At 35.4% G+C, this 71244-nt stretch overlaps 7 protein-coding genes and 2 pseudogenes across 7 annotated transcripts in view; 4 read left to right on the top strand and 5 right to left on the bottom strand.

Annotated features, from left to right (window-relative positions):
- LOC139881574 (uncharacterized) overlaps nt 1–6461 on the bottom strand; it is an 11268-nt gene extending 4807 nt beyond the window's left edge. Inside the window, exons 1-6 of the mRNA XM_071866022.1 lie at nt 6339–6461; nt 6175–6264; nt 5433–5582; nt 3365–4953; nt 2202–3097; nt 1889–2011 (exon numbers count right to left, since the gene is read on the bottom strand). Of these exons, the coding sequence (XP_071722123.1) occupies nt 1889–2011; nt 2202–3097; nt 3365–4953; nt 5433–5582; nt 6175–6264; nt 6339–6431 (2941 nt within the window). The 5' untranslated portion in view covers nt 6432–6461. The remainder of the gene's footprint in view (nt 1–1888; nt 2012–2201; nt 3098–3364; nt 4954–5432; nt 5583–6174; nt 6265–6338) is intronic.
- Nucleotides 6462–18445: 11984 nt separating this feature from the next.
- Nucleotides 18446–21911, bottom strand: LOC139881573 (uncharacterized; annotated as a pseudogene).
- A 3548-nt stretch (nt 21912–25459) lies between these two features.
- Nucleotides 25460–26948, top strand: LOC139881572 (inosine triphosphate pyrophosphatase). Its single transcript, XM_071866020.1, has 8 exons — nt 25460–25583; nt 25659–25723; nt 25803–25866; nt 25962–25971; nt 26119–26150; nt 26237–26349; nt 26655–26731; nt 26828–26948. Exons 1-8 carry the CDS (start codon nt 25460–25462, stop codon nt 26946–26948), a joined length of 606 nt encoding a protein of 201 aa, XP_071722121.1.
- Nucleotides 26949–28682: 1734 nt separating this feature from the next.
- Nucleotides 28683–43961, bottom strand: LOC139881571 (probable pectate lyase 1; annotated as a pseudogene).
- Nucleotides 43958–47561, bottom strand: LOC139881570 (UPF0481 protein At3g47200-like). The gene is made up of 5 exons (XM_071866019.1): nt 47087–47561; nt 46495–46797; nt 46273–46438; nt 46151–46175; nt 43958–44098 (listed from the first exon to the last, which is right to left on the bottom strand). Exons 1-5 carry the CDS (start codon nt 47559–47561, stop codon nt 43958–43960), a joined length of 1110 nt encoding a protein of 369 aa, XP_071722120.1.
- A 2801-nt stretch (nt 47562–50362) lies between these two features.
- On the top strand, nt 50363–54181 carry LOC139881568 (uncharacterized). The gene is made up of 9 exons (XM_071866018.1): nt 50363–51823; nt 51893–52213; nt 52309–52395; nt 52540–52692; nt 52778–52941; nt 53229–53376; nt 53469–53591; nt 53675–53762; nt 53991–54181. Exons 1-9 carry the CDS (start codon nt 50363–50365, stop codon nt 54179–54181), a joined length of 2736 nt encoding a protein of 911 aa, XP_071722119.1.
- Nucleotides 54182–56119: 1938 nt separating this feature from the next.
- Nucleotides 56120–58928, top strand: LOC139881566 (3-ketoacyl-CoA thiolase 2, peroxisomal). Its single transcript, XM_071866016.1, has 13 exons — nt 56120–56209; nt 56473–56549; nt 56681–56765; nt 56873–56999; nt 57086–57184; nt 57280–57347; nt 57485–57592; nt 57672–57749; nt 57852–57984; nt 58084–58180; nt 58294–58417; nt 58539–58647; nt 58738–58928. Exons 1-13 carry the CDS (start codon nt 56120–56122, stop codon nt 58926–58928), a joined length of 1386 nt encoding a protein of 461 aa, XP_071722117.1.
- A 586-nt stretch (nt 58929–59514) lies between these two features.
- LOC139881567 (uncharacterized) lies at nt 59515–62912 on the bottom strand. The gene is made up of 8 exons (XM_071866017.1): nt 62065–62912; nt 60987–61614; nt 60802–60879; nt 60344–60541; nt 60052–60140; nt 59832–59931; nt 59649–59744; nt 59515–59577 (listed from the first exon to the last, which is right to left on the bottom strand). The coding sequence occupies exons 1-8, from the start codon at nt 62910–62912 to the stop codon at nt 59515–59517; spliced, it is 2100 nt and encodes a 699-aa protein (XP_071722118.1).
- Nucleotides 62913–66067: 3155 nt separating this feature from the next.
- Nucleotides 66068–68905, top strand: LOC139881565 (glutamate--tRNA ligase, cytoplasmic-like). The gene is made up of 6 exons (XM_071866015.1): nt 66068–66201; nt 66410–66497; nt 66621–66774; nt 66894–67921; nt 68142–68609; nt 68699–68905. The coding sequence occupies exons 1-6, from the start codon at nt 66068–66070 to the stop codon at nt 68903–68905; spliced, it is 2079 nt and encodes a 692-aa protein (XP_071722116.1).
- The last annotated feature ends 2339 nt before the right edge of the window (nt 68906–71244 follow it).

The raw sequence follows: 71244 nt of genomic DNA, 5'->3' as shown, positions 1-71244 counted from the left end.
TTCATGGTTTGAATAGTGCGATCACTGATCAGTCATTGTTAATTTTTGTTCAATCAATTGACTACCACTATTGAGTATGCTTATACGTATAGGACGTTTGTCCCCTCCACCCCCAAAATATTTGCATAGTCGAGAGATTAATTATTACTACAAAAGCGATATATTTATATAGTTTTTTTTTTTTAAGTCCATACATTTATATATAGTTTGCAACCCGACAGTGAATAAGCTACACAGGGACGTGGTCCAATTGATGAACATCTTCGTTCATTCGTAAGGTGAGAGGTTCGAGTCATGTAGTCAGCACAAAATTATAATGCAATAAAAAAAAACTAACGAATAAGTTGTATTTGGTATGATCATTAAACTAAAAACTAAATTTTAGAATCAATAATACAAGATTTAAACTCTAATATGTACATATTAATTTATTTATTGAGAAAGTTATTATTCGGAATATTTATAATAATTAATAATTATATACACGAGGCATTAGTTATCTCAATGAGGTTGCGAGTAACTCAAGGTTTTTTTTTTATCTGACTATTTTGGACATAATTTATGATACATTTCCAATTCTAATTCTTAGAAATTTAATTTTAGGGGTTGTTTCGTCAGTGGAAACGAAGTAATGTGTCGGCATGGAGAATACGTAAGTAGATCAAAAGTTTGATTGAAATCATATATAGTATGATGAGTTCGGCAACGATGTATGCATATATGATCTGTACGTGACCAACATGACTTGCTCATGAGTCATGATATATTGATCGGAGCTTGTCGTCGGAATAGCGATGTACTATTATTACCCTTGCTTGTGATAATAATCAAAGTTTTAGGTCATGTCTCAAGAAAAAAAGAACTTTTTTTAATATGAAGAGAATAGATTAATTTCTCCTAACATGGCAATCCCTCGTTTGTAAGTCATGAAAACTCGTAGAAGCAGAAATAGAACATATACTAGTAATACCATATCTCAAAAAAATATTCATTGATCAGGACCAAGAGAAATCTTTCTTCCAGAAAACATTATCATTGCTAAAGTAAAATCCATCTTCCCTGACCAACCAAGAACATTTCCTAAGCGGACCGCACCGATGAAAATCTCTAGGAAACTTAAAGGCATCAAATCTTTTCCTCTTGTCGTCCCATTTCATCGTACACTGGTAATGATAAAGTCCCCATAAGCTAGCTTTGAGATTCCAACTGTAATCGTCGCGTTCTTGGAGAGCTCTCCCGCCGAGATCCATGTCTTGTGATATGCACCAGATCACCAGAGGCAAGGAGGAATTGTTAGTGAATCCATTGATCACTCGAACCTCGTATTCTATCTCCGAGAAGTGCTCTTCCCGGAGAGTCGAGGAAAGGAAGATGATGAAACAAAGGCTGAGAATTATCATTAGGGTTTTGGAGAAATTCTTCATGTTAGCTCCTCTGCAAGCCATCTTCTCTTTTGGTAGTGGAATAGTAAAACGTAATTAGTTGCTTATTTTGCTTTCAGAAATGTAATTTGACAAGAGAAAATGTTTGTAGCAAGGTTCACAAAGCTACCTACTACGTACCTGATTTTGTTTTCCAACAAAAGAGAGTCGATCTTTGTTGTTCTTTATATAGGAAAGTATTGGACTTCTAAACTCGAAGACGCTCAAATCTTTACTGTTCAGTTAAATTAACGAAAGACCACAAGTTTTTCTTTTTCCTTTTTTCACAAGACCAATGGCCACAAGTTGCCAACTTGCCATGGTTCTGTTTGGCCGTTTGGGGATGGGTAAAAGCATGAATTGCACCCCGACATTCACATATTCCGCCTCAAAAGACCTTACCATTATCTTACTATCAACATTAACCGTAACGTTTAATTTTTCCATCATGCCGTTAAATCAATTACCACACAGCATAACTAACCAATCAAACATTACAGTTGACGATGATTGAAAGATAACGGTAGGGTCTTTTGAAGCGGAATATGCAAATGGTAGGGGCCAATTCATGAGTTTATACTCAGATGGTACTATCCAACAAGTTAACGATATACTTCAGAAAAATACCACGATAACAATATCCAAATATAATTATTTCCATTTTAGATATAGTTATGAAAACTCTACCACAAGGGCGATAATTCCATTTCCATGGAAAGTGGCCACCTATAAGGCAAACCTATTGTCCTACAATCATCTACTACATAGTATTTATCTAACCTTGACCATCATCTGTGAGGCCTACCAATTGAGAAATTGTGTTGTCAAGGCAAGAGAATTTAGCCGAGAACTCCTGGAGTTGAGGAAAGTCAACGCAATCTGATTCCCACTGCGAAAGGCCATTGCCAATCATCTTCAAACCACTTTGCAACAACTCCATTCCCTTGTTTATTTCATCTGGAAGCTTCCTCCTCTTCATCGGTTTCTCAATATCCATCCTCTTACAAGTAACTTCGACCCTCTTTCGCTTTATAGACTCCGAATTCTTTTGGACTATTTCTTTCAGAAGCGTGCCTTCCTTTACAAGCAAGCCAAGTTGGTCACTGGTTGGAGTAACAGAAAGTAGAGCCATTTCTTTCTCGAGAAGAACCTTCAACTCAGACATGAATTGTGCCTCGTCAGCTTCTTTCCCAGTCTCGATATCATACGAAAGAGCGGCGTTCTGTGGCACGAATTTCCATAGCTGATTGCAATCTGTGTGTGCAGCGAAATACCCAAAAGCTGCTATTGCCAGATGAACCAATGCCCAGTGATGCTCTCTCAAAAGAGAATGATATAAATCACAAACATTGGTGCTCTTTGCACAGTCGTCTCCTTCTGACATAGACATGTGGCCGAGTCCTGCCACGAAAACAGCCAATTCTGGTTTGCACTCAGATAACTCAGTTTCTGAAGCTTCAGGCCCTGAAATAAATAGGTTCCGAATCTCCGAAATGACTCCCTCCATCTCATCAGACGAATAAAGATGTTTTAAATTTGAGATGATGCCAAATGTTTCACTTAGAAGTTTAGAGCAATGAGCCTTCATCTGCTTGTCCATGGCACTTTTGTACTTCTGACTAATAGCAACCAAAAGTTTTAGAGTCTTCATGTCTACATCAGATATGCTGACCTGACTAAAAACACATAAAACTCCATTCAATCGGTTATGTATGAGAAATTATGAGCTGTTTCAAGAGACGAGAATTATTTGAAAAACTGTGGTCCAAATGATAATAAACATGTTAGGCAAGGAAATTTTCAAATACCAACTCAGAAGTAAACATGGGGAGCACGGGGAAGCAGAAGTTTCTTTCAGCAAAATTATGAGACCTCAGATTGCTGATTTCGTCTCAACTAAAATATCATGCATTTTAAATGTAAAGAAATTAATGAAAACTTACCCCGACTGCAAAGAGGAAGATAGAGCGAAGACAGGAAGCCCAAATACGCCTGAAACGGAAGTATCTGACATTTTCTCTTTGAAGCTTTCTATGAAGCCATAATAATCAGTGATGGTTTTCTGTCTGACGGTACTTTTCAAATTATCTGACAATAAATTCAGAGGAAAGCCTTCCAACACTAAAGCCACGTACACAATAGATGATGTGTTATCTCGACTTAAAGAATTATAAACCCAATCTACTATAGTTGGGATACAACTGGTAAGAATCAAACAAATTGATCTTGCTAGTTTCCTGAGAGCTGAGCAAGGAATGAGAACCGATTCTGGAGAACCAACAGACTTCATTAACTCACAGAATTTAACAATCATATCATGCACCAAATCTTCCTCAGCATACTGCACTAAAAAGCACCAAAGTTCCATTATGATCTCCCGGCTCATAAAGTGGGGATGGAAGAAATTCTGAAGAAGGAAAGTTTCCACTTCTGCCCAGACAATGCCTGAAGATACCACAACCATGAAGGTTTTCAGGGCATGTAAGATGGCTTGAAACATGGGCTCGCAAATTAATTCCATATTTTTGCCAGAACCATATGTCTGAGGAATTTGCAGAGTAAGGACAGAGGAATATACATCTTCATTAATTAATATATCCAAAAACCAACCAAGCTTTCGAGCGATCAAAATTTTTACATCTTCTTCAACACCAAGGGAATATCTCATTAAACTAAGAAATAAAGACACCCGACCAAGCAAGCATAATCGTGCTGCTGGCATAGTTTCATTGCTTACCGAAACTATCTCAACCATTGAAGCAGTCAAAAAATTACTGCTTGTTTCTGCTTGGATCGAAGTTGCATGACACTCATCGCCGAATAACCACTCTAGCACATCGATTTTGAGCTCCTCCTTCCGCTGAGAAGAATTATAGAAAGAAGTAATCAAATCCAAACATGTTTTCTCCAAAAGGTCCATCGATAACTCGCTGGCAACTTGCAAATGTTTAACCTGACACATTGATATTATCAATGTCAAAATCATCAGAACACAGCCTGATATTTCCTTGTAAACTGGATACACTTCGCAAGGATACATGGAACATATTTTGGCTGCATTCATGAGGTAAAATTTAACTGGAAGAAACGTTTTTCTTGCTTCTGCCACAGAAATGGACTCCTTCAGCATAGACCAAGCTTCAGCTGTGCATTTGAGAGACTGGTTGACAAGTGAAACTAGACTCATAACAATAGCACTTATATTCACCCTTTCTGCTAATGCACCCTTGCAAAGCTGAAGCAATACTACTACACCTTTCCAAGAGACATTAAGAATTGTTACCAGACTCCCACCATCACTGGCTGCAAGGATTCCTATCTCACAAAGTCTTTCTATGGCACATTTTGTTACTTTTGCTGCATTATTCAAAATAGTCGTCTCTTTCAAGACTATGGCACTTTTATTTGCCTCAGCTCTGGCATCAGAAAATTCCCATTTGACAGCTTGTGAATATACTTCACATAAATGTGTCACGGACTCGATAACCGACTGTGCACACTTGATAACTTCTGGGCCAGATGAATTTATTCTCTGCTTGAAATAAAACAGAGAAATCCTGTTAGCAACATAACCTAATTCATATCACGTGAGGAGTGTCAATTCTGAACGAGAAATGGTTTCTTCAACCAAAAGAGTTTTGTTGGCTATAGATAAAAACATGATTTCACAGAACTAAGAAACTGACAGGAAAAACAAGCATTAGCCATTGCAATCACTCAGTAGTCAGTACCTTTAAACAAACGAATATGAACAACCCTAAATTAGATGGGGTTCGGGGAAAAGAACCTTTTGCTCAAGATATAGAGCTGGAACCAAGTTCTCTAACTAATACAAAAATAAGCAACCCTATTATGGAAAACAATAGACATCCTCCAGAATCAACCAAGCCGTTTCTTCATCACTTTTGTACCTCACTTGACGAATGTATGTGGTGGATAAAACCAAATATTTAGTAAGCAGAGCAGCTTAGAATAAATATTCCGACAATTGGGATAGAAATAGCTACTTACCTTACTCTCTGAAATTGCTTTCCGGGTTAAATTCAGCTGCTCTGACAGAAATTTCTCAACAATAGTTTCTGTTGCCTCATCAGAGGAAAGAGGGTAACTTGTAAGAGCTGAAAAACAAGCCTTGCAGAAGCCAAAATATTCCAAAAGTAACTGCAGAATTGGGGCTCCGTGTGTCAGTATAATATGAGAAAGCATAACTAGAATTCAGCATAGTTAAACATAGCAGGAATTGCAAAACACAATGGGGAAAGTACGTTGAGGCTAAATTATTGAAGAGAATAGCAAGACCAATGATATTGAAAAAGCAGGTCTTCATGGCAAGGAAACAATTATATGGTTGAAGCAAGATACTTGAACAAGCACTCAAGTATTAGTACTTCTTAGTACACCCTATTTATGTAACTTGTCCCCATCATACCATTTTATATACTTCAAGTGAAATGTAAACCATATTGCGTATAAAATGTTGGCATTGCATGTTTTTCCAATTTCCTAGTATATTGACAGTGATCTACAGATGAAAGAGACCCTACATTGACCACTCTCACTTCTCAGATTAAAGTGAAGAAATGGCACAAACCATATGAAATATAAATTAGTCAACTGTGTGGCATTTATACTTTTATTTCAGGAGTTGAGACTAGTTTGAACCACTGATAGACCATACAATATAAACATGGGAGACAAATGTACAATGTAACAGAAATGCAGTAGATCAAGAGAGGCTGGAGCTTAAATCTACCTGGAAGAAGAGGTTGGAATGCTTCTCTTCTTGCGATTCCTCTGTTGACATTACAGTCATCTTGAGATGCTTTCCACACCATATACTTGCCTAACATAGCTCCGTAAATTAAAATAAAGCGCTTTGAAGAACAAATATTGAATAATAGATGTCAGTGTACTTACCTTTGTTCCAAGCTCAAGAATTGGTACTAAACATTGGGAAAAGTGAGACTCCAGATATTTTTCGACCACATGCAAAATAGTCTGGTTCAACATGCACTGAGATATATCTAAGCAAGTGAAGTCTTCCCAAAAAATCTAGTTAAGGTTAAGGTAGTAGACTTTTTATGGATGTCACAAAGAGGTCTGCAAGTGCAAGTTATTAAGATCGGTGATTGGATAGTAACTAACCACGTGGGTTATTTGTAAAGTTGCTTGACCCAATGATCATTTTCACAACAAACAATTAGAGAAAATGAAAAGGCTGTTAATGTCAATTGAAGAAACAAGAATAATTCCATTGAGGCATGATGATATACCTATGTACTAACTAGCAGTGCACTAACTGAATATTTAACAACAGCACAGGTTGAATTGCAAAACGAATTGGGCATACAGATAATTGCTTGACTAAGAAAAAAACTTAAAACGAAAACACAGGCAAGATACTTTTAGGCACTGAATGAGTGAAAGAACATCAGATTTCTCAGATAAATCTAAATCTCCAACTTTAATAAGCAGCTGAACTCGGCTCTCCACCACCTGTCAAAAAACAAAATCAAAAGTCAGATTATTAATTGTCACGACTTTTGTTTGGGAGGAAAAAAATCTAAACCATAATGCAATTCAAATGGCTTCACGGGAAGCTCCTTATCAAAAACAAACAATTTTAATTCATTGCTTCTAGTGGGAAAAAATTTCATTCTTCATTGTCTCTTCGATGAAAAAAGCAAGAATAAGAAACTGCAGAAGCGAATTAGTCTCTAGGGATACAGTGACCACTTGATCCAATCAACGAATTAGGACGTCTTTGACCATCTACCAGTTTCATTTTGGAATTTCGAGAATCTTTAATACTAACTCCGTCCCTAATTACTTGTCGTTTTTCGAGAATCAAACGTACTTGACAAAAATAGTTTAATGAACAAAGAAAAACGAAACAAACTAATGAAAACGGCAACGAAAGCTTACATCTGAAGATTTGATGGCGTCGAGTAGCTTCTGCAATTCCTTATTTGAGATTTCTCTATCCATATCTCCACGCCTTCTCTCTCTCTCTCTCTCACTTAGTTTGATGGCTTCGATAAGCTTCTGCAATTCGTTGTTACAGTCACAGTTTGAATTTGGTGTAGATTATTCGTGTTCTAGTTTTCGATTCCCGCCTAAAACAAAGGCTAAAATAATTCGTTATATAGCCCATTGAAAGTGTTAAATTTGCCTTTCATGAGTCATTTTCTAATGGGCCTTTTCATTTTCCAATGGGCCAAAGCCCAAAGTATACTATTGGCCCCCCATCGACACAAATTAGATCATCTTTTGGAGATGGCTAAAGTGAGTTTGGATTTACTTTTACTTTTTATGATTTTTGATAAAAGTAGATTTCATTCAAAGCATTTGAAAAGTAACTTTGCATCACATTTAACCTTTACTTCTACTTTTACTTCGAAAGCTTGCATCACAATTAACCTTTCTTTGCTCCCCCACCGGCGGAATGCACCTAGCATCCCTGCTTAAGCTCGTCACCACTCCTGAAGTACTCGGAAAAAGCAGCCCGCTGACAGATAGCATGCACTTTAAACACTATTGGCATCACAGCTACACATTTCCCTTCAAAATAACACATATTTCGATTATTCCATATCTCCATAAGGGAAACACAAGCTCGCACAATAAGAACATCTGTCAAGCCTTAAATCTCATCAGTCCAGCTCTCAACTGTTAAAGCATTACTGTCCGCAATCATAGGCAAACCAACAGCATACCAAACTCGCTTAGCCCAACAACAATTTTTCAGAACATGTAGCGCCGTATCCTCATCATCCATACAAACATAGCATCAGTTAACTAGAATCATACCTCGTTTGCGAAGGAACAAAGCAGTAGTATATAAGTCGTACATTACATACAACGCTATGCAGGCTGGGCAGCTAACCCCAAAACAATATTAGCAAATATAATAGATAGCATTGAGCAATGAAAGGAGTGACAAAAGAGCTCACATAGACCAATAACAGTACACATAGATTTTAGTATTAGCAGCATATAAAAGAAAATCAAGTGATACAACAAATCCATTAGTGCAAAACATACAGCAGCAAGTGAAACCCAAATACCAAACACAAGATTTCATAAAAAAAAATTCGTAAAAGGAAAATATACAAGAAAAATGAATTATATTAAAAGAAATATATTGAAAGAAAGTTAGTGTACCTATCCTGGTCGGCAATTGGTTTTTGAATTTCAAATTTTCTCATCAGCTGAATCACCGTTCAAAACATTGAGAACATAATTGAAGCATTCTGCCGATGGAAAACTGAGATGATCTGCAAATTGAATCAATATTTGATGTTTCAAATGATCAGTTCAGACATCATAGCTCATTAATTGGTTGCTATTAGAAGGATCTAACACCTTGACATGGCACAATTTCGCAACAAATCCAATGACCAAAAAAAACCTAATTTTCAATCTGTTAGCATTCAGAAAAGGATAGACAAATCTAGCAAATAACAGTGAAGGATATTCCATACCTGGAAAATTCAAAGACAGATTCTCTTTGAAGAATTGGTGAGCTATCGAGCTCTAGTTCTAAAAAGAAATTGATGTTTCGGAGTTTTGCTTTCTAGAGAAAAGAGATGACAAATAGGTGGACTTGGATTTGTATATTTAATAGTTATAATTTGAATTAGGTGAAATATTAATGGATCATTAAATCGAAAATTTCAATCCTAATTGAATAATAAGTTAATGGATGATTTGATAGGTTTTTACTTATATTTCATTTTTTGTTCAAATCTATCAATATTAAAATATATTTTTTATTAAATATAAATTTAAATTAACGATTATCATTTGAAAAGTTTAATATGCAAAATAATCAAACATTAAGTAAAATTAATAATCAAATTTATCAAATAAAAAAAATAGTAAAAATTTATTTCCAAATTTAATAAAAAAATAATAAATACTTAAATTATTATTTAAATTCGATCATAATTAAATAATTCAATCCTCCTTAAAATTAATGAAGAAATCCATAATTTAACGTTCACAACTTTTTTGAATTTATAAATTTTTATGATTTGAGAGTCCACTATTAGAGCATTCACATCCTTTTAGTTTTATAAAATAATTCATTTTAATAAAAAATTTATGTTCATATAATGCAATATATTTTTTTAATTTTTTTTTATAAAAATAGGTCAAAGATCAATTGATAATATTTATAAAAATGGATTAAATTCATGTATCAACTGATGGTTGAATGGATTAATTTGGTTCAATTTTATATAATGAATTAAATTGATTTAAAATTTAAATAGATCATATTTTTAAAAATTAAAATTATTATTTTCGTGATGATTCGAGTCAACTATAAATATTTTGCTTGTCTCTCCTAGAAAAGGCAGCAAAAATCACGTGTTTATCTTTATATTTTCATTGTAGCGTGAAACGTGAATGTCATGACATGGAAGGATAAAATGGACTCAACTCTTAAAAAACATAGGATATTTCTGTCTATTATTTTATATTGCGTTTAAGAAAACTCCTTCGCGTAAAAGCCAATTTTTGAAAGTAATCCTGCTAAATTCTCAAAATCCCCGTTTTGAAAATGGGCTTTACACAAAAGTGGGTGATTTTTTTAGCATCCAAACGGGTCAAAACGCATCTGTCCCTCTAAATAAAAGCAAAAGTAGATTCGAAAAGTAAATACAAACGGCCCCTAATTCTAATATTGCAATCTTTACTGATATGTAAAGCGGTGGAGACAGTATATGTAAGTTAAATTAGATTACCTTTTGGAGATAGCTAATTCAAATCCGATTCAACATTTTTTTACCTCGATTTTGTCAGATCATACGTAAAGTAAAGCTCGAAATTTCTTATAATCTTATTATTAACGATATGTACGAAGCTGGAATCTAGCTTTAGATCAAAACAAGAGAAAGAGATGTTAGTTTATTTTATGGATTTTATGCTTTCATCGTGTAATGTCCTTGTTCGTCATCTTTATCGCCTTCAGACGTCGGATGTATGTATGCGACATTTCCATGCACACTTTAATTACTCGCCCCGGTATATTATAGTTGAATTATGAAAAATATTATCGATAATATCAATAATTTTTACTTTATTCAAAGGATAAAAATTATATCCGAAAATTATTGGAGATTGATCGTAGTTAGAATACTTGGTCACAAATTAAATTATTAATAATAATATGTCATTCTTTATAAAAAAAATAAGAACTTTTTTATAGAGTGCAGCTTTGCAGAATCCTAATATAGAAATAATTTAAAAAACTAACCCACCTCTAACTATCCTAGTTAACTATATAATCTATTTTTATTAAAAACATCTTCCGTATTTTTTTTCTATTTTAAATTTACTTTACTATGTCACCTCCCATTTTTTTTAGCTCTCATTTATGTTTAAACAAAACTAACCATTTTTGTTCTTCATTCTCGCCCAAAAAACCCAGAAAACCTATCGATGTATGTGGAAAAATGAATAAATTAATCCACACTTGTGAAAAGTAGAAAGTTAAGAATGATTTTTGTTTCCTGGATTTTTTTCTCTTGTTATGAAATCAAGAGATTTTTTATCAAGAAAGACCATAATACTTTTAACAGTACAGTCTTTGATCATGATATTCGATAGTTGAGTAGTATTGGTGTATGGTTATGATTTTCTGGGTAGGAAGAACAATTTTTTTCTTAAATATTTAGAACCGAAACAATGATAATTTAGTTGGGCATGTTGAATAAATATTGTAAGTTTGTTATGTATAATAGCTAAAAAAATGAGATGAGTCATGAGAGATAATAAAGTTAATTTAAAATAAAGGAAAATAAATAATTAAGATTTAAGAGTAATTTAGAATGAAAGGAATTTCTAATTAAAATAATAGTTAACTAATCTGATTAGAGGTGAATTAATATTTCTATATTAGGATTCTTAGTGGTGCAAAGTTGCACTCATAGGAAAAAAAAAATACTTACGAAAGCAGAAACATAAAAGAGAGAAGTACAAATACAATTGACAAAACGGAAAGAAAGGAAGTACAACTAATTAACAACCTGCTGTACGAACGACAACATACGACAAACATTATAAATTAACACCAACATGATACTACGTTACTCTACCAAGAGAGTAGAGCTAGTTGTGACTAAAATTAAGTGCTACTAATTAAGAACTTAACTATAAATTAATTACGGATAACTAAACATTACTGAAACCAAGTAAATTATCTAATAGTAATTCATCACGGAGTAATCGATTTAGGGTGATCAGTATTGCATATTGGGTGAAAGCCACCGCCACCAAGACCGCCAGTACCACCGCCAAGGCCACCGAGACCACCAGGTACACCCGGCAACCCACCAAGACCACCAGTAGGTACACCGGGCAACCCGCCAAGACCAGAAGGTACTCCAGGCAATCCGCCACCACCAAGACCGCCAAGACCACCAGCACCACCACCAAGACCGCCAACTCCACCGCCAATTCCGCCAACACCTCCTATCCCACCATACTTACCGATTCCACCAAGTCCTCCAACCAACGGAATTCCCCCCACGGCGCCAGCGTAGCCACCCACACCGCCAAACCCTCCAACGCCACCGTAGACAAAATTCTTCTGATCACCGACCGCCGCCGTTGGAGACTCGGCCTTAGGAACATCTGCATGCAAAGTTGTTTGACCATTTTGACCCTTTAATTCTCGCTCCTTGGTAACATGAGGACTATTATCATTTGGCAACAAACGAGCACTTGCATTATAATGAACAATCAAAACAACTATAAGCACAAAAAACATCCACGACATAGCCATCGTTGTTTTTCAGTTATTGATTGTTATATAGAGATGAGCATATAATTCGGGTTAGTGGTTTTGCATGGTTGTATTTATAAGTGAAATTATATGTTGTAGCTAGTGTGGTGGGTAGCTAGTGTGGTGGGTAGCTAGGAGTTGAGAAATATTAATGGAGGGATAGTAAATGAGAGTATCGAGAAAGCAAATTTCTTTGAAATGAGTATCATAGAGACAGAGTTATTAAGTTAGGTTACTTGAAAAGAAGAGAAAATTTAAGGAAGTGTAGATCCTCTAATAAAAAGTCAATTCCTAGAGAATTTCATCTTTTGTTTGTATTCATTTTTTATTTTATCTTTTTCCGAAAAGAAAAGTTGTTCGTATTCATTAAACAATCCAAATTCGTATTGTTGCTACATGTTACATGTATAATACGTGAAGTATTATTCCGTTCCATTCCCACCGTAATGCATTTTTTTTCCCTTCACCTTAATATAATCTATCTCTAAAAAATCGAATCCATAATATTTTATAAAAAAAAATATTTTAGTTAAGATATATTTTTTTTATAATTTTTATTTTATCTCAAAAAAATTATTTTTATAAACATGTTCAATAATTAAGGAGTTATTTTTTTCGTGAAATCATGAGTTCGAATTATGAAAAACTGAATTTAGATAGATTATTGTATTATAAAAAAATGTGTTATATTTTTTTATTATTTTATTTTATATATTAATATTTTAAAAGAATATGTATCGAGGGAGGAATAACATATAAAAAGAAGTTTCAATTCTTACGTAATAATATCTAGATTTTCTATTTTTATTTTATTATCACAATATCTTGATGTTAAACATAATAGAGATTTCCTTCGTATCACATATGTCAATTATATACGGAACGTTAAGATATGACAAATAATCACTCACATAAGGTACGTAACCTTCTGACGTTGTTCCGATTGATTTATTCCACCTCAGCAAAGCTCTGGCTGAATACTTGAAAACGGATAGTTAACGGAGCCGTTAGAGTTACGTAGCGGTCAGCCACACTAAACTGGATCCAAATGTTAGAAGGATTATAGTTTAGCTGGCTAAATATGATGTTAATTTGTTCAGGGACTGGTATATTTAGTTTGATGTTTATTTAAGGGGTCAGCGTGTAATTATGCCAAAAACAATGGATATGGTCACGGAAGAAAAGGAATATATATGAGAAAACAGGCAACTAAAGATTTTGTGACTAAAATCTAGTAGCCAGTCAACAGAAGATAAACTAAATAAATAAATAAATAATAGATAATTAATATATGGAGAAAAAAAATAATGGAACATGATCCATTAAAATTGAGTCAAATCACCAACTTTTATGAAAGTAATTTCTTTAATATTAATTCATTTTTTTCTGTAAAAGAAATATAAATTTTTTTCGTTCTTTCAGTATATAATTACATGCTTGCACACATATGAAAGAATATTCAAAAGTAAAATAGGTTTTACAAAAAAAAAAGAATGGCAATTGCTCATCGCTTTCTCATTTTCAAGCTCTTGATCGTCTCAGTCATAGCTATCAGTCTCTCCTCCTCTCTTGGTACATGATGTTTTATTTTATTTTTTAATTCCTTCAAGAGTTTTTAATTACAAATCAATGTTATGTTTTTTATTAAAAAAATTAATATATAAAATGTGTACGTTTTGTGTCTAGGACTCATTCGATCTCAATTCGTATACTCTATTTATTTTTCGTCACTTTTAATTAAAAAGTATGGATTGTTAATATATATGCAGGTGAAGCAGCGCCAATATGTCAATCGAAATGTGAAGATCAACCAGATTGTAACGGATTTTGCCGTCGAGTTGGGTTCAAAGGAGGGAAATGTTATCCACCATTGGAGCAATTCTGTTGCTGCGATCAATAATATTTGTGATTGATGAATAAAATAAAAAGAAGATGGAGAATGTAATAATTACAGTATGTTTTGATTTTATGTAATGATCTTCTATGATTATGATATCAATGAATCAAAACTTGGTTATATAAGTTCGGCCCATGTTTACATGGGCTACCTTAATGGGCTTATAATAGTTTATGGTCTAAAATAACAAGCTAATGTTAATATAGGATACCCACATGTCAGAAGTTTTATTTTTTAGAGAAAGAAAATTGATAGTAGATACTCGCTATAATATCCACGAGAAGACATGAACAAAATGGAGTCATGGTGATATCTGATCGGACCCTTTTTTTTTGCCTCACGACAATTTTTTGCGAAAGAGTCGAATTTTTGTGTTGGATGAACCATTCGATCGGCACTCCTCTGTTGTATGACTATAGTCCTTGTGGAACGACAGTATGAGTCCGACTGCTTCCTATTCGCACCCATTCTTATCGACTTTGGATAACGAATGGCATTGGAGAGAGACTCTTGAATAGCCATGAGAATTCGGCTCCACGGAGCGCTCAACGGAGTGCACTTGTCGAACCTTGACAGGTACTCTAACCTCGAATTGTCTTTCTCTCGAGCTGGCTCTCGCCCTTCGTTCTGATTTCTCTTCTTGTCATTTCGACTTCCTTGGCCTTTATCATCGGGCTTTCGCTTCTTGTTGAAATTTCTATTCTTGTTTGTCTCTTGCATCACGTCTTCTACCAGCATCTCCTCCTCGCTTTGGCTAAGAGCTCCACCATAGTCCTTGGGGGTCTCTTTGCCAAAGTAGCCGTGAGTGCCTCATTGGTCGTGCCGGTGGTCATGGCAGCGACACTGACCTCGGGCGTTAGGTCCGGGATCTCGTTGCACGCGTCCATGAAGCGTGCCACGTAGTCACGCAGACTCTCGTTTCAACGCTGGTGAACCAAGAAGAGAGATGCCGAGCTTCAGCCTTGTACTTGCCCCCCGATAAACCGATGCATGAACTGGTTTGCTAGATCATAGAAGCTGTCAATAGAACCGGCTGCAACATTCGAAACCAAATTCGAGCAGCGTCCTTTAGGGTCGTTGGAAAAGCTCAACACCGAATGGCGTCAGAGAAACCATGAAGAGTCATAGAGAACTCGAAGACTAGGATGTGGCTTCTCGGGTCCCCACGCATGTAAACTTTTTCATATTGGGTATCTATATCTTATCGGGTGTTGGCTCGCTGAGCACCCTTTGGGAGAAAGGGGATGGGCCCATCATGTAACCGCTGTTACCAAACGGCATCGGATTGGCTCTATGGAAAGGAGTCGGCATGTTCCCATAAGCAATCGAGTTTCGATATGCAGCCATGGGCTGATATGTTGGAGGAGGCATTGGGTTGTAGAAGGGTTGCGCGTTCGACACATGTCGATTTTAAGCTGGGATAGGAGCTTGCTGAATGGCATCATTTTATCCCTTGAGGCGCCTTTGGATCTCATCCTTTATCAATCGGTCTAAGGTTTCTGACAAGTAGGAGTGAGTGGGCATGGCACGTGGGAGACCTTGTCAACCTCTGCTCAAGCTCCAACGCAAGTCTCGAGGATGAGGGGATCGACTCTCAACTGTGCCTTCAGGCAAATCTCCAAAGTTCCTCGGGTCATTTAAGATGTTGTTTTGTTGAGATTTAGACAAGAGCTCGTCTCGAAGATCCTCTCTTATCCTTCCTCAGGTGTCGTGATTGGCAGGCAGTCGACCCTCTCGCTCACGCCTTCGAGTTAGTGAATCACAAAGGTCGTCACGAGAGTTAGCTTGACGCCGAGTATTCAGGTCATCATGCAAGTCTCCGCCGGCGCGTGGAGCCACCAGGAGTCTTCTAGAAAATTCTTCGGCCAGGATTGGCCTTCTAGAGTGTATCTGGGCATGACGAGTATCTCGATCGTTTGGTCTCAGAGAGCGACCGACTCGACCCTCGAGAGAGGCCTATCTTCTGAGAGGTGATCGGACTGGGTCTTCAGTAGGACGAGATAGGTTATTCAGATCAGCAGTGTTACGAGAAAACATTTGAGGTTCTTCATCGGCAAAGTTACGGTCACCGGCGGTAGGTCGACCACGACAGCGGGGGCACGGAGAGGGAGCGACGGCCTGAGCTGGCTAGACCTCTCAGCCATCGTCGGGATGCACCACTTCAGATCGGGTCCTGGACAACATTTTCCAAATGCAAAAATGCTAACCGGACTAAGAAAGCGACTTGCAAGAACAAGAAATCTTGTATACGTATCCCCACGGTAGGCACAAAATGTTTCGTCCACGGATCGATAGTGTAGAAGAGTGGAGAGCACGCGCTTCTTGTATGGTTGTAGTCATCCTTGATCCAAGAGAGTGGAGGATCCTAAAGAGGGTGGTTGAGCGTATACGACCTATCCGGGCCAGCAAGACTTTCCTAGAGACCGGTAGCTAAGCTAGGCTTTAGGAGTAAACACTAGTCTCAGAGCCGAGAGGTGTTGAATGTGTGTACTCGTGTTTATGATGTCTCTAGTGATATAGAGAGAGTGTACGGAACCAAACTAGTAAGCTAAGGTTGCGGACAATTAGATGATCCATTAACAAGTGTCATGTCAAGGACTATTTATAGAGAGTCACTGGGGTTTATCCAGAAGTGACCATTTTGCCCCCCCGAGTGTGAGTCATGACGGTCAGGAGAGGGAGACTGATAGACCCATGCTGAAAGGGGTCTTTCTATCGGTCTCTGTCTAAAAGTCTCGAAACTGACCAAACAGGTTAGGTTCTATCCTTGAGCGAGCCTCTCTATACCGGTTAGTAGGACTCACTCCCGGACTCGATCTTCCTAAAAGTCCTTTCCCTATCACGGACAATAGATATTTCAAGTACAGTGCATGCCACTACAAAACAAACTAACCGCTAGACGATAAAGACCGATTTTATATACTATCTCCGTTTTTAATTAAATATTGTATTTTTTATATATTTTATATAAAAAATTACAGTTAATTAGAGACGAAAAGAATACGGATATATGTATATATATGGAGCAGCTTAAATATTCGTGGAGAACTTTTAGTTATCTTGAATCTTGACCTAAACTCAAAAATTCAGGAGCCTGTTAAACCATGAAAGATAGCGGGAATTAAGTTTGTTTTTTAGAAAAGATTTCTCCAGTCGTAAACTTCCATCTAGCTCAAACTATTAATTAGATATTCAACGTCCATATTTAAATGTAGCAATTCCAATCGGTATGATTAGGTACCGATATAATCGGGATGAAAAGCGAAGCGGAACCTCTAATTAAGTATACCAACAATAATTGGTACAATTTTTATTTTATATATATATTAAATGTTCTTAATGAAATTTTTAAAATTTAAGATTGAAGAAATGAGAAAGTGCCTTATTTACCATTAAAAAAATATTAATTTGTATAAATCGATTCAATTATAATTATATGCAGTCGTCAAATTCTTTCATGAAAATATTCTATGATGATACGTAATTCCTAAAAAACTGGGTTTCTTTTTGCAAAAAGCACTGTACAACAAAGCACTGCGGTCTAAAATCTCGGAAAGGTAAACAATCATCCTGAGAGAGGGCTGGAAAATTCCAGGAATTAATTCTTACTTTAGGAATTGCTAAACTAGGGAATAAGAAAAGGTGGAAGGTTATTGATTGTCGTGTATATTGAGCGTGCTTCATCTAACTATAGACATTCGTAAATGATATATTTTTATTAAAATTGACAAAAATTTACATTTTTAAAAGTATATGGAGCAAAGATAGAGTATTCTGAAAAAAGAAAAATAACGACCGCACCCATGAGATCTCACGAATTCAACAGGTCAAATCTTGAAACTTTTTTCTTCCTTAGATTCTTTTGCTTCTTTTTATCCATCCTAAAAATGCCTATTGAATTGCATGATATGATATCATACCCTGACTTTATTATCCATCATTATATCATCACGCAGTATTTGTGGATTGATTTCCATTTGAATTTAACGTATTTGATTCTAAAAACCTGAATTTAAATTAGAATCGGATCAAATACAACAACAAGTCACAATTTCGTCGAATCGATCATATGAATCTACGAATTTTAAGCACAAGGGCCTATAGAATCGAATCAAATTGATGTAGAAAAATTTGGATTTATATCCGATAAGCTAGCTATTAGTACAACAAATTATCATTACTCTTAATCAATTTTTACATCAACACAGAGAAAGAAAAAGGCCAGCTGCTGGTATTAGAACTAGAACATATTCCTAGCTAGAATAGATCTATGCTTAACTTAGAATCCAAAAATTCAATTCAATTTAACTTAATTACATTACATATATAAATGGATCATTTGTTTGCGAGAGAAGATGACGAGTATAATAAAGAGGAAGCCGAAAAGCTAGAGTTATTGCTGTTAGGAAACAAGATTTGTCCAGATGAAGAAGTAGTAGAAGAGTTTTTATTTTTCACGAGCAGCAGTTGACTTGAGCAACACGTCAACCTTTGCATAGTCTTCCCTGATCTGATCGTGTCTAATTTCCTTGAGCATTGCAGATACATCTTTCATTGTGGGTCGATCGTCTGGCGTGGAGTTCACGCAAAGTAAAGCGATTCCTAAGGCTTGCATCATTTCTTCCTTTTCTGATTCTGGTCGAGAAGATGCTACTAGACTTTGGTCTAGGACTTCCATGCCTCCCTTCCTCTGTCTAACCCAATCCACCAAGTGGAGTCCGTCTGGTATCGTCGGATCGATCGGCTGCTTCCCTGTCAATACTTCCATCATTACAACGCCGTAGCTATACACGTCACTCTTCTCCGTTATCTTCATCATGTACCCATATTCTGTTTTAACATAATTAATCAATTAGGTGAAATGTATACAAAAAATCTAAATTTAGAAGATTTCGTAAATGTCAGCTTATATTTACTTACCGGGTGCAATATATCCGTAAGAGCCAGCGACCGTATTGGAAGACCTTCCGAAATCTCCATCTTGGACAAGCTTGGCGAGGCCAAAATCGGCAATATACGGCTCGAATTCAAGGCCAATGAGGATGTTATTAGCCTTGATGTCTCGGTGAACAATCGGAGGCACACAGTCGTGGTGGAGATAAGAAATCCCTTGTGCGGAACCCAGTAGGATGTTATATCGTAGGTCCCACTCCAGAGCATTTCCCGCCCTCTCATGTAGAAGACTTCCTAAGCTTCCATTAGGCATGTAATCATACATGAGCAGTCTAGTGCTTTTATTCCAACAACAACCCAAGAACTTGACTATGTTCTTGTGTCGGATAGAACCTAATGTCTTCACCTCTGCTGAGAAGGAATCACGAACGCTACATTTCTCATCACCAGCGGCCATTGTCAATATCGGCCATAATTTCTTCACTGCTATCACCTCACCATTTTCCATATCGGCCCGATAAACAACTCCTGAACAGCCTTTGCCTATCACATTACTATCGACAAGGCATCTCAACACCTGCTCTACTGAGAAATTCAGCTTTTGAAACGGAGTGAATTGCCAGGGCCATGAATTATCACCTAATTCGGAATCATCCTCGTCGTCTCTAATACTTCTTCGCGTGCGCATGACCGCTATTGTCCCCATGATCACCATGACCACTGTTAACGTGATCAAGAAGGCAAGTGCAACTTTAAGCTTCCATGAATTTCCAGCATCGTCTCTATTTTCTCTCCTGCCAGAGCCACCACTCGAGGAAAAACACGAGTCCTTGCCAGAAGAACAAAGCCCTTCGTTTCCTGCAAGTTCTGCGGGTACTAGCTGTCTGAAAAGTTTGTTGTCTGGCAAGTTTCCGGTGAAGTTGTTGTAAGATATGTTGAGAGTAACAAGATTGACTAGACCAGAAAGTGGGTTTAGATCTCCCTCTAGGTTGTTATGTGAAATGTCTAATATCGAAAGCTTTGTCAGAGTCGATAATTCTCTAGGAATCGATCCGCTCAGTCCATTGAAGCTGAGATTCAGTGCGATTTCAAGTGATTCGATCCGACCAAGTTCCACTGGTATGCTCCCATTAAGTTGATTGCTGCTAAGATCGAGTAATTGGAGATTCGAGCACTGGCCCAATGACAATGGTATTGAACCGGAAAACGAATTCCTGCTCAAAATGAGCTTGTTTAGTGATTCAAGCCGGCCTAAACTTGAAGGAATCTGACCATATAATCGGTTTCCAGAAACATCCAAGACTTGAAGTCCTGAAATCGTTGACAATGAATTAGGGAGGGGACCTTGTAAGATGTTGTTGCTGAGATCCAATAACTGAAGTTGTGTGCAACTTCCAATCTCATCCGGGACTGGTCCTGAAAGCCGATTATTAGCAAGATCAAGAAAATTCAAGTTCTTTAAACCACCAATGCCTGATGGAATCCCACCAGCAATCCGATTGTTTCCAAGCCTTATCCTCACCAGGGAGCTACTACCACTGCCGATTCCATTCGGTATCGAACCCGAAAGATCATTATCCAATAACAGAAGCTTGGTTAGGTTTTGAAGCTGAAAAATCCCAGGCGGAATGCTACCAGTAAGTGAATTATGAGAGATGTCTAGTGATTGTAGACTTGTACAATTAGCCAAACTTGTAGGAATGCTCCCTTCAAGCAAATTCGCCCACGCGAAGAAAACTGTCAACTTCGACAACATTCCGATCTCCGGTGGAATCAAACCGGAAATCTGATTACTGTCTACTTGCAGCTGAACAATATTCCTAGCATTTGACAGGTTCGGTGGAATCGAACCGGACAAGTTGTTATTACTAAGCATAACATCTTCAAGATTCTGGATTCGTCCTAACGACAAAGGAATTATCCCCGATAACGAATTCAACGAAAGATCAAGCATTATCAAACTAGAACAATTTCCAATCTCTTCAGGAATTACACCAGTTAGACTATTTTGCCACAACATCAATTGTTCAAGCTTGTTAAGCATACCAATCTCCACCGGAATAGAACCAGAGATGCTATTTTCGTAAAGAAACAAGTTTTGAAGCTCAGAACAGTTACCTATCTCAGAAGGAATTTCACCAGACAGCATTGTTGTATAAATCGACAAAGTCTGCAACTTTGTTAGCTTTCCTATCGACGAAGGTAACGTGCCGGAGATTTGTGTATCGGCAAGACCTAATACTGTCAGGTTCGTACAATCTCCGATCTCTTCAGGAATTTTTCCACCAAGTTCATTGTTGCCGCCAATTCTAAGCTCTTGGAGACCGGGAAGTTTTCCGATTTCCGGTGGGATGAATCCTCCGAGGCGGTTATCGAAAAGCACGAGACTTTTTAAAGTAATGCAGTTACTAATCTCAACTGGGATTTTTCCGGTCAACTGATTAGAACTCAAAACCAAGTTTTCTAGCTTTTCAAGCTTCCCAATACTAGCGGGAATGGACCCCACAAGTGTATTCGAACTAAGGTCGATGACCCTTAACTCCGAACAGTCTCCGATATCGAAAGGGATAGTCCCGGTCAGGTTCGAACCGGAAATAACCAGTTTTTGAAGTGACTGAAACGTCGATAGATTCTTAAAAATTGGGATTTCGACCGGGATTGATTGAATATTGATCTCAGAGACAAAACCCAGATTGGAACAAGTTATGAACTTCCATTTACATGGATTAGAGTCATGATTATTCCAATCGGAGAAGAAAGAAGAAGAAGAAGTTGAGGTGTGTATCCATGAAAATAGAATGGAAGCTTCATTATTAGCGGAAACAGAGGTTGTTTGAAGATTAAGCAATACTAGAATTAGTATTTTTATTAAGAATGGAAACCTCGAAGTTGAGAAGAAGATCGACATTTGCGTGTATAAAGCTCAATTTCCAAAACCTTCTTCTCGGGTTTGCATCATTGGGTTCTGGGTAAATTGTGTTTTGTTTTCTCTCTCTTGTAAGTATAGCTTGCTTGGTTTGAACACAAACTTGAAACTAGAACTAGTAGTGTTCTGTTTCAGTCTCTGTTTTGGTAATAGATTAAGCAAATCGAAGCAAACTTTAAAAGAAAAAAAAAAAAAATTAAAATTATCTTGAGATCAACAAATCCACCACCCCCAAGATACCTTTCTTTCTCTCTCTCTCTCTGAGTCTGAGTTAAGGGTTTTCTGAGTTTTTATATATAATAATTACTGTATAATAGTAATAAAATAATTAGAGGGAGTGAGTGAGGAAGAAGAAGAAGAAGATGAGACGCACAACTTGTGTAGTGTAATGAGACCATGACTTCATTTATATATCTATCTCTATCTTTTCTGCTAGATACATGTACATGTGTGTCTGAGTGAGTGAGTGAGAGTGAAAGATTTTTATAATAATTTTTAGATTAGATTAGATTAGGGTAGTATTGAATATTTTTTAATTAGAATATTTTATGAATTTTAAAATAAAAGGTTAAAAAGTTACAGAAACAGACACCGAGTATACTCTCTTCCCCTCACTCCCACTTAAACTAGTTGTTTATTGGAGACGAGGAGCATGACAGAATCGGCCCCATCAAATTAGTGCGGTTCGAATTTTATCTGTTTCGAATCGATTCATTGACTTATGGACAATTCTTGTACCAAATCGAACCGGGTGGGAAAAAACCGATCAAACCAATGGTTTTGACCCAACCGATCATAGTGGTTCCGTTTGATTCGGTTAACATTCTAAAATGGTTCGGTTTTGATTTTTTAAAAGTCAATGTCCATTTTATTTTAATTAATTTGATTCGATCGAGTCGGTTTTTGATAATAGTATATTCATAATTCCTTTCGATCTTAATATCTTCAAGTCGATTATAATCTGAATAAACTACACAAATTTCATCTTGCACATATATAGATTCAATTATCATGTGGATCATTTGTTATAACAACATAGAAAATTCTATGACCAACTAAAAATGCAAGTTTGAAAATTTTTGATTAAAATCGAAATTTTTTTCTGATAAAACTCATTTGAAGATGGTACGATTTTGGTTCATAAATTTAATAACCAAAATTAATGGTTTGGTTGAATTTTTTTAGAAAATCGAACTAAAATCGATTTTGTCCAACCCTACGAATTAAGTGTCTACCCTAATCGCCATTTAAATAAACCAACCAGTTACTAATCAACGCTCAAATTGTTTTGGTTTTGAATTTGATTGTGTTGATGAAACTTAGCCAACTAATTGTACAATAAAAATAGTTTTTAGTTCATGAGCTGGTGACAATAATTTCGGTCAAAACTAACATAATATCGCCTTTTTTTTTTTGATAAATATAATATCGCCTTTTGAATTAGAGAATCTCCTTATAATCATAGGTCACACGAATGAATTGATATCAATTATTAATATTGAAATAAGTATGACACTTTTGGTTGTTTTGCAATCAGTATACAATTACAATAGTGTAATATTTCTTCCGTCTCTAAATACATGCATCTTTATTTATATAATTTACATAAATAATAGATATGTAATTTAAGTAGTAGACTAGAAATAATTGAAAACACTAATTCGCCTTCATTCTTATATAGACACACAAATGTCTTTAGAAATGTCTTTGGGTAACTATTTCAGCTTATCAGGAAAATAGCAAAAAAGAAAAGCAGAAGAGAGTGGCGTGACCCTGAGAATTTTGGCTTATTTACTTGTTGTAATGCCATTGTCACCCATATAGCAGAAAGTTCCCCTACTCATGTGTACTCGTGTGGTGTTGTGAGTATGCTCCCTTTAATTTCAAAATGTTGTATTTTTATTTTATTTAAAATGACCAAAAATATATATATATATATATTTAAAAGTATTTAAAGCTGTCAATCATGATTAAGACATCGACTTCAAGAGTTTAAAAATTTAAATTTCGATGAATTTGAAGGAATCCAAAACTAGACGGCATATATTCCCAAAGAGCACATAATCACTTGACCGACGATCCCAATTGGATTGGAGATAATATGTACACAAGTGGGTCAATCTAATCTTAAAATTCAATTTTAATACCATCCTCTTAATATAAATACAAATTTTTACATATAATTTATATTGAAAAATTTATATCTATTTAGAACGGAAAGAGTAAATTATTTATTAAAAAAAGTTATAGTAAGTGAAAAAGAATGATAAAAAAATTCATTTGAGTGGGATCTTGTTCAAGCCTTCAACACATCCCTTGTTTTGAGGCCATTTCACGTGAGCAAGGGAATCCAATTTTTGCCTTCCACTATACTATGCCTAACCAAACCAATAACATTATTCTAATACAATATAAATAAACCTTATATTATACACTTATTTTTTTTTTTAATTTTATATTATACACTTATAGTATATGGTTTTCTATATAAATAAATTTTATAAAGCAATAAGGTCCGAGATATAAATTAGTAAAAAAAGTAAACGGCGAAAGCCCCCTATTTTAAGGGTCCGTCTTTCCTTGGGAATTTAACCCCCATTTGAATCTTAACACGTTTTGCTTCCTGTCACAAGCTTACTACTATTATTCAGAAAATTAATTATTAAAAAAGTAAATATTTTGGAGTCTTTTTTGAAGTTATATGTGTTTATTAGTTATAATAAAATACTACGTAGGTGTTTATTGTACAGTCTTTTGATTAACTCGATAATTGGATTTTCTACTGTTTATTGCGGCTACTTTATTAGACTTGCCATTCATCGATTAGGATTTCAAACAAAACTGTAGCGCACTGATTTTTAGACAAAATATTTTGTGAAGAAACTGAAAAAAGTTAAGAAAATGATAGTTTCATCCATAATTTTCATTGAAATAAAGCAAATATAAGTTAATTTACGTTATTATTATCATTTTTTATTTTTTTTACTTTTGTTCACTTTATTTATAAAATATTTTGTCCAAATATCAAGTCTCAAAAGTATTTAGAAACCTTTATACATCACTTATCGTCTAATAATTCGACATTTTTTCGTTCGGAAGGTTGGGGTTGGACCCCAAAGAAACGATTATGAAAAATTTATGGATAAATTATAATAAGAATAAAAAATAATATTATTATGATGTTAAATTATTTCATCTATGGCCGGCCACGATTTGATCGAATGATTATAACATCCGTCTTATTTATTTAGATTGAAGTTTTAAATCCTGCTGGGACATATAAAAAGAAATTTCATCTATGGATATAATGATATTTATCTCCTCAGTGGACCGATCTAACAAAATCTATGAGAGTGAACAAAAAAGGCCCGTGGGCCTATTATTTTTATTGGATGACATTGATAAGCCCAACAACGTGAGATTCTAAAATATGGGCCTTATGCGGGCTTTTTGCTTTCTGTCTGTAAAATTAAGTGATAGAGTCCGAATAGTTGTTAGTTAGCGAGTGAAAGAGTCGTCTCTGTCGAAGAATGGCGGCGAGAGGTGTGGTTCTGCCACGGCCGGTGACATTCGTGACGGGTAACGCCAAGAAACTCGAAGAAGTCAAAGCCATTCTCGGTCAATCCATTCCTTTCCAATCCCTAAAGCTTGACTGTAAATTTCCTCATCTCTCTCTCTCTCTCTGACTCTCTCCATATCTCTCTGCTACTAATTGATTGATGTTTACAGTGCCAGAATTGCAAGGAGAGCCAGAAGATATCTCCAAGGAGAAAGCTCGTTTGGCTGCTCAACAGGTATTTTAATGCATTATTAATTATTAATTAGTATAGCAATATATGGTATGAGGATGTGAAATTTGAATTGTGTATTTAGGTTAATGGCCCAGTTTTGGTGGAAGATACTTGTCTATGTTTCAATGCTCTTGGCGGTCTTCCAGGTACAAGCTGCTCTTTTCTTCTTAATAATCATTCCCTTTATCACAGTTACACAGCTCTTGTACTGATTGATTTTTTTCTTTGGAACCCTTTGCAGGACCGTATATGTAAGTATTTCTCGTTTTTCATTCATGGATTTCTTCTCGTGTATCTACTTGTTATCATCATTTTATACTATGCGTTCGTTATCTGTTCAATCATGTGTCTTCTGGAATTTGATTCTGAACGTTGGAACTGATTTTTTGAGCTTGCAGCAAGTGGTTTCTGCAAAAGATTGGTCATCAAGGTTCTAACTCTCTTTCTCTATCGCCTGTTTGCTACTACTTCTTGCTTAAACAACTTGCCAATTCTTATATATTTACTCATTTGTAGGTTTGAACAACTTGCTGATGGCCTATGAAGATAAATCTGCTTATGCATTGTGTGCATTTTTTCTAGCCCTGGGCCCCAACGAAGAACCTCTGACGTTTTTGGGGAAAACTCCTGTGAGTTTTCATATTCTCCTGTTTACTTCCCTGCCTTTTTACTTGTGTTAGTAAATTCCAAGCATGCTAGATATCGTTTAAGTCTTTGATTGCAGTGTGATTTGAGCAGTTTCTGTCGGAGACTAATCACACTTTGCTAAGATAGATTCTACTGATTAATATTTCAATTTCATTTATCTCAGTTTAGTAGAAATAAACCTAGGGTTCTAACAGATTAGGTGTATACATAATGGTTGAGGATTATGAAAATGCGGTAATGCAATCAAGTTCTAACTGATATATGATGTCTGGCTGTATTATTATAGGGAAAGATAGTTCCGCCTAGAGGACCGACTGATTTCGGATGGGATCCAATCTTTCAACCTGATGGCTATGATCAAACGTAAGCTTGTCTTTTACCTATTCTATTGTTGCTCTGATCCTTTGTTACTTTAATACTCAAAGCTCTTTTGGCTAATTGTGCTATTCTTTGTGACAGTTATGCAGAGATGCCGAAGGAAGAAAAGAATAAGATTTCTCATCGGTACAAATCACTTGCTCTGTTGAAATCCCACTTTGCTGAAGTTGGTTATACTTTCCAGATGGACTCTTCTAACTAAGAGATTATTATTATTCTTATAATGCACAAACAGCTTAATACTTTCTGTTTATTCTAAATAGCTCGGTAAATGCATCTGTACAAAGTCTCTTGAATTCGCTTGGCTATGCAATTGCATTTTGGCATTGGAATTAAAAATCTTTGAATTGCTAAGATCCTGATCGACGATCGTATGGTTTGAGACGTCCAAATTTTATTGGAATGTACATATTAAGTCCATAAGTACTAAAGCCAGGCGTGTTCTTATGCCAATAGCCATTATGATGCAGACTAGATATCTACATCAAGATCTCAAATACACACTGGTCTTGAGCATTGGAGTTGATAATGGAAGATAGTGTCTCTGATGACAAATTCTCATTGATCTATAATATCTACTTCTGTTTAATCTTTTTTTTTTTTTTCTTTTCATGAGATTGAAAGAAATAGAATCCACCCAAAATGCTGATTTTCCTGTTGGAATAAAATATATTTCAACACTTCCAGGGAGTGGCAGCTTGATTTTGAGCAGACTATATCAGAGAAGATAAGAAAAAGATCCTGCATTGTCTTTTCTCTAGATTATATACGTATTCTTCTCAATCTCAATTTACAATCTTGTGCAGTTTGTCCTTTTTTATTCTTTCAATATCTGATTTTTTTTTTTTTTTTTTTTTTTTAAGTTCAATCTCTGAATTTGGTCAAGGCAAAAGCACATGAACACTGAAAAATTGAATCTTATACTCTTCAATAATGTGAATTCTCTGCATCTAGTTCTAACGGCCATTTAAGGAAATTGTTGCACCCAAAATTGCCTTGTACAGGAAGTCACTGGTGATAGTGACATGTGAAGAAAAGTGCATGTGCTAAGCTTGGGATGAAATAAAACCGGTCCCCTTTGTTTGAGGCTAAAACAAACTTGTCTTTCCAATTCCATGTGAAAATTAAGCCTATCAGTAGTCACTACTTCGACGTTCACTTAGTTTGCTTGATCATCAATCTACGTCTCATACCATATCATATCGCCTCATATCATATCTAGGAAATACTCCCTCCGTATCAAAATAGACGATAGACTAACAAAAATCATATGGATTGTTGGAAAAGAGAAACTAAATCAAGGATACGATGATGAATAATAATATTCTCTATTGATCATGAAATTGTTATATGTTGGGATGATTTTAAAGATATGGTAATCATATAATGGTTGGTTATTATAAATTAATTAACTTTAATTATTTTTCATGTGCAATTGTCTGGTTGGTGCACATGAGAGAATCACAAGTAGGGTAAAGGTATATAAGATCTAGAAGCCAGCCAACTAGAAAACATAATTGCATAACCAAAAGTAAATTTACTATAGTAAAAAGTTACAAAGCTACTTATAAAAAAGCAAATAAAAGTAAAAAGATAATACAATCACTTCCATGCCATTGCTTTTCAATTGCATATACATACATACATAATCTGTAAAAGTAGATTTTTTTCCTTTTCTCTTGTCCATAGATTAACTTTGATATTTATAATAACTATTAATGTTCGTATGAGACAACTAGAAAAGATTACAAGAAAAAAAGAAGTAGAATTCAAGAAATCATATTAGTTAGAAGGAATTATAATGATAAAAGGCTTTTTCAATCAATCAATATGAAAAAAAATTGAACAACACTTCAGTACCTGCTCCTAGAAATGGCTTTGTTTGTGTTTGAAAAACAGGCCTGAGGTTGAGCAGAATATGACACGTGTAAGCGAATTAAGAGCATTGTCGTCCTCTCCGGCAGGAGAGAGGACCGGCGCCGGAAGTAATAGTTTTGACCATGGATGATGACTTGGCACCCAAGCTTGAAGCTCTTGCATAGCTTGCAGAAGCTCCTCTTCCAGATGGGGTGAAGTATGCCCCATTAACCAACATGTCTCCTTCCGACCTCCAATTCCAGTTCTTCCATTGTCCCACCGCCGTGTCCACCCTCTTCGTAACCTCCTTGGCGAAGCGGTTCATCGGAGCGGCATATCTATTTCCCTGACTGTTGATTGTGGGACCCGCACTTCCTCCGATTGCATACATTTCCCAGTGTGTGTAGTCATTGTTTACAACGTGGAAATACCCATGTCTACACCTGTATTTCATCAAAAGCATATAATTAATCTTTTAAATTATTGTCAAATTACCCGTTTGACATTAACTAATTCTGTATTACTCCCTCCGTCCAAATAAATGACGTTTTGGCCTTTTTGATATATTGAAAAGTTGATGACGTTAATTTTTTAATCAACTTAAAAAAGTAAAAACGTCCTCTGTTTGAATACGAAGATAGTGATTACCTTGGCATTCTCTGGATAAGTCCTTCTCCAAAATGATTATAAGCAATGGTTACTTGCATTTGCTTGTCTCTCGTGTAAGAATCACTATGTCCCAAAAGCATGACCTCATTATGGTGGGTCATATGGTTGTTAGAGATTGTAATAGCGGTCGAACCCATAACAGCATCAACGAGCCCATCAGCACAATTAGAAAGCGAATTATGATCGACCCAAATATGACTCGAACCAAAAATCGAGATAGCGTCACCGTCAGCCATAGTCCTCCAACCGAAATGAGACGGCGAGCTCCTAACCAGAGCATTTCCAGTTGGTTTACAATCATGGATGTGTAAACCATGGATGATAACGTTTGTCACAAACTGGACTGTAATGCACGCGCCATTCGCGATATGGACGTTAACTCCACGTCCGTCAATAGTCTTAAAACTGTTGACTATAAGCTCTTGCTTCAATTGTATGACCATGTCTCTTTTAAAAACGATCCAGAGTGGTTCGTCCTGAATAACGGCGTGACGGAGAGTTCCAGGTTTGGGAGTAACGGGGTTATCGTCGTTAGGATCAGTAACGACGTAGAAACGTCCGTCACGCCCACCGATCGCATTCCGTCCAAAACCAATTCCACAGTTAGCAAGTTTCTTTCTGTTTTTTTTGCCAGTTTCTGTCACATCGCCAGCAATCATCAATGGGATTTCCAGTTCCACATGAGAAATAACCTAGATTCCTCCTTTCTGTATGGTTTCCCATGCTCCTGCCATTATCATTTATCAAAACTCATGTCAGATCACTTTTTTTTAATTACCAATATAAATTGCAGAAATTTCTCAGTTTTCGTGTGCTTCCGAATTATAACATCTGCCCACAATATAATTCGTATATTCGAGTAGTCGATTGTGTACGACGCTCTCCCCTCCCCGACCACCATAATTCCTCTTAATCTTTGAGGATTAAAGATTTTATCTGAAATTTAATTTTTTTTTTTTAGAATTAATGGTCACAATTTAGACTCATCCACTTAAATAATTAATAAAATTTCAACTTTATAAATATAAAAAGACAAATTTCTAGGTCAAAAGCTAGTAGTAAATTCCCCCAAGTAATGTGTCGGTGGGTGCTCTGAATTTCCGTCTCTTTAACGGTCCTAACAGTAAAACTAGATCTGTCAAACAAACTAGGACAAAATAACGTCTACTCTACCATGTTGACTGTATCTGTTTTCTGGAATAAAGCCAAAACAGGGGATTATATATACTAGTTTTCTTTTGTCCTTTGGCGGGAATAACTGGATCAGGATTGGTAAAAACATAGTAAAACTGAATGACGTTAGAAATCTGGAGAAGGAAAATCCATAACCAAAACTTTTTTGTTCCTGACTTCAGAGTATCCGATTCCTATAAAATCTAGAATCTAAAAAGCGAATCTCTTCTATGTATATAGTGTACCAGTAAAAAAATAACCTCATCTTTGTTGACCATTCTCTTTATGGTAAACATGGAAGCTAATACTTTTTCACATGTAAAGGCAGCTAATTTGAAACTGGAATATTGTAAATCTAATCCAAAACTAAATCCAATGTGACTAATTGAATAAAAATACCAACTTTATTCATTTGGGTGCCAGAAAATTTCAAAAGTTGGTCCAAATATCAATTGGGTTAGGTTAAATTTGGATAATTCAAGAGGGGTAAATAAACAGAGCATGATAAAATTTAAGATCTACCATAAAACTGTAACTACCCCACCAACCAAACACTCCCTCTCCTCTCCCTCCAATTTTTTTCTTTTTTTTTCTTTTCACAAAAATTACGAACCCATGTGCAAGAGAATGAAAAGTCAAAGTAGATCACGTGAGAAGCACGTGAGTTTGTCTTACCATTGAGCAATATCAGCAACTTCATTAGCAATGGATTCTGGGTCATCAACTGCATGCTTGCTCAATTCATCATAAATCTCCTGCTCGGACCTATAATCAAACCCAAAATATTAATTAAATTATTGTAAATTTTATTACTCCGTCCTTAATTCAGTGTTGCTCTTCCCATACATATTGTATTTTTCAATATAATTTGTATAGTAAATTCGACCGTAAATCAGAGACGGAGGAAGTATCATTTTCTACTTAAACACATATTTTAGTCTAATTGGATGGCGCGTGTCGGTCGTGCATCTAGATTCGCGAGTACGGATTAAAAAACATGAATTACCGTACATGCGACGTTGCCAGTCGCTGTCCAGTAAAAAACCGTTAGAATTAGTTTCTTTTGGTAGAGAGAGAAAGTGCCAGGCCAGGTGCTTTAAAAAGCTAAATGATCAAACTACCCTAGTGCAAAAATACAGGCGAGTTGAAGATTTGTCTTTGATAGCAACGGATTGAGGGTAATTGTGTAAATATATTATTTTTCTAGTATCCGAGGGAGGAGCGAAGGATCCAATGCTCCTCGGCGAATGTTACAGAATAAACGGTCCAGATTGCTAGATCCAGATCCCAACGGCTAAAAGTTACTAATACTAGACTAGACAGAAAAACCAACGGCTCAGATTTGTCTATACTACAGCATTTAACGTTAAATTTGATATTTTTTAACTACCTCGCCATTGATGAATTAGTTGAGCTCTGCATTTCCTGTGACTCCACATTCCTGCAAAACAAAAATCAATATGAAAGCAAATTAAGCTTTTTCCTTGTTAAGAAAATGTCTAATGGGAAAATAATTACGACCATTAATAAAAAGCTTTGCTGAAATCTCTCTCTGGTAATTTGGCAGCCATTAATGAATTAGAGCATGTAAAACTAAGACATTAATCATGATGAGATGCAGAATGCAGAATCAGAGCTAGAATTTTGGATTGAAATTTGCTACTCCCTCCGTCCAATTGCATAGCAAATGAGGGTCGGAGGTAATAAGTTGAGATTAGCAATATTAACACAAACAAATGCACAATGTAGCTAAATTATCCTTTTGAAAAAAAAACGCAGAGATTAAAAAAAGAAATCTAGAAGATGAAAAACAGAGGATGCTCTGCTTCAATCTGTAATTCTCCATTGAAAGATCACATTGAGCTGAAATTAGAGAAGCCTACCGAGGAAGAGAAATATTGCTGACGTCATCCGGTCGAGAAGCTAAAACAGTACTGGTGCTTGTAAACAGAAGCATTAAAAACACCACCACCGCCGTCGTCGAGCACACGCAAACACATCTCGCCGCCATTATTGCCGCCGCTCTCTTTCTCTCTCTACCAGAGTAGAGTTCTTTTATAAATGCTCAGAGAGAGAAGAAAGAAAGAAGAAGAAGAAGCTGTGTGTGGCAGTAGTGCGAGTCAGAAAAGAAAGAAATAATACTACTAGCTCTCCAAGTCCAACGCTAACGGGAAATGCTATTTTATAGAGAAAAAATAATTACACTGTATACAAACTTAACGTCTCTTTAACTTATAACTCAACGCCGTTATATGACGGTGTGAAATTTTTAAGTTTTACATTACGGTAGTTGTTGTTTGGTGTTTTGTTTAACCACCTCGAGGACAATGTTTTTAACAACCTCACTTATTTCACTAACCGCCTCTCACACGTGTATGGATTCGGTTACACACGTGTCATTTCAAACTAATCTTGACTTAATAACACATATTAATTTGACTTTCGTGATGACCTTAATGTAAAGTTAAATTTAGTGACGATGACCAAAATATTACTGGCTCATAATTTATGTAAGGGAGTAATAATGCCACGCCAGCAAATTCCGTTACTTAACAAGAGAGGAAAAAAGTCACGGTTATATGCTGAATTTGCGGGGGGATATTGAATGAACTATTGAGTTTATGATTAAAATATTAATTATTTCCCTTTTATTTATTTTCTGACGGAATAAAGTTCCATCCGCCAATCACGGACTTAGAGGTAATTTGATTTACACCCTAACAGACTGCTAAATGATTGATTTGTTGCTAAATTATTCACCCACTGCAGTTTAATGTTTTCGGTTCGTATTATTCCAATCCAATTCGGTTTGCCCCTCTCTCTAACAAAATCCGTTGAAATTAAATGCACGTCTTTTTTTTGTGCACACCATGCAAACCATTATTTTAAACGATTATACGTTACGATACGATATAATCGTTTAAAACGTTGGTGAGCACGATATGTACGAAAAATGATGTGCGTTTAGTATGACTCAATAAAATCATGATGGACATTATTCTCGGTCTCTCTAAACTATTCCAATCCAATTGGACGTGCGGTGACTCGCTCGATTTCTCTTTTGATACGACTAATGTGATCTACCCACTCAAATCGTTCTTGAACGATCGAACTCATATAATCACGTAGAAAAAAATGACTTAGTCATTGGGACTCTGCTAAAATTATTGTAGTAGTATTTTAAAAAAATATATTTAAGGTTGCATTGCATGTGAGTGGATATTGTGAATCACGAATTGCAATCTTCTAGCATAGAGTAACCATGAGCATAGATTAGCATGATATGCTTCTACAAAATTATAGGGTAATTAATGTATAAGATAATGTATTTAATTCGAATTATAGGTCCAAAAGAAAACGCGTAATTGAAATTGACACATATTTAATCCAAAAATATAAAAAAAAATTGACACATATTTTCTTTAAAATTGAAAATCGTGTTATGTTTTCTTTGAATTAAATGCCAACTCATAGGAGGATTTATTTTTGGTTAATACTAATTGTCTATCACTAATCACGCCATCGTTAATTAAGATTCTAAGAACGCGGTGTCAATCTATTTTGGTAAATACATTGACAATTTATACAATTATTACACTCAAAACATTCTGTTGTTGGATCATTGGCAATAGCATATTCCTAAATTAGTATTACAAAAAGTCAATTTCAGAACAAACTTTTCACATGTTGGAAGCCCTTTGTCGACGGGGACAAGCGTTTCATATGTAAATTATAAATTAGTACGTTGACTAAACAAGTCCACCTTCACATTTTCCACCGATTGACATGTATTAATCCATGTAATAATTTTATAAGTTATAACACAAACTTTTGCCACGTCAGTAATTGGTTATTTTTTCATTTTAACACATCTTAATTAATATTGTGTCAGGAATTTTTATTTGAATAGCTATAGCGATGGAGGATTTATGATGATCACGGATTTGGAGTTGAACAATCCAGAATGTTTTAAATATATATCAACAAAGTTTACTATACTTTAAATGAACACTAGTGATATATACAGATATATATATCTTCTATCGATTTTTATTGAAACGAGATATTAGTCTCACGGAATATCGGGGGTGAGATATTCGGATAACTAAAAAATATATATACGGAGAGAAATGAAAAATAGAAGTTAACTTGGTTCTTTAAATTTGTAGCACAAAGTTACTTTAAGTTCAGTTGGGATCATTTTTGTTGTATTAAACCTATAAAAATGAGAGATTGAGGAAATATTATTCCCTTTTAGGAAGCAAGATTATGTCCCCATGCAAACACAGAGTGGATCCCATCATGGCAAATTCCTCACGCTAGAGAGAGAGAGATTACAATTTTACCAACAAGTTCTTTTTAACCTTTTTTTTTTGAAAGAATTCTTTTTAACCTTCGATGCCACGTACAAAAAGTTGCACACAAATTATGACATATTTCTCTTTACAATTTGGTTGTGTTACCCAATAATATGGTGAATTAACATGATTTTATGTTTTGACTTTGGGGATAAGGGAGGTTAACAATAGTGTGGTTAATTATGAGCATTGCATTGTAACTAATTACAAAGAATGATAGTAACATGGAATCCACATCAACGAAATTAATTCCTCTTCTAATGTGCCCATATAATATATATGATTTTTTTTTTGTCACACGATGTAATATATCATGGTTCATACATATATATCATATGTCGGCACGTATAATTTTTGAATCCATACAAAATAAAATTTTTTTTTTTATTATTTTCTCTTAATGATTCATAATTTTCCTATTAAGTATTATTGTAATTAAATTTTTTATGGATCTCAAAACTCCATGTATCAATAAATGATTCACATGCGTAAGCGATGACATGTTATACAGTTCGCACTCATGAATTTCCTAATATATTGTACCTTATTGTCATGCTCATGCATATAATGTGAGAAGTTTTTCTAAACAATTTTTCTTTTCATTCTAAATGTTCAAAATTTTAGAGTTCTATTTAAATAATTCAAATTCTTTTCAATTTGAGTAATATCCATTAGTAATTATATCATCCAATGCTCCATATAATCCCGTCATGTTTATATATATTGAGATATAGAGGCATAAAATTTAATTTACCCATAATAACAAAGATTATTTTTTCATTAATTGTCACTAGAATCCGGCCGCTATCTGTGGGCAAATTTTATTTCCCCCCTTTCTCATAAAATTTTGCTTTTCTTTATCACTAAAATAAAGTAACTAGTACATTGGTTTAGTTGGAGAGGGAATTCAATTCCTTCAGCAAGGTCAAAAATTCATACGGCACAAATTCTCAACATTTTTTAATTGTTGAGAGTTTAAGTTTGGACCCTTCAACTCATGTCTTGTGAATGGAGTAAACATCTTTGAGAGAGCACCTTTTTAACGGGTCAGTCAGATGCTCAAAATGCATGAGCATTTGCCCACCATTTTATGCAATAAAAAAATCACATGCATAAAAAAAATTAAAGTAACCACTAAATCGGGACGTGAGCTTGGTTGTGGCAAACGATGATAATGGATTTTGGCCTCACCATGACCTGTTTGTACGATGTAGATGGGGTTGGGTGGTTGTTTCCTTGTTATTTTCGATGGCTTCCTCTTATTCCGGCGAGTTTGGTTGGTTTCGTAATGGAGGACGATAGTTAGTGGGCGGCGACCGGGGACCGACATATTTTTCGGCTCAAATGCGATCTAGAAGGTCTGTGGCGTCGATCATGTGGTGTCTGTGACTCCGACGTGTGTTGGGCGGTTTTCGACCAACTTGGTATGATTGTCAGTGGTGGAGTATTTTGCTTTTATTTTAGGTTGCATAACTATATTAGTAGTAGATCTAGTTTATATAGTCTCTGAAATGACGTATTTTCTTGGCAATTTCAATTGTCGAGAGTTATCTCTCGATTCGGTGCTTATGTGCGGTATTTTTTTATGGATGTCCATGGATTACTATCAAGTACCCGATTATGGTTTGGGATGTTGAGTTGCTCTCAAAGGAGATTTTTCCTTCTATTGAAGCAGAAGGATTTAAGGTTGTATGCTAAACAATGTTTGGGTATTTCAGTGTCGACATTTTCAGTATCTATTTAGGATGATTTCCTCCAAATTAATATTTTTTAGATTCATATGAAGATCGAAGCTATGAGATGTTTTAGGTTTTTGTGTGATTATGCTTGTTATGTAGCTTTAAACGCGCAAAGAAGCGCTAATCTCATGATGTTCGTGTCATGGCCAGTTTACGGCTTTTTAAAGTCATCTGCTTCCGATCTATAGCCGTGACGAGGTGCAAGCCCTCGATTGCACAATGCCAATGCTTCTTTATGTTTCGTTCTATTGTATTGGATGTTTATTATTATCATATGTGTAACGACTCGGCTCCTCCTGTGCGGTGGCCATTCTTATCGGGCACTAGTATCGATGGCACGACGTCGCCACAGAATCGACGAGACTGTCTTCACAGACCAACACACGCATTTCCAGCATGGTTTGTCCTCACGTGCACGCTTCCTGAAAAACTTCACAGGGGGTTACCCATCTTTACGACTACTCGAGGTTGAGCATGCTCAACTTTGGAGTTTCGATAGATGAGCTTCTAAAAAGAAGTTACAACTTGTTGGTATGGATAGTACAAATCAATTACTATAACACATCGTGTTCCATGTAGCTTTACAATGTGGGTTGTCACAAGATGATTAGTCTTTTAACTTATTGTCTACTGATGTATCTAATGTATGCCGGTAATTTCATGTACGAATTCATCTATCATGAATGAAGTTTCATTTTACTTCAGAAAAAGAAACAAAAAACAGGACGTGAGCTAGTAATAGAGATGGCAATGGGTCAGGTTGGGTCGGATTCATGGTTGTTAAAATTGCGAGTTTATTCACCGAGTTTACGAGTCAATTTAGGGAAAACGAGTTGACTCGCTATCAAACTAGGTAATGTATAGAATCGCCAGTAGAATCGGTAAGCTCAGTATAGAATCGATAAACTCGGCGAGTTTGAGCAATTTTGGCGAGTCTAGTCGGCAAAAAGAAAAATAGAATTTTGATTTAGAATTGCCACTTTGAGTTCCATCCCGATAAAACACAACATCTAACTTGCTTATTTATATTTTTTATGAATAAAATAGAAAAAGAAAAGATATAATTTTATTATTAGAATAGAGACGTCGAGGAGAGGTAAATCGATTTGAAAGATGAATGTGTTAATTGAAAAGATGACTATGTATGGAGGTTAAGAAAATTTAGTTTTTGAATAAATACTTGACAATTGTCTGAATCATGATAAAACTAATAGTTTTAATCTAATCTTTCTTAAAATTATTAGTATTTTAAATTGTAATTGAATTTCTATGTTTATTAGTATGAATTTGTATTTATATTTTTAGTTTAAATCTAAATTCCACATTCGATAAATTCTAACGAGTTAGCGAGTCGATTTTATCTAGTCGATTCTACCCCTTCTAAATGAATATATCTAGATTCTTGAGTTTGACAACCTTGATCCGGTTTGCCTAAACATAGACCCGACCTGCGTTTTTCTTGGGCAGGATCAAAAAATTGATTGCTCAAAAAAGGAAAATCCAGACCCGATCATCGATGGGTCAATGGATCATCCATCCACCCATAAATAATTATTTATTTCGAATTATTATGCGAGTGTACGAACTAAATTATTAATAAAAACACTTATAAACCCTAATATAAATCATTAATTAGCTAACGACATCGATAATAACAAAATAGTACTTATGATATTAAGCATCCATAATTAAAAACATTATCAATCCGTCAACTATGTTTTAAACTGCTTAACTTTTTATCGGATTATTTTAATTTCAAAGTTCAATAGGCATTTTGTATAAGATCTAAAACAAAATATGTTACTCAAATTATATGTATTCTAATTTAATATATTTAGATATTTATGTTTGATATAAAATATATGTATCATAAATTTTATGGATAGTTTATTTATGGGTTTAGTCCGATGAAGTTTTTTTTTTAAGTCTAACCCAATGAAATCTAAACTCAAGCCCGACAGTTTTCTCGAGTCGACGGGTGAGATCCGTGACCCGCGTGTCATTTTATCGGCTCTAACTAATAATTATAGCGTTTGTTTTTTATGAAAATTCGACTTTCAGACGAATATATTTTGAATTGATAGATTGTGTTAGACATATAAAAAGAAAAAAAAAATATTAATAAATTGATTTATTCAAGTTGGGATAGATTTTTTTTATTTTTTTCAAATAGGTTTATTGGGTTACAGCTTACAATGTGGTCATGGTTAATCCTTTCTTAATTTGCATCGATCGAGCAGGAATTTCAGCAAAATGTAAAACTTCATGTACAAGTCAAATCTTCCTATCATTTAGTATTTTCCTTCGTCAAATCATCTTTTATTTATCCTAATTAACATGCATGCCAACGAGGACGTAGCAAGCCACAAATTGTAATATATACTAGCAGTTTAGCTTTTTAATCATTAGATTCATTACGCTAACTTGACGGTCAGTCTTAGAGCAACCGATTAAAATTTTTTTTTTTGGTTTGGAGGTCATGAGTTCGAACCACGAAAACAGTTTCTTTGCAACTATAAGAGAAGCAAAAAACTGAATATTACGACCTCATTTCCCATACCTCGAAACGAAAATCTTAACGCACCAGAATTTTCACTTTTAAATTCAATTCAGTAACTCGTTGGTTATAAGATTGCTGATCTGGTTTAAAGCGCAAACCCGGTACTTAATTTCAGCTAATTAATTATTTATAAATAAGATAAAATTAAATGCTTAAAATAAACTTTGATTAATGATTGGAGATCCATTCATAATTTCATATTATCGTCGACGAATTTAGAGGTAGATGAGGAGCAAAATCATAGCTATAATGTAGATTTATTTATTATTATTTTTTTGAATTTCGTAAATTTATTTATTCAAAAACAAATACGGTATTTGAATAGATGACATTTTGAGACTTTTCACGCATATCAATATCATCAATTTCAATATATCAATTATCTTTATTTTACAATTTTATCTTTTTATTTTTCTATTAAATTATTAATTATGTGTGAAAAGAGAGTGAGTGGAGGAGTAAAAAAATAAAAAATTGAATTATTTTGAAAATATCATCTATTTAAAAACAAAAATTATATCCAAAAATATTATCTTTTTATATACGAAAAAAATAATAATTTAGATTAATATATAATCCGCTTAATTATACATTTGTCGAAATTCAAAACATAAAATAGGCTGATCCCTAGCAGCAGTACTATTAATTTTTTAATGCGGCCAAAGAAGATTTCATCCTGCCTAACAGTTATATTACAACTAATTATAAAAAAAAATGCTTCTAAAATTGTTATTTATTTAAACAATTTCATTTTTTACTCAGTTTAATCTCGATCATTTTTAATTTTAATTAAATTAAAAGTGGTCGAGATTAAATTATATTAATTGTAGACAAATTTTACAATTAATTAGTTAAAGAGCTTTTCTCAACTTAAATGCGAGTAGTTGTTAACTTTACGAAATTTTTAAGCTAAATTATAACTCTAGTCCTTCATGTTAGTTTATTTGATCTTTTCAACCTCAATATAATATTAACTTTAAAACTCATCCCCAATAATTGAATTACACAATCTTCACTATTTTCATTGTTCCTCCTCCGACACAGATCTTCTGTTTTGTCTTTTTCTTTGAAAATTTATCATACCCAGTTTGATGGAGTGGAGATTCATGTATCTATAACTACAATCATCGGAGATCCCACCTCTCAGTAGCCGATGAAGATGAATTTTTAAGGTTTTGGTCAGATCAATCGCTGATGATTCCAGCCAAAAAGGAGAGATCATGTGGTGTCTCACTTTTTTCGATACGAAAACCCAGCTCTGATTATTACGAGACATAACTCCAATATCCAATCGAAATCTGATAGATGACTGATAGATGTCGAAACGATCACAGTTTTTTTAAAAGATGAATTGATCGACTGAAAAAATGGGAAAATATGTCGTTTTTATTTTAAACACTACCTCTTCTTTGTTGGAAGAAGAACGGAATGGTCTTAACTCATAAGATCACAATTTCTAATCAATGGATGTATGCTTGTAATAAGAGTGACAATCAAATGCAACATCCAGTATCCTCAATATCCTAATATCACCAAATAAAAAAAATTCAGTCGAAAAATAAAAGTAAAAATAATGAAGACGTGATTTAATTCAAATTGGAGATGAATTACACAGTTAAACTTTTATAGGTATTATAAAAATTAAATCAAATAATATGAAAGACCAAAGTACAATTTGACCCAAAAATTGTTCTTTGGATTCGTACAAATAGCACTGCCCTTTAAATGCTAGTATTTGCTAGGAGACGAATTGCATGTGAGCAATTGCAAATTAAAGCTATAATTAAGGAAGGGCCCTCCCCTCTCGTAGAGACTTGCCCATAAAGCAAAAGGAAGACCTTATTGTTTGGCTTGATTAAGATATACGTTTGTAAATTTAATGAGAGATGAGGACACTTATATTTAATCATGCCAAAAATTGATTAATCATACCAACAAAAAACAATAAAATACGTAGCTAAGTTAATACGCTATCCTCCATTTATTTTTATTTTTTTGAAGTACGTATATCCTATATTTATTATAACCAAATTAAATGCATGCCAGTATTGTCTACATTTACTTACGTAGATAATAATACTAACTATATATATAATAATTTTTTAATAAATCTAAAAGTAAAAATGTCATTTATTTAAATACAAATTGAGTGATTTGATATCGGATGATCGATTAATGGTAGAGTGCATGTGCTAGAGGTGCTGTTATTAGTCATAAGATCCAAGCTAGGATAAAGTTTTCACAATAATAATAATAAATAAAATGAAATGAAAACACCCCAAATTCCTCTAAATATTGCATGCAATGGCGGTCAATTCCCCTTTCGTATTATGCACTCAATCTTAAAATTGGGCGTCTGAAAACCTCTATCCATTGATACTTCAGCTAGCCTTAATTGGTTGTTTGTTAAATATCTTTTGATAAGCACCTTATAGTAATTACTAATATTCTTATTCTTATTAAGATCACGCAAAAATCGCAATGTGTTTTTTTTTTTTTATGTTAGCAATGTGTTGTTGAATTCACGAAATAGTGGAAAAAATAATATGGCTCGACTTACAAGAAATCGTGTCTTAATTATACATATATGCTGTTTTATCTCGTTTATAGCAATTGAAACCCGTTTGGAAACAGTACTACGCCAATATTCGCCAATATGAAATGTAAACGAGAACGTGAATATTATATATTAACCCCACCGAATCGGGATAGATTAACAATGAACGTGAATAATATTAATCCCACCGACTCGGGTCTGAGTGAATAGCCGCTAGCTAGCTAGCTCGGATCGAGTTCATATATACCTAAATCGATTTTTTTTTTTTTTTTACGGTAATACCTAAATCGATCGGTACTGATTATGCTTATAATAATTAGTGATTGACAATGATATGTAACTGTTGTTTGATACTTTTTTTTCTTTTTTTGATACTTAAACGTACATAAATTAATTGAACCCAATAGCTAGGTTTAAGAAAGCAATATATATATATATAGTTATCAAAAAAAAAAAAAAGCAATATATTGAACAATATTTTGTGCTCATCGAAATATGAAGATTCATGTCAAATGTGTAGACCCTAATGTCTCCAAATATTTGTGTGTAGCACATGCATGGGTCTAACTTAAAAGCCGCCCAATATATATGTATGTACGTACGTATCAAAACAAAATTAGACTACTTTAGGCTGCGTTCGTTTTGACGCTAAGCCATTGTTTTTTGTTGCTTTAAGCTGCTCTAAAAAAATATTGTGTTCGGTTTCAACATTTGTACAGTAGCAATCATCAACTATGATTAATAAATATTATATTAATTATTACCATGGTTAAGTTAAAAGTACAAGATCTCAGACTCACTCTTCAATCTTCATATCGTTCCCATCTTCTTTTACAATTTATTTTTTTTGGATGGAGTCTTCTTCTACACAAGGCCAAAACTCCAAATCTGAAGAAGAGATGGTGGCGAGCACAGTGATGAACGAGAGAGATCTCTTTAATCTTTCACGCGCTCTGTATTTTCAGTTTGTTGAAATCTCTCTTTTCTTTTTTGCAAATTCATCTTCTTCTTCAAATGCTCTCATTCTGAACTAAATTAAACAGCTGAATCTTATACCTAAAACATTACACTTCCGATTCAAATTCCGGTGATGAGCTTTTAAAATTCGTTTGATTCTGCTTCTAATTTGATTAGTCATTGGGCTCATTGCTACAGATTTCGCTGTTCAAGGGTAAGACTTTGTGCTGATTTGAAATCGAGTTCGTTGGCAACGAGCTCCTCGACATCGTTGGAGTGTTTTTCCAATTGATTCGTTCTTCATGCTTAAAACGAATTGTGGACGATGGCGACGTGGGAGATGTCGAAATTGGAGGAAGAGGCGGCGATGGTGTCATGGTCGACGGCGAAAAGAGAGACGGTGCCGTGGTCGGGATTGGCGATTTGTCTTTTGAGGAAGGAGAAAGGAACTTTCGTAAGCTAACCACGGATAAAATTTTAATATTATTTTAATATAAAAAATTAATCACATGTAAACTATCCAAGCATTAAAAAGCATTAAAAAGCATGGAAAAGCAAAACATGCTCGAGCAACTTCGAGCAAGACATCTTCAGCATCCTAACGAACGCACCCTTAGGGTTTATAAAGTACTTCTAGCCGTAAAATATTATATAATAATATTTTTTTTCTAATTCGTGTTATATATTTGTACAATTAAGCAAAACTAGTATTTACATATGTAGAAAAAAGTACCTGCCCTCTACTAATGTAGCTTCCAAACTTGAATACAGATTCATTCTTTTTATACGAACGTAAATCTGCCTAGATCAGGATATGATATGAGTCAAAATCACATACAGTATTTGAGTATTTGGTTGGATATATACATGAAATATTCATTTTTAAAAGGAATGGGGACTATTTTGTCAAAAAAAAGAAACATAAAGGGTCAAATTACCATTTCATGAAACTATTGGCAGATAAAGATCTCGTCCATCTCTTGTTCGATCCACGCCGCCATCTCTCCTCCGTCTTCAACGATCATCGTCAGCCACCATCCCGACCACAGCTCGTCGTCGTTCCGACCACCTCCTTTGCCGCCAAAGAGCTCCGAGCCATCCCATCTCGTTGTGCTTCTCCACGACCCGATTCCACAATTCTGAAACCGACAGAGCCACCACTCTTCCATTCCGATTCGACACCGCCACTCAACAACACCCACTCGACGATCCAACATGCTCTGTTCTCATCTCCACTGTTGTCGCCACGACTCCTCCGCCGTTTCTTCTTCTCAGATCTGTGTAGCGCCACCTCATCTCGCCACCTCACTGCCACCTGGGATCTCCCTCCACATACACATCTCATCTTTCCTCTCCTTCTCCGTCCCAATCTTCGTCCACATCCACCTCGTCTATTTTAATTTCCCCTCGGATTCCACCATACCCCTCAACTCCTTCATCTTCTCCACCGGTTCCGCCTCCTCCACCTACAACCACCGCCACCTAGATGAGTCAAACAACAAAATAAATTTTGAAATCCCTAGTCAAAGGTGTTTGTAAATTGTAATCCACATAGTTGAGGAGTGAAAATAGTGTTATGGTGATTAATGGGTTTTGGTAAATTTTTTTATCAATACGTTGGTCAAAAGTTTCACAATCCAGCCAAATTCCATCGAATGTGGATGGACTAAACTTACATGTAAAAATAATCAATGGACTAATTTTTTAAGTCCAATACATCTTTTTTTATCTCTATCAAACATGAAATTAAATAAATTAGTTCAGTCCAACTCCCACCTCTAACCTTATCAAACATACCCTTAATGAATACGAACACCTAAATTTGTACCTGAATTTTCTTCAGGCTCAAGCATTTCAAATTTTCGTGAGATTATATATTTCTTTTGTTTTCTTCTTGAAGAGTTTTTCATGTGGGACAAAAAAGGTATTTGAAAATGGGACTATGCAAAGCAAATGAACATTTATATATTTTTTGCATCATGCATTCGGATTTGTAGTATGCATATTACCTAATGGTTGAAAATAATTGTCTTTTTTTCTATGTAGATGAAAAGAGGCGATTATTATTTTCGGATCGAGGTAGTATAAATATGTATATTTCTTTTTGATATTTTTGAGTATTTTCATCATTAATATTAATAAGACTAATTTTTCGTTTTAACTATCAACACACGTAACAGTAATAAACATGCTATATAGTACGTGTACTTGTGGAGACGAAAGGTAAAGCTCGCATGCAAATATTAAGGCATGTGTTTATTATTGAGCTCAAAATGAAATCATTCCTTTTTTGAAAACGTCAAGTTGGTCAAGTGATTAAGAATCTGTCTTTTTTCGTAAAATTGGTAAAATTGAAGTTTCGAATTTTATTGAAAATATGAAAAAAAAAGAAAAAAAAAAACCCTTTCGTTCATATTTAAGTACGTACGTTGTTTAATTAATTACGCTCAAATTCTAGGACCTACCCAAAAGAATATACTACGGTACGACCACGAAATATATATTGTAAATATAAAATGATACTGATGAAATTTTTAATTTTTAAATTATTGAAAAATTGATATATTATATATATTATTTTTTAATAAATTTTAAAAGTAAAAATATCAATTATTTATATACATATAAAATATAATAACAAAAAATAACAAAAATAAGAGAGGTCCACTGCAAAAGTTCGTTTACAAATTTACACATGCAAGCATGTGTGCAGTCAATAAAAATAATTCTAGCATGGATAAGCTATAACAATTCATAAAGTTAATTTCAAGCTTTTGTTTAACATGCCTTCCTTGTGGGCAGTTGACAGGTGTCAAAATTTCGCTAAAGCTGAACTAAATCGTGATTATTGTGGATAAGACAGAATTATTAGCAAAGTTTAATTAGTTGTTAAGCTAGCAGTATTATAATGGCAAATCGGTTTGGTGTGGGTGTTTCGGGTAATTAGTTTTGAGAAGAATCTTAAGCTTATTTTGACTTAAGTGAGGTGGATTGAATTAACAAGTAAGTTGACACATGGTTAATTTATTGGTGGGATTTGTCACGTCGTCAATCATTGACAGACGTTATGGAGAAAGGACCAAATATCAAACTTTTTTGTAATTATTGAGACTTGAAACCATGTATCCGAATTTGAGTCATGCTAAACGTACACCAAATATCGTGCACAAAGTGGTGGTGTACAGTCGCGTGGACGATATTTGATATGCGTTTAATGTCACGTCCGAATTAGTCATTGGTGTGCACGTACAACCGCTTTAAGGACGATGTAGTAGGTTGTACAAGCAAACGTTACTACAAACGTAAGGTTTTGCCGTATTATAATTAAAGATATGGCAAATTGGTGCTCGACTCTCAGAGTCAAACTAGCCAGGCCGATTATTTAATGGGCCGTGCCGTTTGTCTAAATTCCATTCACAAATGTGACGGCCCAACTTAAATGCCACTAAAACCTCTCTCTCTCCCCGATTGTTGAACCCTAAAAATTGAAATTGGAGATTCTTACTAAAATAGAAAAATCCCATTTAAAAGTACAATCAATCTTTCATTCATCTGAAATCTGAATAATGTGAATTCTTACAAAAATTTATGCATTTAAAAAAAATTACAAATTTGAATTTGTCAAATGCTGAAAACGTTATGGTTATGAATCTTACTTGTGGTGGTAATAAGAAAGCACTGAGTAATCAGTTTGTGTAAAAGTAAGCAAAAGAATAATAGCAGCAGCAATGACAGAGATGAGTGCCCAAGGACTGTTACAATAATTGTGCCTCAGCTTTGCCTTCCAGAAATTCCATCTTTTATTACAGTGCACATTCACTTCTGTGAACAGTTTGGAGTAATGGAAAGTACCAGAAATTACCACAAGTTGCACATACTGTTAAACATCTTTGACAGCACTTCGTAATTACCTAGAGTGTTGTTGATGATTCCCTGGCCACGAAGAAGCTCCACATCTTTCTCCGATTTGATTAATCGATCCATCACTATGATACAGTCAAAGACGTAGATTGGAATCTCGTATAGCGAGCATTGCTCGTAAGCAATCAGATTCCTGAAGAATGTCTCAGTCCGGTTGTCGATTAGGATCTCAGGAATTTCCAAGACGCCGTTCTGAAACGTTATCTCGAACAAATTATGACTCTCCGATTTTTTGAAATCAATTCCGGCTACTTGGAGCTCTGTCGCACAGCGTATGTGACTCCAGCTTCCAGGCTCGAGCCTGCTCTTTTAGTCCTGGATGGAGCCAACTTCCATGGACGAAGTCAAGTAAATGTTTCTGACCATTGTTAATTTCAGAAAATTTTGAGCCTGGAAGAATGTCACGGAAAAAATTCCTAGTCATTTCCTCCAGGGAAATTTCCTAGAGGTCCGGAACCTTAGGGAGGTTGTAAATTTTTGATAGAACGAAGAAAGGAATTTGATTCTCTAGCAACATGTCACACTTCAAGCTATATATTATCCAAGTACCTTTGAAAATGACGTCGTTCTCTTCAATTACATGCTTGAAGAAATTCTTCCGCATTAACTCTAAAATGAAGCAACCATCAAGGAGCATCATTTTGACAAATTGATCGCTATGGAAGCTCACTGGCTCCGCATAGCTTTCACACGCTCTCTTTTCCAGAATCCTCATGGGGTAGATTAATGTTGCGAGGTTCATACCCGTTCGATCGAGGAGTAATTTGAAGTAGATTTTCTTGTGAACTTCCATTGCTTGCAATCGATCTTTTCCTATGTGGTAAGGACCGATTGCAAGCATGCGTGGCTCGTAGGCCTCTTTGTTTTCGCAACCTTGTTGAACTGGGACTTTGAAAATGCTGCATTCTGAGGATGTCGGATATATTAACTCCTCAAAGCTTTTTTCGATTTGAGTGGCCAGTCGATCATCGGCCAGTTGATCATAAATTGTGACAGATCGACCATCGCTAGTTTCGCTAGACATCCTAATTGGAAAATGCCAAGCTACAACACAAGGAAGTTAGAAAATGAATAAATTTATTCTTGAACAAATATATGTATGAGCAGCTATCGATACATGGGATCGAGATCTAAGCTAATAGTGCATGAAACACATTTGTGTTTTATTCAGATGACCCAAAGTGTAAGCAAAGCATACTTGGAGAATTGAATTCTTTGATCTACTTCAGGATAAAGAATATTAATTTTTTGTTTCTTAATTATATTCCTTTGGAAAAGAAAAGCAATAGGAATAAAGTAGTTAGTTACTTCCATGGGCATGTAAAGAAGCTGCAAATATTTCTGACACTCTGGAAATGCAGTCTCTCAAAAAAAAAAATTCATACATATATCCTATCCAATATTGGTTTGATCGTAACTTTTTCAAGTTATACTCCCTTACATCATTGAAACAGTTTATTTATAATTGTAAGGGAAAAGTCCCAAAGCGAGGAGGTTGGCGCACCGCAATTTGACATTTTATTCCCTTCTTTAACTCAAAGAAGATGGTTGTATTTGATTTGGGACTCCCTAATAAAATTATAGCCATTTTTTGATTTTGAACCTTGTAATTCAAGTTAATGTAGAACTGATAGATATTACATTTGAAAATCTCAAATCTTTAATCTTATGAGTTTGCCAATGCTGTCTTGTTAAACATTAAACATTGTTGGATGGATCATATCAAAGCTTGATATTTTTTGGGCTAAATCGCACACGCAAGTGCACGTGTCGCAACAAGTAATACAGTGATAAGAAAAATGTCGATTTCACGGGGAAAATGTTCTAATGACTACTCAACACTAGTATTAACTCTTTACGAACTTGTTCAAACGATGAATTAATAGAGCGATTAAAGTAAATACCATGCAAGGAAACAAAAGCAAGTAAGCAACGAGTGATTCAGAGAAGAGACGATTCTAAGGATTTTGATTACGCTATAACCATCATCGATGTTTCTACAAAGTTCGTACTCAATTTCGTCGAATCATTTTGATTACCCAATACATATTTATAGTTAAAAGCACATGTCTATGTCGATTAACCCTAATCACTTTATTCTAATCCTATATGTCTATGATATTAGAAGATAAATCAATTGCGGTGAGATCTTTATCAAACTAAGTTATTAACTATATGTCTATGCTAACAACAACGATTAATTCATCATCTATGTGAATACATTCAACATGAGATTCTATATTCAGGTTCTAATCCAAAACTCACACTTTCGTTTTGTTGTTAAGGATGATAAATCTTTCAATTGATAGCTAAGTAATTAAAAGCATTGAGCACACGATATAAAAAATTGAAATTTATCAACAAGATTGAATATGAAACTAAACAATAAGCATTAACTAGATTATAGATTCATCAACTCGCTAGAACTATAAGTTTAGCTATTCACAATAGCAAACACAAAAGATAAAGAGAGTACCATAATTACAATTACGATGATAATAACAGAAGAAACACATTCTTCTTCTTGTAAAGATGTCTCTCCAAATCCTTCTAAATGTTAAAAATCCTATTCTACATGTCTATTTATACTTAAAACGAAATCTAGTCAAAATAAAAAAAATTGAAATTTTTCTGTGTAGGGGCTACAATCCAAATTCTGCCAGCATCGTGAAGGCGACAGAATTTCTCCAATTTTTGCAAACTCCCTCTCCAAACATCGATGGGGCGACTCCAGCATTGCGAGGGCAGCATCATACTTTTTCTAGAATGCCGATTTCGTCCTTCAATTTATCGTTTGATGTTCAGTTCAGTCCTCCCTTTCTATTAAATTTCAAATTTATTTAAATTGTCTCGATTTCATCAAAAATTCCTACGGACACAAAAAAAACAAAAACAAACATATAACCGAACAAAACTACACACTAGTGCTTATTTTTTCCTTTACGGCGGGTTAGTTATCCCCGCGTTATTTTAAGCCAACGGTCTCTCTTCATCTTCTCTCAATCAACCTCATAAAGGTTAATTGTTACTTCTTCCGTCTTAAAATAGATGCAAATTTTTTAATATAAATTATATATAAAAATTTGTATTTATTTTGGGACGGAGGTGTATATCAAAAACTCCATTAATTTTCTTTCCTGCGTGGGGTCTGTCTTTTCCTTGTCTTTTCAACAAACCCAAAATTCTGATTCAACAACGGATCGATACTGCTTCAATCTCACGTTAATCGCCATAACCACAGGTGCCGATTTGCTTCTTTTTTTGACGATTAGAAACTTTTATCAATTCAAATGACAAAACATATGATTGATTGACGTATTAACTGCTAATTAGGTTTGAATTGGGCTCTTTTGATTGGCTGCAAAAATTATTCTAACAGCTTTAATTCAAAAGATTAATGTGGTTTTGCGGTCAATCGCCATTTTTGTGTTTTTTAAGGTATGTTTGTGTATAGACGAGGGGATGCATTTCATCATTTGTTTGTATGAAATTAAATTGCAGGGGAATTAATATTGGAAAGCCCCAATTTTGTCAAAGAAAGTGTTACAACAACAACCAGCCTCGAGTGGAGTCGGATATATAAATCCTTTTTGGCATGCAATCAAGCTGGCTTTGCGAATGCGGATTTTCTTCCGAACATCTCTGAGATTGAGTTTTTACATGTATAAAATACCGGCATTGGGAAATTGATTCTTTGAATTTGAGCAAGTGTTAAATTTATAAGGTAGGCTTCGGTTTCTTGCGACGGAAGGAAGGACATAAAACTAGTTAATGCCCATATCTAGCAGATAATAGACACGGATCGATTTCTTTGGAGACAATATTATGTCAGGATTGGATCCTGTTACTACAAACCATCAAACTCCAGGCGAGTTTGTGGCGCGTGGCAAAAATTCGGATGACATGTGTTCGATAACAGGGGAAGTATTTTCCCCACAGTTTTTAAGGAATCATGCTGGTGTACAACACGGAATGAATTTTATGGACGATCATGATCCGGCGAGAGCAGGGTACCAATTTAATCAGAACTATCCGTTACCATCTGAGGAAGTTAATAATGGCAGAATCGGCATGATGAGAATTAATTCAGATGGCTCAAATTTATTCCAAGCAGCTGAACTTGAAAATAATGAGCAAAATTCTAGCAAGTATTCTGGTGCACGCTACATGAAGAGAGCTCCAAGTGGACTTATAGTCCCACCTCGTTATGCAATAAGTTCGCCCCAATTAAACCAGCATTTCGGTATAGTTACAACGACAACACCGGAAAGTCCTTTAGCTGGAAAATTAAAATTCCTATGCAGTTTTGGTGGAAGAATAATACCAAGGCCGAACGACGGAAAACTTAGATACGTCGGCGGCGAGACGAGGATTATATCCTTGAGAAAAGACGTTACTTGGGAGGAGCTAATGAGGAAGACTTCCGAAATCTGTAGCCAGCCGCATACGATCAGGTACCAACTACCCGGCGAGGATCTTGATGCACTTATTTCCGTTTGCTCGGATGAGGATCTTAATCTCATGATCGAGGAATATCAAGAGCTCGAAAGAACAGGCAGCCAACGGTTACGGATATTTCTTGTACTTTTGGGTGAACCGGAGAGTCCTTGTACTTCTGAAGCTGATCAGCAGCATTATGTTTATGCTGTCAATGGAGGTTTGATTGATATAAAAACACGTAAGAGCTCCAGTGGAAAAGGAAGCACTAGATTAATCCCTCAAGATTATTTTCATAGAGAATCTCCCACATATTCTAGCCCTAATAAGCTACCCCAAATGCAAAACAACTTCTTCAATCAGTCTCCTCCGATATCTCCCGCCAAAATTTACCATAGAGATTATGAGAATTCAAATTCACAATTCTATGTGGATCATCCATTGCCAGAAAGTAATGAGAGAAGAATTCAGAAACCTTTGCCATATCAAAATAATCAATATCGTCGCGGTGGAATGAATTTACATAGTCGTAGTCCTAGTGGGGACGTTTATCCTATTCAATTACATGCTCAAAGTGATTTGAGCTGTGAAAGACCATCTCTTATGGAAAGGGCACTCTCAGATTCTCAATTGCAGGAACGAGAAGTTGTTATTTCCACGCCTTTCCGAGATAATACTGATAATATTTCTCCTGCTCAATCAATGCTTTGCCCCTCATATGAAATTGCAGAGACTGCCTCTGAATGTTATAAATTCGACAACAATATGGATCGTCCATTGATCAAGAAAAATTCTGGCCAGTCGTTTTCAAATCAACATGATAGAAAAGATTCTATGATGCAAAACGCTGTAAGTATATAGCAGGCATGATCTTAATTATATTTTGTTTTAAGTTTGATTTCTTACTTGTGTGGCAAGCTTCATTTTCAGAAACTAGCAGTCAATGCTTCATCGGATAGAGACAGTTTTCAAAGCACTATTGATTATACAGTCGAGATGAGTCCTAATGTAGGAAATAATAAAGAAGGATCTTACGACAAGCCGAGGTTTGAAAAAGTACTATCAGTCCGATCACAGCCATTATCCGATTCTCAGGATGACAAGATGCTAGAATCAACAATCGCAACGGCAAATTCTACAATCTCGTCATACAAATCGGGGGTTGTCTCCATTGCGAATCAGGCCAAAACCAAACTCACATCAAATATTACCGGAAGAGCGACAGATCCTGATCGTGGGGTAACATTATTGTTTCTACTACATTTTGATTATTATCCAAATTGCATTTTATGCTTTGTTGGTTATTAACATTTCCTTAATTTGATTATTCATAGAGCACAGAAGGAGAAAGAATAAATAGAAACGAATCATTTACCGATGCAGCTATGCTAGAAATAGAAGCTGGTATTTATGGTTTGCAGGTTCGAATACTACAGGCTGCGTTTGTTTATACTTTTGAAAAGTAACTATATCTATCGTGTGAAAGACTTCCATTTGCACAAGTCATACAATACTTTTAGGAGTTGAATATATTGCATAACTAGTCTTGCTTGCATATGACACAGGTTGTAAAGGATGACGACCTTGAAGATGTGCAAGAGTTAGGTTCTGGTACATATGGAACTGTCTATTACGGAAAGTGGAGAGGAACAGATGTTGCTATTAAAAGAATTAAAAAGAGCTGTTTTTCCGGTAGAGTCTCAGAACAAGAGCGACTGGTATGTCGCCAAAAACCATTCTGAATTTCACACCACCTTAATTTTCCGTTAATGTAAAAGATCTTAATGTAGTTTTACTATACAGATACGAGATTTTTGGAGAGAAGCACAAATCTTATCAACTCTTCATCATCCAAATGTTGTAGCATTTTATGGTGTAGTCCCAGATGGGCCCGGCGGAACGATGGCAACTATAACAGAATATATGGTGAGTGGATCGTTGAGGCATGCCATGGAAAAAAAGGATAGGTGAGTTGTTTTTTTCAATAACTGGCTAGTTCGGTTATTGTAATCCATTCATTACCGGTAGAGCTCGACTCACATGCATTTCCATAGCTAACTTACATGTTGGCTGTTGATCTTTGCGTGAATTGATGGTACATTTGACAAATTTGATCAAATGTACTATCACTTTGTGCAAAAAAAGAGACATATATTTATAAACGGAATGACATATAAGGTAGCTCTGGAATGACACCTGAGTTTTTTTCCTAACCAGTAATGTAGTAACCAAGTTTTCTCAACTCTCATTGCAGAGCGCTTGATCGTCGCAAAAAGCTCATGATCACATTGGATGCGGCTTTCGGGATGGAATATCTACATCTTAAGAACATTGTCCATTTTGATTTGACGTGTGAAAATTTACTTGTCAATTTGAGGGATCCTCATAGACCAATATGTAAGGTAATAGTAATTGATTCAACGAACAAACAAACACAATTTCTACTGTTTTATTGTTTCGGTGTGATATAAGCTAACTTTTGTTGTATTGGCAGGTGGGAGATTTTGGATTGTCAAGAATAAAACGAAACACACTTGTAACTGGTGGAGTCCGTGGAACACTTCCATGGATGGCCCCTGAACTATTGAATGGCAATAATGATCGCGTGACGGAGAAGGTAATTGGCCAATAATTACTTCCTGGTCAAGAAATATGTCGCATAATCTAAACTATTAAGTAATGATTCTATGATTTATATAGGTTGATGTATTCTCCTTTGGCATCACAATGTGGGAGATCTTAACTGGGGAGGAGCCATATGCCAATTTGCATTGTGGTGCTATTATAGGTAATTAACATTCTCTAACTAATTAGTACTACCTCCGTATCATGATAGATGATATTATACATTTTTTGGTCCACTCAATGTCCACTTGAGTGCACAAAAAAATGTAAAACATCATTTATTGTGATACGGAGGGAGTAATACGCTAGAAAGTTAAGGGGATGCAATTAAGTACGCAAATCCTCATAATGATCATATTCTAACAAAGACTCATGATGTGGTTAAATGAAGGGGGAATCATTAGTAACACACTCAGGCCACCGATTCCAGAACACTGCGATACAGAGTGGATAAAGTTAATGGAAGAATGCTGGTCAGTCGATCCTCAAGAACGGCCATCGTTTACAGAGATAACAAACAGACTTCGTGCAATGTCAGTTGCTCTCCAACCAAAACGACGTAATATTTATCCTAACAGATGAAATAAGTTAGTAAAAGTCACACATATATATACACACAACACAATACAAGTCCTTTTTTTCTTACATTGAGTAGTCGTCGAGTAGATAATATTTCCTCTCAGTTTTGGTGTACTTCTGTATATTACACGGTGCACTGTAGATCAATTAGTGATATATCATATATACTCTCATTTGCCAGTTTCTAAAATCTTGTTTGAAGTGTAAATTAAATGCTAATTTTTTCTGTGCTGGCCACTTAGTGTATATTATATTTTACGGCTACATCCGTCACTATCCGTCACTATCTGCTAATCCTATCGTTACCATACAAATCATAGAAGCATTCAATTGAAGGCAGCACAGCCGTTTTCTTAGCCATGAAGTTTAGTTTTATCTTTTGATGTGTAATCAACTCATCCGACGGTAGAGAACAAGTGCAAATACGGCGGTGATCTTCTGCTTCCGGGTTTAGCCTACAACAAAGCTATTGCTTCTAGAAGGATCATCTGTTCAACGGATCATATATCTAGAAGATCATGTTGTTATTCCGATGCTGGCACGCATTTCCAAGCACAGTTTGGATAACGATGACGTTAGTGCCATACTGCCACGTCAACACAGCTTAACGAGCTGGACCAATTGTTAGATGGACATTTCAGTTTAAGCAGTCAAAAGTGATGTTTGTTAGTTCAGGGACTCAAATGTTAGTAATTCAAAAGTTATGGATTTATTGTGTAATTATTCCTAACATTTACCAGAACAATTACAAAATGTTTAAATGACCATAGTTATCTTGTTTCCATGGGATAATATATTTTTGGTATCTCAAGCCTATCAAAATTAATAAATTGGCATTTCGTGCGTTTTTTTAACAATTTGGTATTTTCTGTCAGAAATTTTAAAAAATTCATACATTTTATTTACGCTGCAGGTTAATTCTATTAAGTTTATCATAGTCAACGCCACATAAGCGACAAATTACCACTCGACTCAGCAAATATGCCACGTCAACATCTTCAACCTTAAAAAAAAATTTAGATTCCGACCATCACTTTCGACGATGATCCAATCAAATATCGTTGGATTTTGAAAAATTTTATATAACTGGAGTCGTTTCGATAAGGTGAATATCGATGTCAGATTTTTCAAACTTCAAACCGTTTGGTGTAAATCTAAGCTTAAAGGTTCGATTTCCGCAATTTTAAACTTAAATCTACACCAAACGGTTTGAAATTTGAAAAATTCGACACCACCACGATGTTCATCTGGTCGAAACGAGTCCGACTATATAAAATTTTACATAATCCAGAGACCGACGGAAGTCCGGTCGCCACTTCCGGCGAGCCGCAGTCTAACGTAGTCAAATTTTGGAAAACTTTACGTAGCCTGACTCATTTCGACTAGGTGGACATCTTTGCGGTATCAGAATTTTCAAATTTTAAACCGTTTGGTGTAGATTTCAGTGTAAAGTTACAGAAACCTGAAAAATCCGACATCACCATTATGTTCATCTCGTCGAAATGAGTCCAATTATGTGAAATTTTTCAAAAACCAACGATTTTCGATCGGATCCTCGATGGAAAGGGGGCCGAAATATAAAATTTTTATTAAGATTGAGGATGTTGATGTGGTATATATGCTGAGTCAAGTGGTGATGTGTTACTTATGTGGCGTTGATTATGACAAATTTAACAAAATTATCATATTATATAAATAAAAAATATGAATTTGTTAAATTTTCCTACGGAAATATATCAAATTGGTAGAGAAAATGTGCGATATACCGAATTCTTAGTAAAAAAAATTTTATTATCCCCCATCGTCCAACCGCCAAATCACATTTATTAAACCAATTCCATCATTCATTTCATTTACTTCTTCTATTTCTCGAGTGTTCTTCTTCTATATCGATTTTAGAGAGAGAAAGACAAATCACCTGGTTTTCTAAAGAGAGAGGAGATGGAGAAAGCTATTAACAGACAGAAGATTTTGCTTGAGCACCTCCGTCCTTCTTCCTCTTCGTCAAATAGCTTCGAGTCTTCTCTTTCCGTGAGTTCTCCTGATATCTCTCATTTTTCTGTTTGGATTGATCTTCGATAGCTGTTGATTTGATTATTTAATCGGTTAATTTCCGCAGTTCTAAGTGTAAAAATAATGCGTCACAGTGATATCGGATTGCTTGACTTGATTAGGCATAACATAAGCTTGTTCCTTAGAAAACATCTCATTTTAGCTGTACTTTGAGCATGTTAAGTGTGTTTTTCGATTTTGATTTACCTATGGAATGACGCGGAGATTTTTATATCTACCAGGCATCGGCATGTTTAGCAGGAGATAGTGCTGCATATCAAAGGACTTCTTCGTACGGGGATGATGTGGTGATTGTGGCGTAAGTTTCCCATTTAAAATGAGCTCCTTAATGTTTTCAGCATTTTTTTCCTTTCAGAATAGTGAAATATCATGATTAGGATTAATTTGTGTAACCTTTTAAAGATGAATGTACTCATTTATGGTGGACAGTGCTTATCGAACTGCTCTTTGCAAATCTAAACGTGGTGGATTCAAGGACACTTACCCTGATGATTTACTTGCGCCTGTGTTAAAGGTGAGTTTGTAACCAGGGATCTTCGTACTCTATGGGCTTTCAAGTATTTCTTTGTTTTTGCTAAGTTTCGTGTTCTGCTACATTCATATCTCATCTGCTTGGTGCAGGCAGTGATAGAGAAAACAAATCTGGATCCCAAGGAAGTAGGAGATATTGTTGTTGGTACTGTTTTGGCGCCAGGATCTCAAAGAGCAAGTGAATGCAGGATGGCTGCATTTTATGCTGGTTTCCCTGGTATTTGTATATATTTCTAGGAGCTTCTCACGTATGTTGATATGCCATCATGTCTCTTATTCTTTTGTTGCTGGTCCTTGTCTCAGAAACCGTACCTGTTAGAACAGTCAACAGACAATGCTCATCTGGTCTTCAGGCGGTTGCTGATGTCGCTGCTGCTATTAAAGCCGGATTTTATGACATTGGTGAGCAAAATGTTTTCAGGGTAGACATCGTGTCGCAGTGTTTTTTGGATGATTAGACTCTTATTTAATCTCTTGACAAATCTTGGTTAATGTAGGCATTGGGGCTGGCTTGGAATCGATGACAATTAACCCCATGGCCTGGGACGGATCAGTTAATCCTAGGGTACTCTCTTTGTCCCTTCCTCTCTCTCTCATCTGTGTGCACACACACCCCTGTTCATGTGTGTATTATGTTAGTTTGCCCAATATTGATATGTATCAGAACTCACTTTTTTAATAATCTTTAATTGGTTTTGGTAGACTGAGACTCACCAGCAAGCCCAGAACTGCCTTCTTCCAATGGGCGTCACTTCAGAAAATGTAGCTCATCGTTTTGGCGTGTCGAGGCAGGAGCAGGACCAAGCTGCGGTGGGTTTCGATTATACTCACTGCTACAACCAGTTGTTTCAGTAATTGCAATTAGTATTGATTTCCTTGTTCCATTTAGGCCGACTCCCATAGAAAAGCAGCTGCTGCTACTGCTGCTGGAAAATTCAAGGATGAGATAATCCCAGTGAATACTAAGGTATGTACTGGTTTCTGTCAGGGTCTGCATTAGTACAAAATTTCTGTGAGATTATGTGTTGTGTATGTAGAACTTCATGAGACTAATATTTGGGTAATGTAGATTGTTGATCCAAAAACTGGTGAAGAGAAACCTGTCACGATCTCTGTTGATGATGGCATCCGTCCTGGCACATCCGTGTCGAGCCTTGCAAAGCTTAAGCCTGTTTTTAAGAAGGATGGAACCACAACTGCTGGTGTGTGATATTGTATAATACCTTCTTCTTAACTTGTTTTAACTGGTTGGATTGAAGGAAGTTCTAGTTGTTACTTTTATTATGTGTTGCAATGTATAGGTAATTCTAGCCAAGTGAGTGATGGTGCTGGGGCTGTTCTTCTCATGAAGAGAAGTGTTGCGATGCGCAAGGGGCTTCCCATCCTTGGGGTCTTCAGGTATTAATTAAGTGAAGCCTCTCCCTCCCTCTACTTAATTTACATAGAATTTTCACGAGTGTTGAAATTGTTTGATATTTGGTTGGCTTTACACTTAATTTTGTGTTATGCAGGACCTTTGTTGCTGTTGGTGTTGATCCTGCTATAATGGGTGTTGGCCCAGCAGCAGCAATTCCAGTTGCAGTTAAGGCTGCTGGTCTTCAACTTGAGGATATCGATCTTTTTGAAATCAACGAGGTATGCACGTATGCATGCATGTATGTATGTATGTATGTGTTTGTGATGTACTACAACCACTTTGTTCTGTGATTGCCTTTTCTTAATAATGGCCTTGGATGAATTATATTTTTATGTTTAGGCATTTGCTTCGCAATTTCTGTATTGCCGGAACAAGCTTGGGCTTGACCCAGAGAAGATCAACGTTAATGGAGGTGCAATGGCAATTGGACATCCTTTGGGTGCAACAGGTAGATATTTATTTAAGACACAAACATGTTGTTGACTTTGATCTTTCTCTCAGTTTTTACATCTTACTCGTCGTCTATTATAAAATACAGGAGCTCGATGTGTGGCCACTCTGCTTCACGAGATGAAGAAACGAGGAAGAGACTGTAGGTTTGGTGTGATATCAATGTGTATCGGAACTGGGATGGGGGCAGCTGCTGTCTTTGAGAGGGGTGATACTTCTGACCAAGTTAACTTTGCCCGTTCCGTAAACTCCAATCTTCTCTCCAAGGATGCCAAATAGATACATACATACAACAGACTACAATCTTTCAGCCAAATAAATGTTCGCTGAGAACATGTAATAGAAGTTTTATTTTTCTTACTAAGTTGAAGCACCAGGAAGAAACATAGAATTAAGAACAGAACTTCTGCCTGTGCTTCATGATTATTTTCTAAATATAGAATCTTCGTTATCCTTGTTTCATGTTGCTCTGTCTTGTGAGTTTTTTTTTTTTTTTTTGTTAGGAATGATTAACGAACTCATTATTTTATGAATTAAAATAAAGGATAATTTATTTAGAAAGTCATACTCTCCGGTTCTACTTCGTGTAAAAAACAATCAGAGTCGCGACTAAAAATGCAGGAGGCGCGCGTGAATGCTTGCAGATGGCCAACTTATAGCAAAAGGAAGCTGTTATAAAATGAGAAGCTTCAGACAACTTCTAAACAACAGGAGGAAGTTACATTGTGTGAGGATCAACAACATCCAAGAATATACTAATATAGTTCCTTAAGACTATTCAAGTCCCCAACTTCAGTAACTTGCCATTTTCATTCCCCTGTATAGCCAAAAAAAAAAAAAAGCTGCATCGTCCTAGTATTGCCCATTAGGTTATGGATGACTTGCAAACTGGGCAAGTAGATTTTCGGCTGAGCCATCGATCAATACACTGCAACAACAAAATCACAAAATAAGAACATGCTTTCAGTGTGAAAATTGAGAGAGAGAGAGAGAGTATACATCTTTGTGAAATTTGTGTAAGCAAGGAAGGTGACGTATGGTCTCTCCAACAGTTGGGGTCTCAAGACAGACAGCACAATCCTCATAGTTGTCCATCTGCATCAAGGAATAAATCAAAAGAGTGTACGGTTACTAACAATGAACAAAAATATGTTGTTTTCTCTCCAACATGAGCCAACTAACCTGTACAATAGACTCTGGTAAGGTATTGATTCGACTAGCAGAGGCGCCACCATGCTGGTGATTGTTATCATCAAGGGCCAACAACATTTCATAGTCGTTCCTGCAAGAAAAACAAAGAGCCAATTACTGTCTTAGAAATCCTGCTTGATGAACATGTAACACAACAATTTAAAATACAGGATCTACAACTGAAAAGCAATTGACAGAGAAACGATCTTACTCGTTAAAATCACGCTGGACTTGAACGATGTGACGGGCTGGTCCGACATCACCAAATGCAGTCTCTAATGCTTCCAATATATCAAGTCTCTGTAATAGGAAGTAAAAATGCGTACAGCCATAAGGTCAGTTAGAAAGCAGTGGGCAATATATATGGAGTAGCAAAGTTGGGTTTTCAGGGTATCTATAATTATCCTATCGTTTTCACTAAAAAGTTCATCATCATATCCTCCTACCAAACTTATGCAGTATCAGATGAAATAATGAAAGATTATCTGGTATGAGGAAAATACCACATCTAAATCCATCCCGGGAGGAAACTCTACATTCCTAGGCCTAGATGCTGCAACAGAATTAGGCCGGCCAATAATGCGACTCCTCAGTTGTGTTCTTCTAGGAGGGGCTCGGGCCTGGTTACCTCTACTATTTGAAGAGCTCTGACGAGAACGCAATGAAGGATGCCTATTTGATGGCGTTCCTGACACGGTTCTCTACATAAAACAGTTACAGCCAGCATAAGAGAAATTAGCAACAATAGTCATAATGTCACGTGCAGCATTGTAAAGGGAACTCAAAGGACAAGGGGAAAAAAGGCTGAAACATGAGTATCTATCTAGCTTTAGGTATTTTCTGGGCATTTGGACTTTTACGGAAGCCATACTAATGTTGAGAGGAATATGCGAAATAAGTTTGTGATATGAGAGATCTTAAGTTGAATGCAAGTTACAGACTGTCAAAATAGATATCTTACAGACTGGCAAGTTCCACTAGACGGTGCATGATGTACATCCTCCTGCTGCTGCAATGACCGTGCTATGTTCTCGTCAATCTGTATGATGGAAAATAACATCTCAATGTAATGTACCCCACAAACTCTTCACTCTTTAAAAGCAGAGTGGATAACAAAATGGGGTTCCCAACAAAAATAAAACTTGCCTCACTATATAACTGTTCTTGGAGTACACGACCAAATGCCTCATCCGCTTCAAGCTGTCTCAGCCTGGCATATGACTCATCAGTACTGATTCGACCAACATGGGTGTCACTGTTGACAATTGGAGTCGGTATAACCGGACGTTGATGATTAAGAATCATAGACGAGCTTGAACCAAAAGATCTTTCGGATGAATCGAGGATTGCAGTTTCGACTATTGGAGTTGGTGTAATCCGACGTTGACAATTACGAATAGTAGACGAGCTTGAGCCAGAAGCGTATTCAGGTGAATCGAGGATCACAGTTTCAACAATTGGAGTCGGTATAACCCAATGATGATTATGAATTATAGTCGAGCTTGAACCAGAAGATCTTCCAGATGCATCCAGGAGCGCAGTTTCTGAGTGATTGGAGCCCAGGTCAACAATTGCTTCATTATTTCTTAAGGCTAAGCCATTCTTTTGCCTCTTAGCAAAACGTGAATTACCAGTATCATCAGGAGAAAGACAATCTATGTTCCTTGTACGATTATGAGGATGTCTCCAACGACCTGATTCTTGAGAACAAGCAATCGAATCTCTAATACCACCACCAGTTCCATGAGCTTCCTTATACTTATTCATAGGGTTGCTGCAGAGAGAGACCAGGCCATCATGTGAGCATACATATTTTAAGGGATAATAACAGTAGCAAGGATCGATACAATTCATCACTGTTCAGAGTTAAGATTTAAGGCAAAGTAACTAATCTTTGAGAAACGAAGTCCCATGTAGACAAAATGAGACACCAAGCTACGTTATAGGAATTAAATACCAGATTCTCAGACACCAGAACATGAATCTAATCGACATGGCATAGTATGGGGTAAAGTAAAGCTTCTGGAAACAGTAGTAAGGAAATCAAATTATACACATTTATAAGAATAGATATGTTTGGGGAAAACCATGTTTAACATAGAGCGAAAATGCAATCCACGTTGAAACAACTAAAAATAAATATCAGAAAATAAGGGAAAGAACCATTTGAATGATAATATAGGTGGCTCCAACCAAAAGAAAGGGAACCGTTTCCAATACTTACCTGCTTGACAGATCAATGATTTCTGCATCATGCTCCTTTGCTGTAGACATGTGGGCTAATGTTCCCTTTCCTTTAAATCTACCATGGAAATTTTCGTTGGAAACTATCTCACGAATATCTAAAGAAGATGGACCATTTGAAGACACGCTAATAGCTTGATTCTGCAGAGCACCGTTAGCTTCAACAGCGAGTTGGCCATGTTCAGCTGGTTGTTGTGCCCTAATTGCTATATTTTGTGGAGAAATACATCCATTACGAACCGGAGCCAATCTTTTTCGCGCGCTCAATCTTGGTGGGGTAAGAGAATTTTGAGACTTAATATTCTGTTTTTCCATTCCATACTGCGAATCGTTGGAGGGATCAGCCACATTTCCATTATTTGTAGCTGAGTCAGTATGCATACATGCACTTTCATCCACCTTCTCTTTTCCCTTCAATACACTACCATACTTCTTTGAAAACTTTTCATCATAAATGGCTTTTCCTTTGTTCATATGGTGCCTACCAAGCATGTTTCTGGTCTCATCCTTAGAGTTCTTGTCCATTGTTATTTTCCTAAATAATGTGGAAGGGCTTGAAACAAGATTCCGAGGTTCAACTTCCCCATTGTTCACTGGAGATTTCGGAGGACGTATAAACAGTCTTCTAATGTTTCCGCTTTCAGTCTTCATCCTATTCATTTCCCTCGGATGATTCAGACTTTCTTCATGTATGATACCAGAATTTCTGAAACGACCAGATAATGATTTGCTCTCTTTTCCAACAACTTCTCCACCATTTCCATGTCGTGCAGGACATCTATCAGGAGTGTCAGGTATGTCTATTATCAGGTCATCAAACTCCTCCATATGCTGTGTAACCGAAAAAAATCCAGTCAGCCATATCTTTCCATTACTCTTTTAGGGGAAAAAGGAACTACGAATACACACTCGAAACTATGAACTATTTACTCAATCGCGTGGAAGCAGTACACAAACTCTAATACGGAAGGAAAATATATCAAGATGAAAACTTTAGGCAAGTTCTAGAAATTTAAAATAACATAGGGCAATAGTTCATTTTTTTAAACAACAACGGACAACAATCATAACCACCAGACAGTAAGGCAGAACCAAATCCAATATATATAAAGCACTCCAGTTGGCCATGCTCAATGGCAGGAAGAATATGTATTGAAATCGAATACAGTAATGAAGAAGCTAACAAAAAAGCAACAAACAAAACATGAATAGTAAAAAACATGACAAAACACAAATACTTTAAAGTGAGGACAGAGTATATGATCTACTGCGACATCCAAATAATTCAGAATAAAGAAATAAAACAAAATGTCAATGAAATCATAAGATGAAGAAGCAGATGCTAACTTCCAACTCAGATCATCTCTTAAACTAAATAAGAAAAAACAACTAATAACCTAGCTAGAAGCCCTTAATTAACAAACGATTAACGATATTCATAATCCAGGATATAAATAGGGCAAAAAATATAAATAAATTAAACTAATTTCCCAACAAAAAAAAAAAAGGGGGAAACTATTTAATTGGACAAATAAAAGGGAAAAGCAGATGATCACACAATGTAAAACTACGAGCAATTTAGAACAGGACAACAGAAAAACACATCGAAAAACCTAAACATGTTAAACTACGTTAGAATCGAAGACAAGAACAAGAGATTAATCTATGCATACATGATTATGTTTTGTCTAGTGTGTGTTGTCCAAAACTGAGTAGTAGTAGCTGCCTGCAACAATCTCTTGAAATCAAATTAGAAGGCAATTGAAGATGGTAGAGTTGGTGACGATAATGATGACGAATCGAATCTTTTTCCCTTCTCGATTCAGGATCTGGATTGAGTCGGGTCAACCCGGATGCGGACGGGGCAATGGCAAATTCGAACAATGTAAATGGCGATCTGGCTTATTAGCTAGTTGTTTATAATTTTTGTTTGACCCGCTAGAAATCGGACCTCCGAGATAAATATATGATCTGATCCGATTGTAAGCTTTGGCCCTTTTACTTAACGAGCCCAACATTTTGAATGTCAAATCCATGGGCTTAAATAGTTCCAACCTACAGATGGAGTGTCTAAATAGACACTCATTTAATGCTACTCACACACCATATATACACTCGACTACTTTTTCCCTTTTTGTTTTATTTTAGCTTTTCGATCTGGAAATCAAGGTTGTCAAAGACGTAAAGCGGATTTAAGACGGAAAATATTTTCCAAATACGTACATCCCAAATGAAATCGGTATGTAAGGCCGATAGAAGAATAAGTTTTTATAGTGATTGAAATATTTTTTATCAGTATTTATCATCTATTTTTTCATTTAAAAATTTGTAAGAGAGCCAATCAGGACATTTTATATAGATAATAATGAAATTTTTTTAATTTTAAATTTGTTTCAATAGCAAATTCAATTGCAAATTTTATTGTCAAATCAAACTTCGACACATGATGTTTTATTGATGAATAGTAATTTGACACATGTATTTTAGAACTTTAAGTTTAATAAGATTTCAAATTACAATTTTAAATCAATGATATTTTTTTTCTTATTCTAATTAGAAAATCAAAACATAATAAAAATATAATGATTTCTAATAAAATTCTACCGATTACTTTTTCTAAATATAATAATTTTATTCCTAATCAATTTACTATTTATTATTTAAAAATTATTCCTAATAAAATTATAATACATTATATATATTTTTATTTTTTTATTAAATATTTTTTAAATTAAAATTCATTATATTATTTTTTTCTATTTCTAATTAAAACGGACATAATTTCTTTTTTTTTATTCAAACGTGGATATTATTAAAAAAATTCCTAATCAAATTATATCATATTTTCTAATTTCTTTATTAAACTATTATTTCTAATAAAAATATGTTATATTTTTTTATTTTTAATTAAAACGGACATATCTTATTTTTCAAACAATTAATGTTGTTCCTAATTAAAATTCATTATATTCTTTTTTTTATTTAAAATTAAAACGGACAAATCTTATTTTTTTTCCTATTCAAACGGACATATTATTAAAAAAAATTATCCTAATTAAAATATAATACATATTATTTTTTTAATTTTTTATTAAACTATTATTCCTAATAAAAATACTGCTATATCTTTTCTTATTCTTAATTAAAATGAGCATATCTTATTTTTTAAATAATAAGAACAACTAAATTGATTAGATGTAATTATAAATTTTATTATGAAATCAAATCTTGATATGTAAATTTTACATTTTGCTATGTTTATTATTTTTAAAAATAAAATAAAATTTTAATTTAGGATTGTAGATTTTGAAATAAAATCAAAATAATTATAATTGATATAGAGTTAAAATAATTACATTTTATATAATATTTGACATAAATTTTTTATATGATATATTTAAATTATTAATTTTTAAAGATACGGACTTTCCGTCCAACGGACGGGCCCACAATTCGAATCCCGACATGAAAGGTAAAAAAAAGAAAAAAAGGTTGTAAGAGTTCTAAAATATTTTTAAGCACTAAATTGCACATAATCAATAATAAAGGCCGAATTGTACAATATGAGCAGAAAATAAACTAGAAAATCGGCCCACCCATTTCAGTTCGGCCCATCTTAAATCTAAGCCCAACATTTTTTATTTTTTATTTTTTTTAATTGAAGAAAAACCCTACACTAAATGTACACAGACATCTCTCTCCCCTTTTCCTTCTTCTCCTGCTTCTTCTGTATTCATCTTGTTCTTCTTGATAAAGACTTGATCGTGAAGACCTGAAAGTAAAGGGGATGCTACTTGATTAGTATTAGCTTAAGGTAAAATTTGAAAAATCATGATTTTTTTTTCTTTTTTTAAAGTAATTGATTGAGTTCATAGATTGTTACTGATTTAGTATGCTGACTTTGCTGTATTTTTGAGCTAAAATCAAATTCTTTGGGTTATGATATTGGATTGTTTGTCTGTTCAGGTCTAAAGCAATTGTGAATGGAGATAAAGCAGTTATCCTTTCCGTCAGATAGTCCTCCGTTGTGTGTCATTGCAGCTGTTAAGGTTGCCGGAATCTCAATTCCCACTGTTACTTGTTCAACATCTACTCCATTTTTTCTGTTCTCTAATGGGTATGCCGTCTTTTTCGTTTTTTTGATCTAATTCGTCCTCCTCATTGCTTGATTTCATGAGATACTTGTTTGTTGTGAGGGAAATATGTTAGCTTAGAAGGGTTTTTTCTATCTTCTTATATAGCATCAGCCGTCGGTGTAATGGTTCTATCTGGTCTTTAGCTGATTACTTTGCATCTGAAGTTTTAAACCCTCTTTGTGTTTTTAGGGAGAAACTGCATGGAACATTTGTACTCCTGCGTTACATCGGTCGCACTGCCCATCTTTATGGTTATAATGAATACGAAGCTGGCAAGGTATTTCTTACCTTGTTTAGAGATTACTATGTTTTCCATCCCTACTTTTTTCTAGCTTGCTTGGTGTAGCTAATGCTCAATGGCCTTTTGTTAATTTATTTTTCTCCTTATTGAGCATTTCAGATTGACGAGTGGCTAGAGTTTTCATCCATCCTTTCCTCTGGGCCCGAATTTGAGAAGGCTTGTGCTTCTTTGGACAAGTATCTGGAAGTCCGCACACTTTTGGTCGGCCATTCGGTTTCAATTGCTGACATAACAATTTGGTCAGGTCTCACAGGTATTAGTAAAGTTTGCATGTTTAAGTTTTGGGTGCACTCATGGGATATTTATGCATCTTCCTTGATATTTTTTGTATTCGAGGCTTCTTTGTTGTGTGATAATTGCTTTGCTTTGCAGCAACTGGGAAAAGATGGGAAAGTCTAAGGAAGTCAAAGAAGTACCAGAATCTGGTCCGGTGGTTCAATTCAATATCTGCAGAGCATGGGGATCTGCTGAATGAAGTCACGGCAACGGGTAAAAAGGCACCGGCTAAGGAACAACTGGGGCCAGAAATAGATTTGCCTGGAGCAGAAAAGGGAAAAGTGCGCGGGAGATTTGCACCAGAACCCAGTGGTTATCTTCACATTGGCCACGCAAAAGCTGGACTGTTGAATAAATACTTTGCTGAAAAGTACGAAGGTGAAGTGATTGTGCGCTTTGACGACACTAATCCTGATAAAGAAAGCAACGAGTTCGTAGAGAATATCATAAAAGATATTGAGACACTGGGTATCAAGTACTCAGAAATCACATATACATCAAATTACTTTCCTGAATTGATTGAAATGGCTGAAAATATGATCCGCCAAGGAAAAGCTTATGTTGATGATACACCACGCGAAGACATGAAAAAAGAAAGGATGGAAGGTATTGAGTCAAAACGTAGGAGGAACAGCGTGGATGAAAATTTGAAATTGTGGAAGGAAATGATTTTAGGATCTGAAAGGGGTTTGCAATGTTGTCTTCGTGGAAAACTTGACATGCAAGACCCAAACAAATCTCTTCGTGATCCAGTCTATTACCGTTGCAATCCGAAACCCCACCACCGCATTGGTGCAAAATACAAGATATATCCAACTTATGATTTTGCTTGTCCGTACGTCGATGCTAAAGAGGGTATTACCCATGCACTCAGATCCAGCGAGTACCACGATCGAAATGCTCAATATCACAGGATTCAAGAGGAAATGGGTGTTAAAAAGGTTCTCATATACGAGTTTAGCCGATTGAATATGGTTTATACTCTGCTTAGTAAGCGTAAGCTCCTATGGTTTGTCCAAAATGGAAAAGTTGATGGATGGGATGATCCTCGTTTTCCAACTGTTCAAGGAATCGTCCGGAGAGGTCTGAAAATCGAGGCGCTTATACAATTTATTGTCGAGCAGGTAAGAATAATAGAGCTATTTCCCTGAAGCTGTAGTAGAAACACATGTTTAAATTGCTAGTTACTGTTCTGACCATAACATGAGTTTATCGAATTAGATTTCTCAAAATTGTTATTATCTATGTCTTGTCTTCATGTTCATAATCCCTGCATTGTTTCGTTCTTGCATTGGTGTTTTACGATATTTGATTGTATTTGACATTTCTGCTATTATGTCTCAGGGAGCATCCAAGAATCAGAACCTTATGGAATGGGACAAACTGTGGAGTATAAACAAGAGGATAATTGACCCTGTGTGTCCGAGACACACGGCTGTTGTTGAAGAACTACGTGTGTTGTTTACACTCACTAATGGTCCCGACGAACCATTTGTTCGCATTAGTAAAAAACACAAAAAGTATGATGGTGCTGGGGAAAAGGCTACAACTTATACAAAAAGCGTATGGATAGATCATGCCGATGCATTGTCCGTGTCTGTAGATGAGGAGGTAACCTTAATGGATTGGGGAAATGCCATCGTGAAGGAAATCCAAAAGGATCAGGATGGAAACGTGACTCGGATAACCGGTACTTTACATCTTGAAGGATCTGTCAAGTCCACCAAGTTGAAACTTACTTGGCTGCCTGAGATATCTGAACTAGTTAGCCTTTCTCTGATGGAATTCGATTATCTGATTACCAAAAAGAAGGTACTTAATACATTTCCTCATCTAATATTCAGTCTTTGAAATTTTTTTGAAGTGTGGTATATAATGTTGCAATTTTGTTTGTGTTGCAGCTTGAAGAAGACGAGGATTTCCTTGATGTGCTAAACCCATGTACGAAGAAGGAGACAGCTGCACTTGGAGACGCTAACATGAGAAATCTGAAGCGTGGAGATGTATTGCAGCTCGAGAGGAAAGGATACTTCATATGTGATGCTCCTTTTATCAGGGCTTCAAAGCCAATCGTTCTATTCTCTATCCCAGATGGTCGTAGTAAGTGATGAAGCCCTTTTAGGACGACAAACACACACACACACCAATAATTTTACCAACTCGATTTTCTTTTGGTGTTCTGTCTAGACAATCTTATTTTGTTCTGGTGTAATGTTTACCTTGTTAAAAAACCTCATGTTGTTATCAATGATTTGACTTCAATTTTCATTTTTGTGCCTTCTTAAATATTTTGGCCAATGGAAAAACTACCGTTTTGCGTTGACAGTTAGAACGAGGATTAGTCTCGCATCGTAAAATGTTTGGGGAGACCTAAAAAAGTATTTTGACCAAACTAAATATATGGTCATTTACGTGAGGTTATTAAGCTAATCGAACCTTCATGGCTGTCTATTTGGACGGTCGGCTCCTTAAGTTTCCGGTATGGTTGATATAGCTTATTCTGCTCGGTGGAATTGAGGCTGGTTGTTGTTGTGGTTGTATTCTATCAACATTCTTACTTCAGGCCCTAATTCGAATTTAGTTCAAACAGTTAGAACGAAGATTAGTCTCATATCGTAAGATGCTTGGGGAGACCTAAAAAATTATTTTGACCAAACTAAGTATATGGTCATTTACGTGAGGTTATTAAGCTAATCGAACCTTCATGGCTGTCTATTTGAACGGTCGGCTCCTTAAATTTTCGATATGGTTGATATAGCTTATTCTATTCGGTGGAATTGAGGCGTTATTATTGTTGTGGTTGTATTCGATCAACATTCCTACTTCAGGCCCTAATTCGAATTTAATTCGAGAAATCAACGACCAATTTTGGATATCTAATCAAGAACCCTAAATCAAACAATTGGAAGTTGGAATGATGACGTCGGTTTGTTTTTGGATTGCTGACTGCGCACATGCCTTGCTTGCTGGATTCATTTGACGATTTCTGTTAGTTGGGACCAAATACTTGATTTCTTATGATGTATGACCGTATGTCGTACAAATAAAGATGTAGGACCAAATATGTAGAACGGTAAAACTTTGGGACCAAACCGTGGCTAGGAACGTAGAGTCGTAGATAATCTATAGTTTAGGAATTTATGTTCTTTAAAAAAATAGCTCAGAAGTTAACGTGAAATTGCTGATCAGAGCGCATGACTCAATAGTTGACGTGTTTGTTTCGAATTCGACGCATTTTTATAATAAACAAAAAACATTAACGTCAAAATAATGACCAACCTGTAGATTTTTTTATTTGCTGTTTAGGCAAAATGCCAGGTCGTTTTTTCTTTTTCATTGTTACGTTATCCATATTCCATACCATATGAAATAGCAAGAAAATAAGAAATGTCGATTTTTATTGGTCACCGGGCTGCTTCTTATGGAAGTTCACATACGTAATCATACATTTTCTTTTTAAAAAAAAAATAGTATTCAGGAAAATTACTAATTTAGGTAACATTTACAAGGTTGAATTGAATGCATTTAAAGACAATCAACGATATGTATTTCCATTTAGGTTTCTTAATTTGAATGGAAACCTAATCATATTACAGTAATTTATAATTATTTTTTTAAATTAAGTTGGCATATATCTCAGTCAAATTCCTATTATGAAGGATCCGTATTCAATCGAAAATGAAAATACTAAAGTAATCAACGGAATGCCAAACTGAAAAATTAAAATTCTTGTGCTATATCGATCTATTATTATAGGTAGATTTTTAAGAAAACTTTCTCAGAGGAAGAGATCAGGAAAAAAATTACTCCCTCCGTTTCAAAATAGATGAAAATTTTTCAATATAAATTACATATAAAAATTTCCACTTATTTTGAGACGGAAGTATATAAAATATTCGTGAGCCTTTTATATACTATCAAGATACAAAGAAGGTAAGATTTAATAATTTTTTCATCGACCTTCTTCTTCTTCTTTTTTTTAATTCATTTGTTTTTAATTAATAATTTTTATGAACGTACGTACCTAATTTGATTGTTTTAGATAAGAATTCGGAGAAAAGATTTAATTAATTTGATTAAAACAACATACTATTTCTGTCTTTAATTAGATACAAATTTTACATGATTTGTATCTAATTTACGATGGAGACATTATAATTTAGAAAATTTCAATCATCTAATTGGTTTTGTAGATGTTTTAATGCTCCATTCCTCTCCTTTTTTTCTTTTTACAATTTTATTCAAGAAAAAATATTTTTATGGCCGCAGCGGCAGTGCCACATATATATATCTCAGGGCGTTCAAATGAACTCTGAACTTTAGAAATATCTTACTTGATCCCTTAAATAGTTATATTATGTACAATTGAATATAATGAAAAATAACTGTATTATTAGTATACATTTTAAAATCCATGTCAAATCACCATGTATATATATACACACTT

This window comes from Rutidosis leptorrhynchoides, unplaced genomic scaffold (genome assembly GCF_046630445.1).
Source record: "Rutidosis leptorrhynchoides isolate AG116_Rl617_1_P2 unplaced genomic scaffold, CSIRO_AGI_Rlap_v1 contig172, whole genome shotgun sequence".
Taxonomy (NCBI): Eukaryota; Viridiplantae; Streptophyta; class Magnoliopsida; order Asterales; family Asteraceae; genus Rutidosis; species Rutidosis leptorrhynchoides.
Note: the sequence above shows the minus strand (reverse complement) of the source record. Positions and strands in the feature narration are given on the sequence as shown.

Excerpts from the sequence above, each read along its gene's own strand:
- LOC139881567 (XM_071866017.1), bottom strand. The coding sequence starts at position 62,912 with ATGGAGGAGTTTGATGACCTGATAATAGACATACCTGACACTCCTGAT. Across the intron at positions 61,615-62,064 it reads ATCATTGATCTGTCAAGCAG|CAACCCTATGAATAAGTATA; the intron begins GTAAGTATTGGA and ends CTCTCTCTGCAG. Across the intron at positions 59,745-59,831 it reads TACCAGAGTCTATTGTACAG|ATGGACAACTATGAGGATTG; the intron begins GTTAGTTGGCTC and ends TCCTTGATGCAG.
- LOC139881572 (XM_071866020.1), top strand. The coding sequence starts at position 25,460 with ATGGCGGCGAGAGGTGTGGTTCTGCCACGGCCGGTGACATTCGTGACG. Across the intron at positions 25,584-25,658 it reads CCAATCCCTAAAGCTTGACT|TGCCAGAATTGCAAGGAGAG; the intron begins GTAAATTTCCTC and ends TGATGTTTACAG. Across the intron at positions 25,724-25,802 it reads CTCGTTTGGCTGCTCAACAG|GTTAATGGCCCAGTTTTGGT; the intron begins GTATTTTAATGC and ends TTGTGTATTTAG.
- LOC139881566 (XM_071866016.1), top strand. The coding sequence starts at position 56,120 with ATGGAGAAAGCTATTAACAGACAGAAGATTTTGCTTGAGCACCTCCGT. Across the intron at positions 57,000-57,085 it reads ATTTTATGCTGGTTTCCCTG|AAACCGTACCTGTTAGAACA; the intron begins GTATTTGTATAT and ends TCCTTGTCTCAG. Across the intron at positions 58,181-58,293 it reads CCCATCCTTGGGGTCTTCAG|GACCTTTGTTGCTGTTGGTG; the intron begins GTATTAATTAAG and ends TGTGTTATGCAG.
- LOC139881565 (XM_071866015.1), top strand. The coding sequence starts at position 66,068 with ATGGAGATAAAGCAGTTATCCTTTCCGTCAGATAGTCCTCCGTTGTGT. Across the intron at positions 66,498-66,620 it reads ATGAATACGAAGCTGGCAAG|ATTGACGAGTGGCTAGAGTT; the intron begins GTATTTCTTACC and ends TGAGCATTTCAG. Across the intron at positions 67,922-68,141 it reads TACAATTTATTGTCGAGCAG|GGAGCATCCAAGAATCAGAA; the intron begins GTAAGAATAATA and ends ATTATGTCTCAG.
- LOC139881570 (XM_071866019.1), bottom strand. The coding sequence starts at position 47,561 with ATGTCTAGCGAAACTAGCGATGGTCGATCTGTCACAATTTATGATCAA. Across the intron at positions 46,439-46,494 it reads GCTGTCAAAGATGTTTAACA|AAGTGAATGTGCACTGTAAT; the intron begins GTATGTGCAACT and ends AACTGTTCACAG. Across the intron at positions 44,099-46,150 it reads AGATGAATGAAAGATTGATT|GTGGCGGTGGTTGTAGGTGG; the intron begins GTACTTTTAAAT and ends TGACTCATCTAG.
- LOC139881568 (XM_071866018.1), top strand. The coding sequence starts at position 50,363 with ATGTCAGGATTGGATCCTGTTACTACAAACCATCAAACTCCAGGCGAG. Across the intron at positions 52,942-53,228 it reads GCCATGGAAAAAAAGGATAG|AGCGCTTGATCGTCGCAAAA; the intron begins GTGAGTTGTTTT and ends CTCTCATTGCAG. Across the intron at positions 53,377-53,468 it reads CTCATAGACCAATATGTAAG|GTGGGAGATTTTGGATTGTC; the intron begins GTAATAGTAATT and ends TTGTATTGGCAG.